The sequence below is a fragment of the Acomys minous genome, assembly GCF_964271855.1.
Source record: "Acomys minous genome assembly, chromosome: 1".
NCBI classification, from domain to species: domain Eukaryota; kingdom Metazoa; phylum Chordata; class Mammalia; order Rodentia; family Muridae; genus Acomys; species Acomys minous.
The window spans coordinates 145,906,835-145,978,923 of NC_140483.1; positions in this window are offsets into that span (position 1 = coordinate 145,906,835).

Sequence of the window (72,089 nt, forward strand, 5' to 3'; positions counted from 1 at the left end):
CCATAACATACATCCATTGTCTTCTTAAATTTAGAGTAAGTAAAGATGTTTTTAGAAAGGAATCAAAATTCTATAACTACTAAAGAAACACATAACGTATTCTATATTATATTTAACAAAATTCTCTCTCTCTCTCTCTCTCTCTCTCTCTCTCTCTCTCTCTCTCTCTCTCTCTCAAAATATGCTATCATTGTCTGATTTATTTAACTTTTCTACCTACTTTTTGTGAGTTTGTCATCATGCGTTCCAGTTCCATCTATCTCCCTGTCCCTATATATCCTCCCTCTGTCCTTGCAACCCCTCCCAAAAAAGAAAAAAAAAACAAATAAACAACAAAAACAATAGCAACAAAATCTCACCATTACAACCATGGTGTGTCATGGTGTTTCACACATTATACCCTTTTGTGTAAGCATCTTTACTTGCAAATGTTCATTCAATGAGTCATTGCTCTGGTTCCAGGCCTCCGGCTTCTGCCACATTTTTAATACTGGATTCTCACCAGTACTCCTCTTGGGATATTGTGTTGTTGTCCTTTGTCACAGAGACTCCGTAGCATTAGTCCTGCAGGACTCTTCCCCTCATACACTCCAGCAGTTCAGCGATCGTGTAGATGTTGTGGTGGGCTAACTCAAATTCCTGGATCCAGCCCTGGGTTATAGGGCCTGCCGACCAGCTTTCTTGCACCTGTGCCACCTGGACGAGCTCTCTTGTACTTCCCTAATGAATGCCCTGATATTTTTTAGAAGACAAAATGGTGTGAATGTAAAGTATAGTTTAAGTAGGTATTGCTATAAGAATAAAATTTTCTGATAGTCTCTGTGTAGTTAATTATTTAAAACACTGGCCTATAAAACCCTGTTATGGCCAAGTATAGTTGCTAGTGGCTCATCTCTGTAATCCCAGCATTCAGGAGACAGGAAAAGATGGATCACCATGAGTCAAGGCTAGGCTGGGATTCTCTACTACATATGGTTTCTTTTTTAAAAAATGGGAGAAAATAAAAGTCAATCAACCATATCAAATAAAAATAATAAATGAATAAAAATGAAGAGAAAAATTCTTCTAAAATAATGTTCCAAACAACTTTATTTAAGATAACACAGTTCAAGCAAGAAGTGGGGTGCAGGAAGGGTATCAAAGAATAATAGAAGTAATCATTTATTTTTCTTGTTTCTGTGATAAAGTATGTGGTAGAAAGCAACTCAAAGGAAGAAAGTATATTTTGGCTCACAGTTTGAGAGGATAGTTACCACAGACCAGCTCAGTCGGGCATAGGTCATTGGAATCGAGGGTTCTCGAAGCATTGGTGGAGAAAGATAAGAAGGTGACAAACACAAACAAAACCCAGGATTGAGTCTGCGTCTAAGTATATTTTGCAGCCAAGCAGTCTAAATTTTTATACATACATTTCAAAAGCAGGGGGGCTTGTGGTTACATTTTTCCATAGAGTAGATGCACAGAAGTCAGTGAGCAACCAAGCATACAAAGTACAGGTACAGAATGCAAAGTTATTGTGTTGTCATATTTTGAGTTACAACTTTAAATTAAACAATACAGGGTGCAGAACACACAGCAAAGATGTCATCACTTCCAAGTTACTGGCTTGGTATCAATATGCATGTGCTTCCTTTGTCCAGGGTCAATGTTCTCTCCCTAAGGAAATGTATGCCCAGCACCTGGGTGCCAAGACCGTTTTTTTCTTTTAGCTCCTTTTTCTAATATCTGAGCACCACTATCTGGAGTTCTCTTTTGAAACACCTTATTTCTTTCTAAGCCATAATATAACTTATTAACTAGTGATTAATTTATAGTCATGTTTCTTTTAATAGGTGGAAGTGAGGTAGAACTACGCTGGACCTGGACTGTCCCTGGCTCCAGTCCCACGTTAGGGCCGTCTCCTAGCAACGTGGTCATGCCTGAAAAGTCCAGACTTGGGGTTAAAGCTAAGGAGAAAGAATAGATTCCAGCACAGTAAGAGAAAAAAAAACTGCAATCCGTTTCTCCTGGCAGAAACATCAGCCCCAGTCCAGGAGACCCTCCCTTGTCAGGGTCTTAGCCTCAGGCCGCGTGGTATTTGTCACACAGACGCCACTGGAGGGGTCCTGATGGATAGTCCATAATGCGGAGGGGGAAGAAAGGCAGTAAGATCAGCTCTTTTTACATCTTCAGTGGTGTAAGGTGGGGATCAGACTTCTTTGTGTCTGAGATGAGGGGAGGCGGGGTTACCTGTCCACAGAAAGGAAACACATATATGAATGCTCCTGCTCAGATCCTTTCCCCTTTATAGAAAGCAGGATCCTAATCTCTGGGATATTGACACCCACCTTAGGACAGATCTTATTTCCCCAGTTAAAATCACTGTAAGTCTGTCTCCTATGTTAATCTAAGTAGAGTCATACTAATAATAAATATTAGCAATCACAGTGATGGGCTCAATGTGTCTGATTGAACATTAGCAGAAACCAACTGCTGGTGCAGGTGACAAGGAAACCTAAATTTTAAAGGATGATAAGTGAAAGAAGCTATGCATATAAATACATTTTTACCTGATTTTATAATTTCCATATTTTAGAGAAGTTAAAATTAATATATAGATTTAATCATTGGAAAATGATTGCCTGAAATAAATAAATTTATTAATAAGTTTAGAAAAATTATATTTCCTTTAAGTGCATAGAAGTTTAATTATTCCTTTTTGCAAAAAGTTTTTATAGTAACGGGAAAATATTTCTATTGTTTGGAGTGAATATTTAAATAATGTAGGCCTTTACAGAATTTGAAGCTTGTAATGAGAAAATTCTGTACCATATCATTTTCTATAAAAAAATCTGATTTACTAGCAAAATCTTACCCAAAATATGAATTAGTATCATATTAAATTTATTTTTATCAGACAGTATTGAGAATCAAATATTATGATATTGTTACCTTTAATTTTTCTAGAACTACAATGCTAAGTAGTACATATCTAGGATCTATTAAACCAGCAACAAATGCTATTATTTAATACCTTTATGAACAATTTTATATACATAATATACTGTATTCATACATATCCAAGAATATTAAATTATTTCATAATAAAATATATTTTAACTTAAAATTCAAATATGACATAAAACTTCACGATTAATCTGCTTTTGACACAGCTTATGTCACTGAGACCTGCCTGAAAAATACAATTACTACTATTTGCATATTTAGCTTAATTTTTATGATTGATATATTTGTAATTAGGTATATAAATATAGTACTTTCTCCACTCACTCCCTCACATTTCCCATGCCTCCTTATCATTTCCTATTAAAATCATAGTCTCTTTCTTTAGATTACTTTTCATGTTGTCTACATATTTATGCCTGACAACTTGTGATTGGATAAGGAATTAGGAGAATAATTCCTGGGAAAGACTGTTTCTCCCTTTCTTAGCAGTCACTAATTGCTTGTAGCTCTTCCTCTAGCATACTCTCTGTCTGAATGAGTTGGTATAAATCCTGGGTACCAGTTAGAACAGGACTTTCTTGGACAGCCAGATCCCAAATAATGGCATGGAGATATTTCATTAAGTATTATTATAGCTTGGCCTTAGTCTTTCCCTTAGGCTTGTTCCAACTAGCTCTTATAACATAGATTAACCCCTATATACTAATTAATATTCTGCCACATGACTTGTTAGCTTCCCTCAATGCCTAGTCCAGTCACCTATTTCTTCCTCCCTGGCTGGCTGGTGAATCTTGTGCCTGATTTTTTCCTGGTTCCTATCTCTGCTCGAATGTCTCATCTTCATTTTCTGCTTTTGCTATTGGCCGTTCAACTCTTTATTAAACCAACAAGAAGGTGAGGGAAGTCTATGTCTACAAAATATGATCTCCTTGTCAGGACATTACTCTGTGATCTAGAAATACAGAGTTAACAATTAAATATAAAAAGAAATCCATCACACAGCATACAAAATGTCACCCCAACAAACTATCATGCCATCGGTTACTGTCATTGTTCACGTCTTATGTAGGCAAACTTTGTTGAAATTTCATGTATGTAGCTTTCCTTTATTATCTAGAAAATTCCTACTTATTAAAAATTGCCAACACCATCATCTAGAATCATCAGTGTAGGAATTTTTTTGTCTTGAATAATTTTTTTTTAGTGCCAAAGAGAGTAGTATTTGTAAACTAAAAGCTATAGCTCAGCTCTTGATTTTAAAAGGCTCTTTATTAGTATAATAAACACCAAATAATCTTTCTGTCTCGCTCTTTTCTCTCTGTACTGACATCTCTTGCTTGGAGACATTTGTGGGGATTATTGCATATGTTTTGCAATGAGGAAGATTTATTGAGCAAATCATATATGGTAAGCGCCAAATAAATCATACAGAAAACCATATTATTTTTTTCTGCTCTCTCCAAGCCTTTAAGACATTAGTCCTCAAATTACTGATATCCTCTGATAATCTATGCAAAGATGAAATTTTATTCTTTTCTGCACACACTTTTTCAATACAAATGGCAGTTCTCCTAAACACACTTGTGTGTACTGGCAAAAGCATAATATACAGAGGTATTAATTTGGACAGGTTTGCAACACTAACCTTTTGAATTTAACCATGTCAAATGAAATACTTATTTCATTGACTGACAAGCTAAAACGATCTGTGAACTCTACAAGAAGGAATTCCTCCCACTTCATGGTGTTATATCTCTCATTCCCAAAACATGGGGTAAAAATGCTTCATGGGCTCCATCTCCGATAACAAATAATCCTATCAAAACTTTACTCCTGATTCATTGTACTTTTACAAATCTGCAAAGCAGTCTGCAGGAACAGTTTTCCTGATCCATAGCTATATTCATGCATACTTATTCATTCAGCTAGAAATTATGTCAACTAAAGTCATTGGGTAAAAGTTTTCTACTTGCTTTTGGTAATTGCAACTTCACTCCTGAGGATATGAAGTTCCAGCTGTCATGAGCATGTGATTAATTGGCTCTCTTCCCAGCCATTAAGGAAGCCCCACCACGTTTCTATGTTTCCTGGCAAACACAGAAGTTAGCTCTACACAACATCTTGGCAAAGATTGCTGGCACACAATAGAAAAACACACAAATTGGCAAGAAAAAAATACCTTGTGTACAAAACTGTTTCCAAAAACAGCAGGTGCAAAGCCAAATTCACCTTACCAGGTCCTTTCATTTGCACAAACTTATGTACAAAAATTTAAGTACTTGTCTAACTTAATATGATTTTTGGACCGTTGTTTGAACTTCTTGCTTTCATTTTCTGAGAGAGAATATTTTTGGAAATGGATGTCTAATATTTATGTTTATAATATACAAATTTATATTAATATGTCTAAGCCTTCTGTCAAGAAATCAATTTATAATATGTATATATGTATATAAAGCTATAGTATTTCCTTTTAGATCTATAAATGTTATATATATTTTATGTGTCAAGTTGACTGGGTCATGGAATGCTCCGATACTAAGTCAAGCAGAGCTGGAGAAAATTTCTGCTATCTGATTGGTTTACTTGAAGCATCTCTCTCTCTCTCTCTCTCTCTCTCTCTCTCTCTCTCTCTCTCTCTCTCTCTCTCTCTCTTTGCCTTCAGTCTCTGCCCATATCTCTGGGTCTTCCTGACAGATATACCTGCTAATTTCCAGATTGCAGCTTATCACCAGCTCTGCTGATTTACAGACATTCACACCTTTAACTTAATTAAGTGTACAGCATACAGCCTATATGGTTTGATACAACTCAGCTACCACAAATAAAATACAAGCCAAATTGTTAGGTTAGTCAATTTTTATAAAGCATTCATTATTTAGAAAACCCTAATTCACATTGTATATATTTTTATACTATATGTGTACTTCTATGCCATATATTCCCCCACTTTTCTAAATATTTGAATAAAAAATATCACAGTTCCTCAGAAAATTGGGAATCAATCTACCTTAAGATATACCAATACCACTCTCGGGCATATACCAAAGCATGCTCCATTCTACACAAGAATATTTTTTATCAACTATGTTCATAGCAGCTTTATTCATAATCACCAGACACTGGAAACAACCAAAGAATGGTTCAAGAAAATATGGTGCATTTACACAATGAAGTATAAACTCAGCAGTTTAAAAAAATGGCATCAATAAGTGTGCAAGTAACAGATGAAACTAGAAAAGGTAATTCTGAGTTATATAAACCAGGCCCTGAGAGACAAATATGGTATGTACTAACTTAAAGTAGGTATTAAGTGCAAAGTAAAATATAATTATGTTACAATCAGTGGAACCAGAGAGGCTAAGTAAGAAGGAGAGTTCAAGGGTGTGTGTGTGTGTGTGTGTGTGTGTGTGTGTGTGTGTGTGTGTGTGTGTGTGTGTGTGACTGGGATGGGGAAATAGAATAGATATAGAAGGTCTACTTGGGGAAGGTTGGGATTGGAACTAGAAGAATCAGATGAGAGAGAAGGAGTTGGGGATGGGTGGAAGAAGAGAGCCCTGGGAGAGCCAACTGGAATGGGATGGGTGTTTGCAGGTGATAAGGGAGCCTAGGGCAATGAAAACTCAATGGAGTCTATGAGAGTGACCCTAGAAAAGACTCCTAGTAAGGAGGAATATGAAGTCTGAGCCAGCTATTTTTCTGTAACCCAACAACAATCCCAGTGGTGAGACTGGGACATCAATCCAGCCACAAAATCTTCAGCCTACAATTTTCCCTGCCTACAAGATGTATTGTGAATGTTGTCTCAGAACTCGTCAACTTGTCGGAGTAGCCATACAATGACTGGTGCAATTGAGGCCTATACCATGAATGAGCTTCCATGCCTGACCCTCTCTACATGGCCAGGAACCAACAGCTTCAGAGACCTAGGACAGATCCAAACAACCTGGCCAAGAAAATCAATGAAATGACACTACCTGTAGACCAGAGCTTGGTGTAATCTTCATCCTAGAGGCTTCATCCAGAAGTGTGGATGTAGAGACCCATGGCCAAGCAATAGGCAGAGCTCAGCATGGGGACTGAGTGGAAGAGAAGAAGGAAGGATTGTAGGAGCCAGAGGGGTCAAGAACACCGTATGAACATGGTCCACAGAATCTACTAAGCAGGGCTCACAATCTGAAGGAACAATCACAGAGCTTTCATAGGTCTGAGTTAGGGGCTCTGTATATATATTATTGTTGTACAGCTTAATGTTCTTGTGGGACTCCTAACAACGGGAATGGGGTTATCTGCTTTGGAGGCCCTTTTACTCCTGCTGGGTTGCCTTGTCCAGCCTTGATATAAAGGTCTGTGTCTAGTATTATTATAGCTTGTTATGCCATATTTGGGTGGTAATCTCAAGAAGCCTGCTCTTTGATGCCTAGCAGCTAATGATATGAGAACACTGAGTATGTATTCTCATGCATGAGATATTTCCTATTTGATTTTTTTATGTTTTGTATGGGACAAATGCTGTTTTGATAAATCATGAAACTCTCATTGTATCCTGAGAATAGCTTTTGACAAGCCATTACCAATTGATCCTCTCTGTCTATATGCTGTTTAATAAATGTTTTCCAGAAAAAAATAAGTCATCCATTGTAGGAGCTCATACAGGAAGTGCCTCCACATGGTTTATGTAGGAGGATTGATTTACTATAAAAATAAGTTATGCAGATACTGAATATTTATTCATATTTCAGAAATCTCTTATGGTCTTATGTATTGCTCCATTATTTATTGGCTGTTAAATTCTGAGAACTAATGTAGTTGGAATTTTCCTACATATTATAATCAAAATGAATTTTCATTTATGCAATCATGGATCTCAGAATAAGGATTGATTTATTTTCCATTTATCACTTGTTCTACTAGTAAGCAAATGTGCTTTATTTTGCCTGAATGTTATTGTTTGTATCTTCTTCATAAATATCATATCAATGGGATCCTTAACCTAATTCAGAAGTTGCATTTGTCCCTTCTTTCACATGTTCTCTTTGCCTCTTTATTATCCACACTTAATTCCAATATGTTTAACACACATGCTATAGTTCTTGGTCCAAACTAAATACTGTTTGTAGTTAATTAAAAACAGTGTTTTCTTGTCTACACAACTAATATCAACCTATTCACTATGATGTGATCATTCTATGTTTTTACCACTGTGTTGTAAATCTTATTTTCTTCTGAATCCTGATTCCTAGTTTACAATTATTTTACTTTAAAACTTTTATTTAATATTTATTTTTGAAAAGCTTATGAATTAGCACTGCATTAATGTAATTTCTCTCCCTTTTTTCCCACCTTCAACTCTCATATTCATGATATTATATTTTGTTTTGTTTTGTTTTGTTTTTTGCAAAAATTCACACACATATATGCTTCCAAATCTATTTGGTATTGCTCATATTTATATGTATAAGCTTTTTCCTCTGACCACTTGGGATTTGATAACACGTTAGGTCCCTCATTCCTAGTGAGGATGTATTCTCTTCAGCAGACATTACTTGCCTGTAGTTATTTACCTGGTCATGGGGTCTTGCAAGAATTCTTTTATCTAGGTTGACATGGCTATTGACATCACTTTTCAGGTTTAGGCCGCCTTAGTGTTGAGATTTTGTTGATTTATCTTCCCTGAAATATATAGAAAATTTATCTCACAGCAAGTAACTTGGTCCTCTGACACTTAAATATTTCTACCTTCACTACTGTTATTGTTTTGTGCCTGAAGTATAGGGATAAAATTATAAATATGCTAATTGGGGCTGTGCACCACTTATTTACCTATTCTTAGCATTGTGGATATACTAGCATTTTTAAAAATGTTATCTCTTTATCAAGGATCCATAGGTATATTAATGTATGTATGGCTTTTCAATACTGTGTTATTTTTACTACTACCACTTTGTAGAACAACTTGGAATTGAGAATGGTTGCACCTGCTACAATTCCTTTATTATTCAGGGTTGTTTTAGCTATCCTTAGTGTTGGCTATTCCCTCAGCCTTTCCTTTCATAGACAGACTTCCTTTTTTAACTTTGTATATTTTGTAAATTTATATGCTTTGTAAGAATGTGTTCAGTCTCTTGCTTTAGGGAGCTTCAGCAGCCAGATCAGTCTGCTTCTAGTTTTGCCTCTGGGTTCCCCTACATTTTTCCCTGGATGCCAACACTTTGTGTTTTGAAGTTTTCTATGTAGCTGAAAATTGTTCTTTCAATGTTGGATTAAACACAGTGAAGAATTTGTTTAGATTTTGATAGAAATTATATTGGATCTTTGGGCAAATCAATGGCTTTTGCTTGGATGGCCTTTTTTATTATGTTAATATCACTGATTTATGAACACGGGAGACCTTTCCATCTTCTGCTATCTTCTATATTTTTTTTCTATTTTTTTTTTGATGACTTAAAATTCTATATAAGTCTTTCACTTGCTTGGTGAGAGAGATCCAAAAATATTTTATATCATTTGAGGCTATTGTAAAGGAGTTATTTTTCCTGATTCTTTTCTCTCTTGCCTTGTCATTTCTATAAAGGACAGTTATTAATTTTTGTCAATTTTGTATCCAGCTATTTTGATGAAAGAATTTACACTTGTATTAATGTTTCTTGTGAAACATTTAGGGATATATATACTTTGATGGTGTTCTTTTCAATTTGTATCACTTTGACCTCTTCCAGTTGTTATTGCTGTAGCTAAGACTTCAAGTACTATATTGCACATGTAAGGAAAAAGTGGACAACCTTATTTTGTTTTTTATTTTAATAGAAATATTGTACATTTCTTCCATTGAAGTTAATTTGTATATGGACTTGCATTAAACTATTTTTTATTATATTGAGGTATGTTCCTTGTATCTCTAATCTCTCTAGAATTTTTATCCTGAGTGGGTGTTGGATTCTGTCAAAGATCTTTTCTGCATATAATGAGATCATAGGGCTTTAAAAATATTTTAGTTTGTCTCTAGTGGTAGATTACATGTCTGGATTTATATATGTTTACCCATCCCAACTTGATCATGGTGATACATTTTCTATGATACAATGTAACCTGCCCACAGCCTCCCCTCCCTCCACTCCTCTAAATTACCCTACACACCTCCTCCCTCAGATCCACTGCTTCAATGTTTCCCTTTATAAAACAGCAGCACTCCCAAACCCAATCAGGGATGTTAACCACATAGGGCAAAACAAGATGTAATAAGGTGGATGATCTTTTTTATTTATTCTTGGATGTATGTGCCCTCACTGTTCCAGGAACTAGGAGTGTCTAAATCAAGAAGTAAGAAAATTAAGAGACTTTTCTGTTCAAGCAAACTTTCAGAAAAGTTTGTTAAGGACTTTTGAAAAATTGAGAAAAATTTTTGAAAATTGAGAAATGCTATAGATTGATTTGAATAAGAATGTCTCATTGAACATAAATATTGGTTTAAATAAAATAATTACAATTTCTATAATTAGAGGTGAATTTTCAGGCAAAACTTAATTTTAATGCATTCCTCTTTTTTTAATTTAACAATAGACACTAATGAATAAAGGTGTTTTATCCAAATCAAGAAATCATCAGTGAGTTAAGAGCTAATACTTATAGCTAAAGCAATCCTGTACAATAAAAGATCCCCTAGGAGAATCTCTGTCACTGATCTCAAGCTGTACTACAGAGCAATGGTAATTAAAACAGCATGGTACTGGCATAGCAATAGGCTGGTTGATCAAACGAATTTAATCTATGACCCAGAGATAAATCCACACACCTATGGACACTTAATTTTTTTAACAAAGAAGCCATCTATACAATGAAAAAGGGAAAGCAACTTCAACAAATAGTGCTGATCTAACTGGATGTCTACATGTAGAAAAACACAAGTAGATCCCTATTTATCAGTCTGCACAAAATTCAAATCCAGGTGAATTAAATACCTCAAACATAAAACTGTGTGGTGGCACACACCTTTATTCCCAGCACTCAGAAGGCAGAAGGAGGGGGATCACTGTGAGTTCGAGGCTACTCTGGTCTACAAAGTGAGTCTAGGACAGTCAAGGCTACACAGAGGAACCCTGTCTCGAAAAACAAAAGAAACAAACAAAAAGAAGAAGAAGAAGAAGAAGAAGAAGAAGAAGAAGAAGAAGAAGAAGAAGAAGGAAAAAACTCAACATAAAACCAGAAACACTAAATCTGTTAGAAGAAAAAGTGGAGAAAGGCCTTGAACTCTTTGGAATAGAAGACAACTTCCTAAAAAGAACACCAACAACCCAGGCCTTAAGGTAAACAATTAATAAATGGGACGTCATGAGTCTGAGAAGCTTTTGTAAGGCAGAAGACACTGTCAACAGAACAAAGTGACAGCCTACAGACTGGTCTTCACCAACTCCACATCTGACAAAGCACTGATATCCAAAATATATGAAGAACTCAAGAAATTAAATACCACCAATCCAAATAACCCAATTAAGAAATGCGGTTCAGAGTTAAACAGATCATTCTCAACACAGGAATATCAAATGGCTGAGAAACAGGTAAAGAAATGTTCAATGTACTTAGTCATCAGAAAAATGCAAATCAAAAAGACTGAGATTCCATCTTACACCCATCAGAATGGTTAAGATCAAAATTTCAAGCTACACCACATGCTGTCGAGAATGTGGAGAGAGAGAGGAACACTCCTTCATTGCTGGTGGGAATGCAAACTTGTACAACCACTTTGGCAATCAATCTGGCACTTTTTCAGAAAGTTGGGAATAGTGCTACCTCAAGATCCAGCTATTCCACTCCTCAGAATATACATGAAAGATGCTCCACCACACAACAAGGTCATTTGCTCAACTGTTCATAGCAGCCTTATTTGCAATAGCAAGAATGTTGAAACAACCCAGATGTATCCGAGTCAAAAATGGATAAAGAAAATGTGATACATTTACACAATTGAGTGTTACTCAACTATTAAAAATAAAGGTAATCTTGAAATTTGCAGGAAAATGGATGGAACTAGAAATGATCCTCCTAAGTGAGTTAACCAAGACCCAGAAAGACATACACAGTATATATTGACTTATAATTGGATACTAACTCAACATGGATGTCCTCTGAGAGTCTTCACTCAGCAGGGGATTGGGACATATGTTGGAATTTGCTAATGGGACTCCAGGTGAGAGAAATATGGGAGTGTAGGGAGATAGAAGGACCCAAGAGTGTTCTGGAACCCTACAAAAAGACCATCAAGGCTGATAGATCTGGGCCAAGGGGGGCCTGCACAAACTACTGTACCAACCAAGGACAATGCATGCAGTAAACCTAGATGCCCTTGCCAATGGCCAGCACATTCTCCTCAGTTGTGTGGAAAGCAGGGACTGACTCTAACATGAACTCTGGTACCCTATATTTGACCACTTCCCCTTGGTCAGGAGGCCTGGTGGCACTCAGAGGAAGGGAAAGCAGGCTATCTAGATGAGACCTGATAGGCTGTGGTCAGATGGTGGGAGAGGAGGTCCCCTTATGTCACAGGCCTAGAGGAGGGGTATAGGGTGAAATAGGGAGGGAGGGGGGAATGATGAGGTATAATTGAGGGATAAGAATTTAGATGTAATATTTATAAATTATTTAAATAAAAAATAACAATTAAAAAAAAGAGTCTAATACTTGTTTTGTTGTCAGTGTCCTTTTCATTTCATGAGGTCCCATTTATTAACTGTAGATCTTAGAGCCTGAACTAGTGGTGTTCAGTTCAGGAAGTGGTCTCATGTGTCAATGAGTTCAGGGCTCTTCCCCACTTTTTCTCCTAACATATTTAGTATATCTGGTTTATGTTGAGGTCTTTTAGCAATTAATTTACTATAATTTATTCAGAATGCATCCTTATTGTTAATCCCTCCCTTTCCTCTTCTCATTCTTACCTTTGCTCCCTCTTTAGAGCTATTCCTTCTCTCTAGACCTCTGAGAAAAAGAGACCTCCTCCTCCACCATGGGACCACAGACTTTCACATCTCATCTGCAAGCCTGCTTCCCTTCTTCTTTGTGCCCTTCAGGCTTCCCAACCAAGGGAAATGATAAATCTGGGGCACCAGAGTTCATGTCAGAGGCAGTCCTCACTGCCCTCTACAACCATGGAGAATGAGCTATCCATTGGCTATATCTAAACAGGGTGTGAAGGTTCACTACTTGTACTGTCCTCGGTTGGTGCAACAGTTTGCACAAGCCCCTTTGGGTCCAGATCTGTCATACTTGATTGTTTCTATGTGAGGTTCCTGAACCCCTTCTTTCCCCCATTCTTCTATACCACTCTCAATGCTCTATCCAGACTCCAGCAGCCAGTCCTAGCATCTGTCCTGATCCATCACTGGAAGAAGTCTCTCAGAGAACATCTATGTTGGCTTAATATCTATATATAAGTGAGTATATACCATGTGTCATCTTTCTGGGTCTGGATTACCTCATTCAGGATGATGCTTTCAAGTGCTGTCCATTTGTCAGCAAATTTCAATATTTCCTCACATTTTTAGTAGCTGAGTAATATTCCATTGTGCAAATGTATCAGAATTTCTGTATCCATTCTTCAATTGAGTGACATCTAGGTTGTTTCCAGTTTCAGGCTATTACAAATAAAGCTGCTATGAATATAGTTGAGCAAATGCCCTTGTTGTATGATAGAGCATCTTTTGCATATATGCCAATTAGTTGTGTAGTTGCATCTTGATGTAGCACTATTCCAAATTTTCTGAGAAAGCACCAGCTTGATTACCACAGTTGTTGTACAAGTTTGCACTCCCACCAGTAATGAAGGAATTTCCCCCTTTATCCATATCCTCACGAGCGTGTGCTGTCTCTTGAGTTTTTTATCTTAGCCATTCTGCTAGGTGTATGATGGAATTTCAGAGACATTTTCATTTGTATTTCCCTGATAACTGAGGTTGAACATTTCTCTAGGCATTTCTCAGCCATTCAGTGGTTCTCTGTTGAAAATTCTGTTTAGCTCAGTTCCCCACTTTAAAACTGAATTATTAGGTTTGGTGCTGTTTAATTTCTTGAGTTCTCTTTATATTTTAGATATTAGTGCTTTGTAAGATGTAGGGTTGGTGAAGATTTCTTTCCAATTTGTAGACTGTCATTTTGTTCTGTTGATAATGTCCTTTGCCTTACAGAACCTTTTCAGTCTCATGAGGTCCCATTTATTAATTGTTGATCTTAGAGCCTGAGCTGTTGGTGTTCTGTTCAGGAAGTTGCCCCTGTGCCAATAAGTTTATGACTCCTTTCTGTCGATGCTACCCCTGACCAGCAGGAATGACACCAACACCGGGAACTCTTCTTGCAGCAGTTTAATCAGGAACCTTGACTACCGGAGTGACCCTGGGAAAAGCTCCAACAGAACCTTTATAGTGTGCCTGGTCCTATCAGAGACTGCCACGTTGTCGCTCTTGGTTGGTGCGTTTGGATCACGCCACCTCATGCTATGCCTTGTTTGGATCATGCCACCTCACGCTATGCCTTCAGGCATGCGCATAAGGGACTTGCTCAAAGGCGCATTGTGCATGCGCATAAGGGGCGCATTGCACTGGGGAAGCAGCAGGGGGTGCTGCTATCTGTGGCTCTCCACACCTTTCCACTTTTTCTTTCAAGAGATTTAGTGTGTCTGGTCTTATGTTGAGGTCTTTAATCCACTTGGACTTTAGATTTGTGAAGTGTGAGAAATATGGATCTATTTGCATTTTTCTACATTCAGACAACAAGTTAGAACACCACCATTTGTTGAGGATGCTATCTTTTTTCATAGTATGGATTTGATTTCTGTGTCAGAAATCAAGTGTCTATAGGTGTGTGGATATTTTTCTGGGCTTTAGATTTGGATTCCACTGATCAACCAGCCTATTTCTATGCCAGTACCATGCAGTTTTTATTAATTTTGCTCTATTGTACAGCTTGTGATCAGGGATGGAGATTCCCCCAGAAGATATTTTCTTGTATAGGATTGTTTTAGTTATTCTTAGTTTTTGTTTCTCCATATGAAGTTCAGAATTAATCTTTCAAGGTCTGTAAAGAATTGTGTAGGTAGAGATTGGATTGAATATTTTGCTTTTGGCAATAGGGTTTTTTTTCTATGTTGATTCTCCTGATCCACATTCATAGCAGAAATTTCCAACTTCTGATATCTTTTTCAGTTTAATTCTTCATTACTTGAAATTTTTTTCATATAAGTCTTTCACTTTCTTGGTTAGAATTACATTAAGATACTTTATATTATTTGTGGCTTTTGTGAAGGGTGCAGTTTCCCTAATTTCTTTGTCAGCTACTATGTCATCTGTATACAGCTGCAGCTCTCCTGATTATTTTGAATTAATCTTGTATCAGGCCACTTTGTGGAATGTGTTTGTCAACTGTAGGAATTCTTTGTTGGAATTTTTGTGATCACTCATATACACTATCATATCATCTGCGAATAGTGATAATTTTTTTCCTCCTTTCTGATGTGGTTCCCCTTGATCTCTGTTGTCTTACTACTCTAGCTAGAACTTCAAGTACTATATTGAAGAGATGTGGAGAGAGTGGGCAGCCTTGTCTAGTCCCTAATTTTAATATATTTTTTTTAGTTTCTCTCCATTTATATAGCCTTTATTATGTTTAGATATGTGCCTGATCTCTCTAAGACTTTAACATGAATGGATGTTGGATTTTGTCAAATGCTTTTATAGCTTCTAAGGAGATTATCATATGGTTTTCGTCTTTCATTTTATTTATATGATGGATTATATTGTTTGATTTCCATCCCATACTTTGCATTGGTGAATGATATGTTTGATGTGTTCTTGGATTTGGTTTGTGAGCATTTTATTATTTTTGTATCAATGTTCATAAGAAAAATTGGTATGAAATTCTCTTTCTTTGTTGGGTCTTTGTGTGGGTTAGGTATCAAGGTGAATATAACCTCACAGAAAGAGTTTGGCGATATGTCTTGCTTCTATTTTGTGGAATAGTTTGAAGAGTATTGGTATTAGGCATGGTAGAATTGTGTGCTAAATCCATCTGGCTTTGATTAAAAGATTTTCATGACTGCTTCTATTTTCTTAGGGAATATAGAACTATTTAATTTCTTTTCCTGGACTTAATTCAACTTTGGTAAGTGGATTATATCAAGCAAAATTTTCATTTCATTGAGATTTTTAAATTTTGTGGCATATAGACTTTTTCGTAAGACCTAGTGAATCTTTGGATTTCCTTGGTATATGTCACTATGTCTACTTTTTCATTTCTAATTATGTCAATTTGGATAGTATGTCTCAGCCATTTAGTTAGTTTGGCTAAGGGTTTGATTATCCTATTGATTTTCTCAAAGAACCAGCTCTTGGTTGACCCTTTCAATTGTTCTCTTTGTTTATAATTAATTGATTTCAGCCCTAAATTTGATTATTTCCAGCTGTCTACTCTCTTGTGTGTGTCTGCTTTTTTTTTCCCATAGGTCCTTCAAGGGTGCCATTAAGTTACATGTATGAGATGTCTCTAGTTCTCAACACCTTAGTCATCATGGAAATGCTAATCAAAAAAAATCTCATCTTCTATCATATACCCCTCAGAATGTCTAAGATTAAATATTCAAGTTATAGCATATATTGGTGAGGATGTGGAGAAAGAACACTCTTCCACTGCTGGTTGGAATGCCAACTTGTACATCCACTTTGCAAATAAATATGGTACTTTATCAGAATACTAGGAATAGTGCTACCTCAAGACCCAGCTATTCCACTTCTGGGCATATACCTGAAAGATGCTCCACCATACAACTAGGGCATTTTCTCACCTATGTTCATAGTAGCTTTATTCATAGTCTTTATTGATAGTCTTGAAATAACTGAGATGTCCATAAACCTAAAAATTGGTAAAGAAATCATGTTTTATTCACACAATGGAATATCACTCATGAAATTTGTAGGCAAATGGATAGAGCTAGAAAAGATCATCTTGAGTGAGCTAACCCAGAACCAGAAGCACATGCATGGTATATACTCACTTATAAGTATATATTATCTTTATAATATAGGATAATCATACTATGATCCGTAGTCAGAAAGGAACTAAGTAATGAGAAGGATGCTTGGGAGGATCCTTTATTCTTATCCAGAAGGGAAAATAGAAAAAACACTGGAAGCAGTTGAAGAGAGACTACAATAGAGCCACCCACTATAGATGTCCTCTGAAAGACTCTACCCATAAGTGTATAGAAGTAGATGCTGAGACACACATTCTAACTTTTGGCAGAACACATTGAGTCTTATGGAAGGGTGATGGGATAGAAAGACCCAGAGGGGACAGAAGCCTCAAAAGGAGACTAACAGATCCAATGTTTCTGAGCCATGAGGGGTCTGCAGAGTCTGATGAACCAACCAAAGCCCATGTACAGAGAGGAACTAGATGCCCAGCTCATACGTAGCAGGCATCTCAGTCTCTATGTGGGCTCCCTAATATGGAGAAGACAGTCTTTGTCTGACACGGACTCTGTTGTCTATTCTTTGATCACTTTCTACTGGTATGGCATCCTTGTCAGGTCACAGAGTAAGAGGATACATGCAGGCCTAGTGAGACTTGATAGGCTGGGGTCAGTTGAAAGGGGAGAAGGGCTTCCCTTTCTGAGGAGCCAGGGAAAGAGGGAGGGAGAGTACATAGAAGTGAGAAAAGACAGCAGGGTACAATTGGGGTATTAGGTAAATAGATTTAAGTAATTAAATAAAGTGTCTGCTACTTGGGATCCAAATCACAGGCTTGTCTCAGAACTACTGTATAGCCTTGATACACCTCGTTAACATGTATATTTCTTCAGTGTTATTCATAAAAGAGTTCACTATAACATTTATTCCATTGCATTGCTATTACTATTCAAATGAAATGGCAGTTACACACAAGTTTGTGCTCAAAAGTTACACTGTTCCTATGTTTTCAGAGTGTCAACTAAGCTGAGTGTGCCCTTTAATACAACATTGACAAAAATAGAAGTATTTGTATATTGAAATAAAATGTTTAGAAGGTAGCTGGAGCGTCAGTGATTAAAAACACTTGCTCTGATAGTCTCAATCCTTGTTTAATTCCCAGGACCCACAAGGCTCCTCCCAATCACTAATAACTGTAATTATGGGGAGTGGTCTAATAAGATCCTCTACCCTCTGCTAGGCCAAAGCAAACACTAGCTTCACGTAATGCATTCAGATATACACACATGCACATGTAAATTAAGTTAAAAAAACAATGGAACTTCCTGTGTAAGAGGTAAAAAGGCATGTTGCCCCTAACATCTGAGAACTTTGCCTATGATATATGTAAGGGAATAAATAGGTCAAGCTTATAATTGGTGATGCTGTTATAAAACTTGAGGTAGTGGAATCATTATCCTATTGTCTTTCTTGGTCTTGTTTGGTATATTACATACTGTAAAAAGGATAGTTCCATAATTGTGGAGATATTTCTAATGTGTTTTGAACCTTGTACCTTACTGATATTGCCTCAAATGCTTAGTATGATGCTCAGTAGATGCCATAGGACCATAAGCACTTAACCGGAGCTGACACTTACTCATAGCAGCAAATAATTCCATGTGACATGTGATTGGAAAAGATAATTCTCTGAGAGATGAGCACGAGAAGGCCAGAAGACCCAGGACTCATAATGCAAGATGAAGAACATCCGTACTTCATACTTTCAAGTATATTACAAAATTTCTTTTATTGTGAAACAGATACATTTAGCAGAAATGTTGAAGAAAAGTAGCCATTTATAGGGTTTAAAAAAAATATACAATACAAAAGAAAACTACATATTAGATGGTAAAGTTTAATTATGGAATTCTACTGGCTAATTTTTTGGATTACCTGCAAACATATATTACATTTAAGATGCTATTGCTCTTCAGGTTCACAAAGGTCTTAATGATGAATGATCCACACCATTTTGTAAGTCTAGACTGCCCACATACTGCCACAGAGTCTTAAACAGCAGTGAGTCCAGCAAGTTCACAGCAAATAGATGTCTTTTATGTTCTTTTAATCAGAATGCAGGTTTATTCCTTGGTATTTAATATTATGGATAATACCTGAAATTGGAAAGCCATAATGAATTTGTGATGGCAGTTGAGAGTATGAGATCCTAGAAGTAGCTTTTCTGAGCAACAGAGATGAAATCAAGTGTCTGTAAATAACATAATTTAATGTGTTTTTCATGGATTATTACTAACCTGCAATAAAAACCTTGTTAGATATTCACATTGTGAACATTTTAAAATATTTTATGATTCTATGTAGCACAGTCACATTAATGGTTTATTTACATTTACACTATTATATCCTAAGCACCCTTCATCTATTCTTTTCAATTATGGAAGAAATACTATTTTATATTTATAGAAGACATAATGTAGAGGTGTCAAATGCTTTGTCTCTGTATCCTTTCACATATAAATAAAATTTTCATAATTTACTTTTCTTCAAAACTAGAGAGTAGATCACAGATGCTCAAAGTCACTTTAGTTGAGGTGAGTAGTGTTAATATGGTACTGACACTCTAAAAACAGGCCCATCCTCTCCAGGGAAACAGTCTAATGATGTTTGTGTTTCTTAGTCAACACTGTTCTTGATTGTCCATGCTCACATGACTTAACTTTACTTCCATATTTTATTTCGCATATTATTCTATGTCTATAAACAATATATTCATTAGTAATCATTTTATAGTTACTTGTTTCTAATGCTTCAGTGATTAAAACTGTACTGATTTAATAACCATTTATAGCTATTAATGCATGATATTCATTGAAACAAAGAATATATTTAAACAGAAATTTGGGGTCTCAGGTATCTCCTTAAATCTGAAACCTGTAATTATTTTTCTGTCAATTCACATGATGACAAAATATGGTAAGGTCAAATTTTCTGACTGTACCCCATAAACATTATGTGAAGTTATCACATTGTTCATTCAACTAACATTTTTCTATTACTAGTCATATAGCATGTCTATTTTTCAAACAGGCTTTCACTTTATAGCTCTGCCTGCCTTGGATCTCACTATGTAGACTAAACTGGCATTGAACTCACAAAGGTCCACCTGTATCTGCTTTGCAAGGGCTGAAATTAAAGTTGTGAGCAACTACCAGCTATTATATAGCATTTTAACTTATAATTACAATGGCATTTTACTTTTGGTAACTGAAATTGAACTCTTGCAATCATTAACCACATTATTGTAAATCTGGTCATTTTTTGTCCATTTGTAGGAATTCAGTATGAAAATTATATTATTTTTATTCATTTCAATTTTTCTTTCTAGTGTGTGACTTGTATTTTAAATTCATTTATTTGCCCTTACTTTGTTTTGCCATTCAATCCCACATGAATCAATTTGTATAGTTACATAAAAATATACAAAAAAGGATAAAATGAGGAAAATTACAAAAGGATAATGTGTGTACCCATCAATCACAAAATTGGCTCCATGTCACTTGCATGGTAGGTTACAAGTTTAAGCCAAGAAATTTTACTAAATACTAGTTTTAAAAACAGGTTAACTTCTCTCTATACTTCAGCAACAATTTACCAGGCTTTCTTTACTCTAATATATCAAGATCAATCACTACACTATTAGTATCAGACCTGCAAACTTTATGGATAGAAATAAAATGTCATATAAAGAAGGCAGATTTTAATAAGAGGTTAAATCATTCACAGTGTGTAATTAAACCATTTCAAGGTACAATGGGTGAAGTGCACAGGTTACAATGGATTACAACAGGATGTTCCAGGAGAGAGCTGTAACATTTTACATGTCAAAATCACTCAAAAGCAGATTGCACTGATATAAGGGATAGTGACTTCACAGAGTGGCATTTTAGTGTAGCAAAGCACAGCACGTTGCTTTACTTTATACCACTTACTGTCAGTTATACTGATAGTAGAGTTTTTGTAGGTAAAACTCACTTTTTGGTAGTTTGATCCATAAAACTAAACTCTTAAAGTAAAAAAAAACAATGTGTGCATCTCCTGTCACACTCAATTTGGGGACAATTTTATGACAAAGTACTTTAAAATTCATGTTTTTATTAATTTTGTAGTCTGGGAAAACTCTTTATGTATTAATTTTTCTATATATTTGTCTTTCTATAATACAGTAGAGGATTCCTAAAATAAATACATACAAGAGGGTGATCTTAACAGAATTGCCAAATAGTAAGAGATAAGTTGCTTAGGGAACCCTACAAAAGAGAAGGCAAAAAGAGTAAAAATAAGAAGGAATGAATAATATCAAGAAAGCAATGACTTTTATACATAGTTGCACTTTTTTCAGTAACATTTGGTTGAATCTGTCTTTCTGTGGTACTGAGATTTGAACTAGGTAAACTAATTCATCAGCACAATAAAAATCCATAGTACACCTTTAGAATCCACTTCCGTGGAAAGGTCAGTTGTAATACCTTTGCTTTCCATTATGGAAATTTGGATCATACTATTTTGAATTGGTTCATCCACCTAAACGTTTGTCAATTGTTACTTAACTACCTCAAATTTGCTGGCTACACCATGATGATAGATTTACAAAGGAGTCTGAATAGATCAGAAAAATGTGGGAAATATCAATGAAACAATGGAAATAAAAGATTAACAATCAAAGAACTAAAATTGAGAGAATGTCATAAAACAGTTTCAGGAAAAGAGGCAAGGGTGTAGGGCTGTGCAGTTTCATCTCCTAGCTTTTCAGAAGTATACAATTGGCAGAGAAAAACTTAATCTCTTCCTAGGCAACTCCTTTGTTTGTTATGGGAATAAACACACTAACACAGGAGTCTTTTAGTGACATTTATGTCTTCACCATTAGCGTCCAGTGATGCTAGTCTATGAGGATATTAACTAGGTGATTTCCATATTTCCGGTGTTAATGCTGTCTTGCTTCTATATATCTCCAGTATGGTAGATGTAGCATTTGTTTTGCGGGTGTTTGGTTTGTTGGTTGGTTTTGTTTTCCTGATCTTTTTTATTCTCATTTGAAAATTTCATGATTCTAACACAGAAGATGTGAATAGAATTTTCATAGTAGTATTTCCTACATGAATGTTTTATTTAACAGTATAAACCACTGAGTGTTTTCCTTAAGTTATTTTTTGATGCAATGTAACAATCTTCAGAAGTCACCTACAGGGCTATATTCTTTTCTAGATTCTATAGTTGTAAAATATTTTGTAGTCTCAATGTGAGTGTTAAATATGAGAATGATTAAATATATCCCCTCAGACTTATAATCATACATCTCAGTTAAGAAATTAAAATAAAATTACCTATTACAGGCTATTTTAAATCCTTCATTATACCTGTTATATAAAAACTATAATTAGTGTTTATAAATGCATGTGTATTACTTTCTTCTCTGTGTATTTATAAATTATGCTGTTATAATTTTACTTACTTAAAGTTAAAAAATCAAAGCATCAAATATGCATTATAATTTCTATCTTTGTGAGAGTTGTTCTTGTTGAAAAATTATAACATAAATTTATAGATTCATTTCACATACATCTATCTAAACATATCGGTTTTACTGGGAGAATTATCTTTAATTTAATATCAATCAGAATTTGGTAGATAACAGAAGTATATTTGAAATATCTTCAAAATATTAGAAACTGCCACAACAAGATTTGTAGCAAAAAAAAATTTAAACTGATGGTAAAACAAAATGCTTTCAAATATATAAATATTACGAATTTTGTTTTTCACGGAAATTTTCCTCTCAAATACTAATATTGTGCTTCACCCCCAAACTATGAGCACAAGTAAAAGGTATCAAGTAGATAATGAACTATTGATCACATTGAGAAAATATTGTGAATGTGTTTGTTACCCTGGCCGTAAATTTGATACAAATAATAATAAAAAAGACAACTTGCTTTATTTGTATCCTAATGTGATGTCTCCTGAGTTCATAGACTAATTTCCTTAATGTTCCTGAATGTAATCAAATGTAAGGGTTTGGAAACTGGTTATTAAGAAAGTATATACAAGATCAAATAAAAATAAGGAAGGAGAAGAAATTATATTAATCCATTCTGAGAAAATTTGTAGTAAAACTATATCAGTTTGTTAAATTAGTCATTCTCATATTAAGTAAAGCATTGTTTAAGATTAAAATCATTAGAGATTATAACAATCTAATGTAATTTACAACTTAATTGGATCACGCTTTGAACACAATTATGCATGGCAGGTAAGTGAATAATGGAATTGGGAATATGCATGGTGATATTCTTATTTTTCAGATAGAAATACTTATCTCCTCAACCCATGAACATAAATTTGTTTGTTTATTCTTATTCAACATAGAAAATTAGATAACAATAGTAGGCATTGTTCTTAGGCACAATCCTTAAAAGTAATCATGACATTTATGAAAGTCATCAGTATTTCTCAAGAGATGTAAACATAGGTTGTCAATAAATATCCTGATAATGATCAATTAAAAAGCTACTATAAGACAAAGGACACTGTCAACAGAACAAAACTGGGAAAATATCTTCATCAACCCTACATCTGACAAAGGGCTAATATATAAAGTATATAAATAGCTCAAGAAATTAAACACCACCAAACCAAATAATTCAATTGGGAAATGGGGCTCAGAACTAAACAGAGAATTCTCAACAGAGGAATATCAAATGGCTGAGAAAAACTTAAAGAAATGCTCATCATCTCTAGTCATCAGGGAAATGCAAAATAAAGGACTCTGAGATTACATCTTACACCTACAAGATTGGCTAGCATCAAAAACTCAAAGGACAGCACATGCTGGCAAGGATGTGGAGAAAAGGGAACACTCCTCTACTGTTTGTGGGTATGCTAACTTGAACAGTCACTTTGGAAATCAATCTGGTGTTTTCTCAGAAAATTGGGGAAAGGGCTACCTCACGACCCAGCTATTCCACTCCTGGGCATGTACCTGAATGATGCTCCACCACACAACAAGGACATTTACTCAACTTTGTTCATAGAGCTTTATCCATGATAGCCAGAATCTGTAAACAACCTAGATGTCCCTCAACTGAGGAATGGATAACGAAAACCATGGTGCACTTGCACAACGGAATACTATTCAGCTATCAAAAACAAGGATCTCTTGAAATTTGCAGACAAATGGATGGTACTAGTAATGATCATGCTGAGTGAGATAACCCAGACCCAGAAAGACATGCACAGTATAGACACATGTATAAGTGGATATTTGCCCAACATAGATGTCGTCTGAGAGTTTCAACTGAGTGGGAGCTAGGGACAGACATGTAGCTAGATTTTTCGTGGAGGATGGAAAAATGGGGATGGGGGGTGGGGAATTGGCAGAAGCTCCAGAAGTAGACTAGTAAGGCAAGTAGATCTGGACCCAGGGAGGCCTTCACACACGGATGCATCACCAAGGACATGGCAAACAGAGGACCTAGACCCCTTGATCAGATGTAGCCAATAGACAACATCTCATTCTCCTCACGAGGAGGGAGGAGGATCAGGGGAACGGTCTCTGACAAGAACTCTGGTGCCCTTGATTTGATCACTGCCCCTTAGAGGAGAGATCCCTTTGGAACACAGAGAAAGGGGATGCAGGTTATCCAGAAGAGATCTGATAGGCTGTGGAAAGAAGAACAGGGAGGAGTGCCCTCCATGTCAGAGATCATGGAGTGGGGAATAGAGAGGGAAAGGGGGGGATAGTGGGAACAGAAAGATAATAGCAAGGGATTACAATTGGAATGTAATGGGAATAAATTATAATAATAATAATAAATAATAAAACGTTATTTCAAGTGCTCAGTGTTATTAACATATTAGAAAAAAACAGAAAACAACAAACAAAAAAAATTGCTTTAAATGGTAAAATTTCTAGGAGAGAAAGTAAGTGGAGACACTGAACCAAGTATGAGATTCAAAACTGCTCTAGTCTCTGTCTATCCCCAAAGGAGCCATCATCCTATGTCAGCTGTAGGATTTCCTGAGTCAACAATTTGTCCTCATAGACAACTGTGCGTTGGAATTTCTGAAAGTGTAAGCTCCTTTTACGTGGTGAAATCTCCCATGCAGTATACCTCCATGCTATAAATTGCCAAATCAATAATTTTTAGGAAAATGTTACCCAAATACTTCTCTAAATGTTCTACAAAGAAATGTAGTAAGAGAAGGTAAAAACCAAAGATCCTGACAAGTTATCTTTCTAGCACAGATTGTTAAAGGAAAATATTCTCTTTGTAAAACATTGGTCTTTCTGATAAACCATCATTATTAGATTGTTATAATTAGACTTATGTGGGGGTTGATTTTAGAGACTTGATGTATTTTCTTTCTGGCTTGCTTTACTAGCCTTGATACACAATGATTAATAACAGTGTCACTAAGTTCTGTGAACATAGAGGGGCAACATTAACCAGAGGATATCTGTGAGAGTCTCTGAACTGGCACACAAAATAAATCATGTCTTAGGTAAGAGTGGAAATTGTCTGCTTATGAGAGTACTTTGTGGAGAGAAATCAAAACTCAGAGAGGGTGTAAACATCACCCTGGGAAGTTATAAAAGGATTTTACTTGTTATTATCAAACATTTATTATTTAAATATAAATTATTTCATTGTCACTTAAGAAAATGTCTATTTTTTTAACAAGATTATTTAAAAGTACTGTGTTCCAGGGTATGTAACTGGAAATGATCTCAAGAGAAAATCTAACCCATAACCACTTTCCAAAGTAGAGAAAGTTCCTTCCCCAAATCACAGAAAAATTACAAATGCGTTGCAAATTTAGATATTTTAATATCTTAAATAGCTTTAACTACAAATAACCCAGTTAGTAGATTAATTTTGCTATTTAAATTTAATTACCATGTCAATCCGTTGGATAGTTTCTGAAGTTACCAGGAAGACTAAACATGCTAAATGTTTTCAAGGCCACAGAGTAGTTATAGGGACTGAGAGACCTGAATCTCAAAGATGAAAAACTGTTACCCAGAGAGGCAATGGCACAGAAAACTCCAATATAAAGCCTAACAATGCAATAAAAAATGCACACTACGCGGCTGAGAGCTTCAGACGCCCATTTCATGGAAGGAGCTCTTGACTAAGCTCTCAGGTATATTTTGTGATTTACACAGATGAAAGGAAAATCAGAGTCCTCATAGTTGGCACTGGAATGGGCACATCCCTGGTGATACTCAAATTCTGTTCAGTACACTGTCCACAGTATCTGCTTCTGCACACGCAAGTTTGTATCTTTCAGTCTCATTTCAATTTATTAAAATGTATTCTCTTACATCCTCACTGTTATCTCCTTTTATCTTCCCACAACCACCTTCCTCCCCCCCCTCTGCCTTATTCCCCTCCTCTAGACCTCTGAAGGGGGAAAGGAAGGCTCCTACCCCACAGGCAGCCTCTTTTTATCTATTTAAAAACCTCATAAGAAAAACCACTTTTGGTTTTATACATCTATTTTTTATCTAATAGGTTGAGGAGAAATGTTGATAAAAGTGGCTTTTTATAAAAATTGAACTTAGTAAAAAAAAAAAAAAAAGAGTCCCATTCACATTGTGGTCTTTTACTTCAAAAAACCTTGTGGAAATAGGGTATATGGAAATAGTGCACTGGTGGCAAAACAAAATCATGATAATCAAGAAAGACAATAAAAGCCAACTAGGTAGAAGAGGTAAAAAAGTGCAAATGAACTCTTTCATGCAAAGTTAAACATCATAATTATTATTATTAATTGAAAATAGATTTTTCCTTCAAACAATGCATCCCAACCACAGAGTCCCCTCCGTCCACTGCTTCTAGCTCCTCGCTACCTTCACTATCTCACAGATCCACTGCCTCTCTGTTTCCTCTTTAGAAAAGAGCAGGCCTCCAAAACACCACAACCAAACACAATCAAATATGATACAATAAGGGAAAAGTCTTCATTTCAAGGTTAAAAAAGCAACCTAATTGGAGAAAAAGATTCACAAGAGCAACAAAAAAGGTCAGAGACACACCCACTCCCTCTGTTAGGATTCCCACAGTAACACCAAGCTGGCAGCCATAACACATATGCAGAGGACCTTGTGCAGACACATGAGGGCCCTTTGGCTGTCACTTCAGTCTGGTGTGAGTCCTATAAACCATGCTTAGGTGATTCTGTGAGCCACGTTTTCCTTGTATCCTCCATCCCCTCTGACTCCTATAGTCTCTTCTTCCCATCTTCTAGAAGCGTTCCCCAAAATACTATGAGAAAGACTCAATGGGAAAGACCTGTAAAGACCTACAATTGAGACTGTCTCTGTCTCTGTCTCTCTGTCTCTGTCTCTGTTTCTCTCTCTCTCTCTTTCTCTCTCTCTCATCTCTCTTTTATCTCTTTGCATATTGCTTGGCTATGGGTATCTGCCTCTGCTCATGCTAGCTGCAGGGGGAACCCTCTATGAAAGAAACTGGACAAGATGTCTATCTATGAGTATAGAATATCATCCTGAATAATTTTAATTTCACCAATTGAATGTGTGTGTGTGTGTGTGTGTGTGTGTGTGTGTGTGTTTTCTGCTTTCCTGCCATCTAGACAGTATAGAGTATGGGATCCCTCAAGTTAAGCCAAACATTGGTTAGATACTTCCATAAGTCATGAGGCACTATTGGGCCAGCACAGCTTGACATATTTATTACCCTGAACAAAACTGAAGTTCAAGTGGATCAAAGACCTCAACATAAAATCAGACACACTGAACCTGATAGAAGAGAAAATCAGGAGAGAACTTTCTGAGCATAACTTATATCAATCAGACCTCATGATGCTAAAAAGATTCAATAATGCAAAAGACATAGTAAATTGGACAAAGAAGCAACCTACAAAATTGTAAAAGATTTTTACCAAATCAGAGAGAAATCAAATATTCAAAATATTTAAAGAACTCAAGATGCTAGATATTAAAAAAACAAAGAATCCAATTATAAAATGGGGTAAGGATCTAAACAGAGAATTCTGAATAGAATCGTAAACGTCTGAGAAACATTTAAAAAGGTTCAACATCTTTAGCCATCAAGAAAATGCAAATCAAAAAAAAAAGAAAGAAAATGCAAATCAAAATGACTCTGAGATTCCATCTTATTCCTATCAGAATGGATAAAATAAAAAATACAAGTGACAGATCATGCTTGTGGGGATATGGAGCAAGGGAAACACAATTGCATTGCTGGTGGGAGCACAAAGCTGTACAGCAATTGTGAAAATCAATATGTTGATTCCTTAGAATGCTGTATTAGTTTTAAAATGTATGTTTTTAAAAAGGATTTTCGTTAAATGGCCTTATTTCTTGATTCATGCTTAACAAGACAAATCAAACATATTAAATCTGTGAAAATTTTAAGGCATAGGATAGAGTTCATAGGATCAAATTACTTTCTGCTTCTTTACTCCTACTCCAGTGTTCTACTGCACATTCAATTGAGTGCTGTCTGATCTTGGGTAGAGTGTCAAATGCTGTGTTTCAAGGAGGTCATAATATTTGGTACAGACTGCTGCCCAAGTTTTATGGGCTTGTGCCCACTATGACATATATTTTTCCATCTGTTAAAATTTAGTGAAAATATTACTGTTAGACTAGAGGGTTTGGAACAAAGGCAAGATGGCCTGGGCTAATTGCTCACCATCCTTCTCCTCTGATTAGCAGCCTGCACCTTCAAAATGACACTTAAAGTGTTCATACTGAAAAATAAAAATAAAGAAGACATACTTATTAATCAAGATCCATAAACTCCTAAGATCTAATGAGGTTCACAATACTGTTTATCTAATTTCTTGTTCTTTAAGCTTTAACTGTTTGGATACACAGCCATACAGAAACCTACAATTGCCTATAAATATGTAATCTGGTAAGATCAGCAAATTTTGTTTATTCAGATATACCTTAGACAGATGATCCTCAGACAATCAGAGATCTGCTTAATATATCATTTAAATGTTTAATTAAAAAAAAAAGCTTAGTAGGACATAGACCTCAGCCCCAAGGTCACCAAAGAAGATAGATGGGGCACCAACAGCTCCACCTGTATTGTGATAATGCTAACCACTAGGAAAGATTATCCCCCTGTCTTGCCTGCTACTAGGGACCAGCCTGAACTGTGGATATACTGGACAGTGGAAATGCCTCGTGTTGCTTAAGACAAAGTAAGATAAGTCTTCCAAGTTCCTCCTCCACAGGAAGACCTCTCAGATTTTCTGGGCCTGGCATCCAAACACTGCACCAGTAAACCTGCCTTTTAACTATAAATTCATCTCAGTTCAATTTATTTATGCAAATGGAGAAGTCATTCACTTACTATGGTCAACTATTTCCCACGTTTCTCTGATATAAAAGTAGGTTAGCCTACAGTTTGAACGTTGGCAGCACCAAAGCTCATAAATCTGATTGCAGTTTCTCTTTGGGTGCAACATATCCTCAGTATTACTCCCAAATGCTGTTATCTGAAGTGCTCATTTAACACTTTCTCCACAATTGTTTATGGATAGGTAAGGAGGACATATGCAAACAAGGCTGTGTTTTTGAGTACTGTATTAGTTCCCTGAGAATTTTGTGTGTTGGTTTTAATCATATTTACTCTGTCTTCTATATATACCCCTCTCTCTATATGTGTGTGAGTGTATGTGTGTATGCACTATATACATGTATACCAGTACACATACACACACACACACACACACACACACACACACACACACACACACACACACACGCACACACTAGTTTCTTGTGCTCCAGAAGTTTAAATACTGCCGTGGAGTTCTAAGAATGAGATGGCTAAGGTCTTGCTAAATAATCTTAAAGACATGAAAACAAACTTCAAATTAAAACATCTGTGGCCCTTTCTTTACTGGAATTAAAGTTCCCACTCTTTTGAACAGACTGCATAATAGAACATAAAAATTAAGTAAGTACTAAAATAAAAAGATAAAAATCATTAAGAATAAACACAGATGTTTGCATTGACAGCTATCCATTAAGCAAGAGACACTGGGTTCGTTTTTTAATGTTTTTAACCAAATTCAGTACTCAGGTCCATAGGAAACTAATGGAATGCTTATAAATCAGCACATTTATGAATGGAGAGGAAGGTACATCTTATAACACTGGTTGTTTTTCCACATGGCAGTGTCTTCTAGGTATAGCAGCATCTTGTACATTTCAATTAAATAATAGATTTTTTTTTTGGTTTTATTTTGGAGTTTTGTGAGAGATGGTCTCTCTATGTGTGCCTGGCTATCCCATTGTCCTGGAACATACTTTGTATCCCAGGCTGGTTTCAAACTCACAGAGATGTGCTTGACTCTTCTTCCACAGTTCCTGAATTTAAAAAGTACAGCACCACCCCAGGCTAAAATAGACTTTTGAAGGGAATGTTACATATCATGATGTAAAATTTATTTCTGCTAGGATATATAAGCATCTGTGCACTCTCTTTAAATTAAGCATTAAGAGCCTTTTAATTTGCTAAACTTTTGGTTTCTCTTACCCTTGCATGGAGATGCCATCTGGGATTGAAGGCACATGCCACCACCTCCTCTCCTATCTCTTTTATATAGCTCAATTATATATAGTGTACTATATCTATTTTCACTGTAGCAGTATAAAACTCACAATTTATGAATTATTAACACATAATGTGAACTTTCCTTTCCACTAAGCTTTCCCAGTCCGTGACACTCCATTGTGGGTTCAAACAACCCAAGTGAAATGTTTTCTCTGATTAATTTTCATTTAATTATCCTTAAAAATTAGCCTGCATACCTGTTGTAAAGTTTGGAGAATTAAATAAAAGGTGAGGTTATTCATACTAGATTTTACATAACAAAAATGTTCTTGCGTTATAATATCTATTCTTAACTGAACAAATACAAAGGGCATTAACCTCATTACAATCATAAGACTGATTATTTATAAAGTGCCACCCTAATAACAGATGTTATCATGAACATTATTAGCATTTGTATACTGGGAATTTGTATTCTATTAAAGTAAAGACTGATTATACACACACACATACACATACATACACACAATGCACACAATGCACACAATGCACACATACACAACTTCCTCATCTGTCACTCCATCATTCTTTTCTAGTTTCCTGCCATTCTGCATATGTGCATAAGTTTGCTGCACAAACTGTCAGCTTGATTGAAAAAGATGGTGGATAACTCTACAAAGTCACATTGTCTTAGACTCAGGAATACTTATTGCTCCTGGTTCTGTAGAGTAAGCCCCATTATTTTTTCATTTTCTCCCTCCAGAGACTAACTTCCATATCATTGCTTTCAACTGCTCACAACAGAGTCATACTACTCTGAATGCTACCAGTATACAAAGGGCTTTTTTTATGGTCAATTTTATGTTACCTATGGTTTTATCAATTTCATAAATAATAATGAGATAATCACCATTTAATGCTTATTAAGCAGCATTATATGCACTGGTTGAATCATAAAGTTAAAGTTTTAGGATTAAGTTGTCATTCTTTAAATATATATGCTTATATATTTAATATATAAAATATATTATAACACACATATATCTCTTCTATAACCATTCTAAGTTATAATAACATTCATATTCATATAATTTACATAGGGATAAATTCACTAGAAATGTCAGATAAAATTGATTGTTCATTCCTCACCTTCATAGAAGAAATTAGCAGTCAGAAGAAGCATCTTAGAGCATAGCTCCCCTTAGACAAAGAGACACTGCACATGTGCATTATTTACAACAAAATGAAACAGAAAGCCATCTCATCTTCATCCATCTACTTGCAAGTTTTATGATTTCAGTTTTCTAACAAATGAATGACCATTCTAAGAGAGGTAGCCCAGACTCAAAAGGACAAACATATTTTCTCTTCTATGCAGGTGCTTTCTAGTAAAGTCCATGTAGAACTATATTAAAGGATTTCAAAGGAGGTGTGATATAACATAGTTACAGTTTTTGATCCACACAAAGGTAGTGTGAAAGAGGAAAAGAAAAATGGGAGTAAACAGAATTAAGGGATGTGAGGGATGTGAACTCAAGATAAAGTGTAAGAAGGGATGGGTATCACTAAAGACTGAGACTGACATATGGAAACCTATTACTGTAGAAGTTTCATAAAGTGTATACATATAAAAAATTAAATAGAGTTACCCTTTAAATACAGTTATAGACAATTCCCTCAGGACTCCACAAGTGAATAAATATAATCTCGGTGTGAAGATGGGAATAATCTAGGTAGAGTCTTTAAGATTCCACCTAATATCATAAAATATTGTGTATCTGCACAGTGTTTGGCTTAGTACATTGTCCTTCCATTCTATCCACATCAAGGATGAGAGAATTACATTTAAGCCTACATGATATTTTTGGATTACATATATTTATTAGTCAATATTCTCCAGAATTACAGAATGAATCCACCCACACACATATGAGTCATTAGAATGACTTACAGGCTCTGTTCCAGATAATCCAACAATTGCTCTCTATGAATGGAAAATCCAAGGATCCAGGAATCCAGTGGTTACTCATTAGACAAGGCTGCATGGCTCAGCTGTTCCTCAGCCAGTGCTGCAATCCCAAAGAAGAAGGTTCTAGTGTCAATGAAGGAATGGGCTTGCTAGTAAGGCTAGAGGAAACAGGCAAAGAACAAAAGTTTCCTTCTTCCATGACCTTATATAGGCTTCCAGTAGGGAGTGTGGCCAGGATTAGTTGTATTAAAGGTGTATCCTTCTACCTCAAATGTCTGGATTAGAAGGATATCGTCCTACTTCAGATTAAATCGAAACCCTTCACAGATGTGGCCTCTATTTTTTAGGTTTTGGTTAGTTCCCAAAGTAACTAACCAAACTAACCAGTTGACACCCAAGAAGAGCCATCACAATATAGATATTTTTAACTACTTATCTACTGTTAGATATGATTGTTGTTTTCATATCTTGAAATTTGTACATATAAAGAAGCTGTATTAAATACAAAGAAAGAAAAAATTTAAATATATACGTGGAGTAATGAATAAATGAATAAAGGAGTACATAGAATTTTTATTACTATATTTTATTAATTATTTAAGAACATTTTATAATGTATTTTGATCCTACTGTACTGGCTAGTTTTATGTCAACTTGACACATAGACTAGAGTTTTCTGAGAAGATGGAACCTCAACTGATAAAATGCCTCCATGAGATCTGGTTATAAGCAACCCCATAGGGCCTATTCTAAATCAATGATTTTGGGGGAAGGACTCAGGCCCTGAGGATGGTGCCGTCTATGTGCAGGTGGTGCAGGAAAGCAGGCTGTGCAATCCATTATTAGCACTTATTGACATTTATTTCTGTATTCTGATCAGTTGCCAATTTCTGTAATAGACACAGTCCCCTGAATTCCGAAAATTCTCTAATGATGACTCCAAGATACATTATTCTGTGAGCATAGAGATAGGAATTTAGAGAGCAATTTGAAATGAGCTTTTTTTTTTTTTTTTTTTTTTTTTAGCAAAATACCAGCAGTAAGGTTCTCACCTGGGGTCAGCGAGCTTCCACACCATGAACCTCTGGCCAATGTTGTACAATGTTGTATAATCCAACATTGTAATGATGAACATATCTTAAGAATTTTATGAAGTGTATCTGACTGGTGTTGTCAAGATCAGTCCCTTGTTTTTATTTTTTAGATATAAGATTCACATATAAACACTCTTCATATATAAAAACTGTATAAAAGGCTGAGCAGCAACAATGTATAAATAATATGCAGGACATGAGATGACAGTCATTTGGCCTGGGTGACTTAGTGTTGCTTCTCATAGAAGTTCTTCTTTCCTACAAACAGTAGTCAATAAATTTCAGATTAACTCATTATAGATATTCAAATACACTGGGATACTTGGGAATTGAGTAACTGTAGTTCACAAAGTCTATGGATCTCGCTGATGAAATGAGCTATGATAAAGGTGATGACTTCACTAAAGGATCTTATTAGAGAAAATGATTTAATGTCAAACTTCTCACAGTGACAAGTTCATAAAAGCAAATAACAGACAGATTAAAATGAAAGCCAATTATGAAATATCATTTCCAGAAAATAATTTTTACATGAACTCCAGTGTGACTTCCCAATTTAATTTCTTCTATATGATAGTCACCCTCTCTCATCTGTTCATTTTAATTGGTTTTCTGAGTATTTGAAGAGTGTATTCATATATTTTTAAAAAGTGAAAATTTTAAGTTGGAAGTACTCCAGGGGAATTTATAGTACCAGATTGTCATCTACCAAAACTAAAATTTAAATTTATAAATAGAATTTTCCTTTAAAAGTGTATTTATTCACAGATCTCACAATACAGTGTAGCTTCACAGTTCTGATATGTTATTTTCCACCACTGTCAGTGAAGTTTGAGACTTCTATGCACTATTTTCTAGATCAGAAATTTGACACCAGGATGAGATGTCAAATATATAGTGAAATAATATTATGGACCCCTAGCTCATCTTCTCCAGTAAATAATTAATTTTCATAAGTATAATTGACATGTAGCTAAAAGGACACTGATGCCCAAATCATGTCTAAAATTATGATTGACAATATGGATAATATTAATATTTTAGAGTTAAGATACTAACCACCAGAAGTTTTAGTTAAATATAATACCATGAATTTTATGTTTTAATTCTATAATTTCAAATCAAATAAGACCTGAATTAATCTACAAAAATTGAAAATGCATGTGATGTATATTCCTGTTCACAGCAGAATAAAACTCTTTTTGTAAGTTACTCCATTTTTTAGAGTTAACCTCAATCAACTACACAAATAAATTTTTTTTCTAATGAGTTCTGAGAGCTGGACTCATCTATGTCTACAGGGTTATATATCTAGAAGACATTTTGTTACTAAGATTATTTAGTAATAGATTGAGAAAGTCTTATACTGCGATTCATAATGTCTGTACTAATTTGTATAATACCAACAGAGTATAAAGTTCATTTCTCTTTTGTATTCTTTCCAACATCTGCTGATTTTCCTTTTGTGATGATAGACTTTATAACTGGGGTGAGACCGAATCAGCTTTTGTTATGAGAAAAATGCAAATCTACAGTAACAGTCCTCTACATTTAAAACATCTAACTTTGTGTATCAGAATATAATAGAAAAGAGCTACTTCATCAGTAATGTTTACGTTTTTCACTTAAATGTTGTTACCTGGATTGACAGTTTCATTTCATTTGTGTATTTATTTTATCAGAGTCACCTCATTAAACTCATTCAAAACTATCTTTCATGTGATTAAAATTGCTTCTTTAGGTGAGTAGGGGGAAAGAGGGAGGGAGGGAGGAATGGGGGGATACAAGAGATGGGATAACAATTGAGATGTAATATGAAAAAATTCATAAAATATTAAAAAAGAAAAAATTGCTTCTTTGTATTTTATTCTTTCTACTCATGAGGTGATATGCTATTGCTGACACAGTAAAGTTGAAAAGCAATTTTAAAATGTTTGCAGTAGGAGAGCTTAAAATTTCCAAATTATAGGAAATCAGTACTTAAATATGACAAATCCATGAGAGGTAATGTCCGTGTATTAGCATAAGGCCAATCGAAATTTCCAACAGTGGATGTCAATCATATCCATTATCACACCAAAGCAAGTGACTCTTTCTATTAGGCTGACTCAAAAAGTTTAAACAACATATTCACGTAAAGATTACTTGATTCGAGTCAGTAATGTGGACAAAAATTAAAAACTGCACTTAAGCTGCTCCCTAGGAAGCTTGTCTCATTCATTTCTCCACAATCCAGCTACAGTTTGCTTAAATCTCATGTATATTGGTCTTATGGAAGGAGAGGTTATAGTTCTGATTGGTTTTCAACTATTAGAGTTGAGCATTTTCCCCACTTGCCCCATTTTTTTCAACTTCAGCTATTGAAGTTTTGAAATTTCACACATCACCTCAGTTTTCCCTAGTATAAATTGGGCTATTGTTTCTTACTAAATTTTGTAGTCATTTCTACTAATTTGTATTTGAGAATTTACAAATTTTAGTTGCCTAATCCTGTATATTCTTATTTTTAATATATTCTAGAATTTAAAATATTTTCAAAAATTATTGTTATGCAATTTCTAAGTGACATAACTTCATTTAATATGCGTATGTATATATATGTATTGAATATAATTTTATGCAAATATAAAAATATGGGTTCTTCAGTTAGGTTGTTTCCATTTCCTGGCTATTATAAATGGGGCAGCAATGAACATGTTCCAGCAAGTATCTATGATGTAGTCTATTTGGTCCTTGGAACATATGCCACAGAGTGGTCTACACAGGCCCTGTGACAGATTGATTTTTAGATTTTTAAAGAGTATCCATACTGATTTTCAGAGTGATTTTCAGAGTATTGTTGGACCAGTCTACATTCTGACCAATAGTGAACATATGATTCTCATTTTCTACAATTTATTGGGGCTGTGTTATTGACCTTGGCCATTCTCGCTAGGATGAAATGAAATCTCAGTATTGTTTTATGTACCTTCCCCTAATTTGCTAAAGATAATGATCAAATTTAAAACTAATCCCAAACAATATATATTATAGTGTTGCCTTTGGTTGCCTTTTAGGGGTTGGGAGTGGGCCCTAATGCCAGTGATAACAAATGCATAAGACAAACAACTAAGATGAATTAAGATGTGTCTGACATGAAAGTTTCTTTCCTGTGGTCTATATTTTATGTTTTCAGAAAATACTATGCAGGCTGTCAAGGGAAGGCATCAATTAAATAGTCCTTCCAAGCTGCAACACCTATGAACCATGACAACAACAATGCAAGATGTTCATAAAGGTGTAATAAGGGGCACTCCCATGTGGCAAACAACAGCTTTCTAATTGGACTTAAGATCCACGACTTAACAGGAAATCATTCACAGTACTGGAAACATAGCCATCTTTCTAGAGATAAAGAGATAACGAACCTTAGAAAAAAAAATCACTTTGCCCGCTCAGCAAACTTCCTGAATGCACTCTGTAACTTGTCCTTCTACCCACATGTCAACGAAGCTAGTATTCCTCATCAAAAATCTTCTCCTTAACGCAAATGCAGAGACCACAAACACTGCAACTGGAAACAATGCACAGATTAACAGACCTGGGGAACCTAGTCTCCCTGGATAAATCTGCACCTTAGATTTTCTATCTATGGCTCAGGGAACATTGTGGAAGAGGAGCGGGAAAAGCTTGTAAGAGTAAAAATCCCAGGAAGTTTTCTGTAAGATGGTCCCTACTAGTAATGCCTGCATTAACAAGACAGGGACAATAGGAATATCAATGGGCATGTTAATGTGGAAAGGGAAAATTTATTTATTTTATTTTTAATAATTTATTTTTTCATATATTACATCCCAACCACAGTTTCTCCTACCTCACTCTGCATCCCAATGCCTCCATCTCCCCAAACAGTTCCCTCCCCATGCATGCTCCCTCTGTTTCTCTTAAGAAAACCCACCTGCTCCCTTCCCATCCGTGCTCCCTCTGTTTCTCTTATGTTTCTCCACTCCTCCTCTCAGGGATCAGGGAACCTGCATGAGATTAACCTAGGCACATTATAAACAGGTTATAGTTGTTTAGTTTGGCGTTTTTGTGGGACTCCTAACAGAGAGAGCAGGTTTGGGGACCCTTGTCATCCTACTGGATTACCTTGTCCAGCCTTAATATGAGAGGGGGTGCCAAATCTTATTGCAGCTTGATAACAAGGAAAGAGAAACGATCTGTGGGATGTCACCTCTAGTTAAAGAACTGTAAGCAACTAATAACTGCAAGAATGAAGAATTAGTCTCTGCCGAGGTCACCCGTTATTGGGGATCCAGTATAGAATGGCCAGCCTGGTAAACACACGCACGCACACACACACACTGAGAAGGTATGACCTGCCTTTAACTACAGTTCCAAGGTATAAGGTATCTTCTTTCTTTTAGTCTTTGGAGAATATCACCCATACACATAATTTTAAAAAAATAAAAATCATATACAATATATTTTTATTTATGTATAAATGACTTGGAATTGGATAAAAGGTTGGCATAAACATCTAGTCTAATTTTAATTCTAAATAGAGTAAACAAAGTCTAGTTATTATGGATGCTAAAATCCTTTGTGGTACATTTGTTGTGATTTTTTGAAAGTTTATTTATATGCACTTGCTCTACAAATCCTTGGGCATGTCTCCAGGCTGAGTTTAAGGTTTAATACCTGCTCTTTCAGAACTCCTTTATTGCAATATCAAGCAGAGTCTAATTTAATTGCTTGTTTGTTTTGTTTTACTTTTTCTTGTTTTTAATTTCTTTAAAAAGCAAGGTCTAACTATAGCCAAAGGTAATGTGAAACTCATGGCACGAAGACTACAGTTGTGTGACATCATGGCAATCCTCCTGCCTCAACTCCACAAATGGCTGAGTCGTAGACATTTATCAACATACCAGGCTCTTGATTAACTTTTATTAGCCAGAATCGGATTTTCTTTTCTTTAACATAATATTTAATATATTTATTAAGATCTCTTGATTACTTAACGTTTGCTAGAAAGTGAGCTAGAGAAAAATTATTACATTAAAAATTGATCTTTAAATGTTTTGTACATATAAATTATTTAATTGTGTTGTCATATAAACACAACACTTAGATTTTACCTCATGAAAAAACATTTTTTGAGTAACTCAGAAGACTGCAGTGGTGTGACACCAGCATCCTGAGGATAGGATTCATCTCCTGTGTGGATGCACCTCTTCTGAGAAGTCTCCAGCCACGACATGAGAAAGGTGTGCAGACTGTGGCCAGCAATGAGCCCTCCAGTCAGACATCTTTAAGGAGGAGAATCAACTGTGTATATGATGTGTTATCAGGTCTACACCTTGGACTGACCCTGACAAGCCCCGCTCCACTTCAGTTGTTTTCACAGATGTTTGAGTGGTTTTATCTATGTCAATTCTGATTCCTCTGCTTTCCTGTTTCACTAGAGGTATTCCCCTACTGGGAGTACAATTCTTAATATCTAGATTTAGAATAGATAATTGATACAACTTATGATTGAACGAAAGGAAAAAAGAATCCGCAATCACAGATGAGTTTCAAACATTTTTATATCTGACATGAGTGCGGATGGCAGATAAGTGCTCACCTCAGAGGTTAAAAAGCACCGGTCACTCCAGTTCTCAGGTAGCCTTTGGTAAATGCTGGGCTTCTCTTGCTGAGGTTTTTCACCATTGTTGACTCCTTTAACATTGGTTTCTTTTGCATATCGAATAATTATATCCATGTTTCTATTTATTTTGCCTAAGAACATTGATTTTATTACTTTAGCATGATTATCTTAGTTTCCTCTTTTTTTTTTTTTTTCAAGACAGGGTTTCTCTATGCTATCTTGGCTGCCCTGGACTCACTCTGTAGGCCAGGCTGGACTCAAACTCACAGCAATTCACCTGTCTCTGCCTCCACTGCTGGAATTAAAGGCCCGTGCCACCACGCTCAGCTTTTTGTTTCCACTTATAAAGCTAAATAAATCTTAGATTTCTTTCTGAAATATGTTAAATGTCACATTCATATTTGGATTTTAATTTCTCATAATATTACCAATTACTTTATTATTATAGCTATAATTATTGTGGTTCTCTCCTATGGAGAATTTTATTACACAGGTCAAAATTTAAAACCCAAACACCACAGAGCATATAACTGCATCCATTTTTATATAAACTGCAAATAATTTTTGGAATTTGCAACCATAATTTATGTAAGGCTAGTATTCAAAATATCTGCATAAAAAAACCAAGGCAAATAAAATTAACTAATTTCAAGGCATTTTACTTATTACCAGGTAATGCCTGTTCTTTTCTTCCATTTCCTTTTCCACTTCTGCTTTTCTTTGCATCTCAAATTCACATAAGCAGGCTACAATCTGTATAATCACAGGGGCTAAATGTACCATAAGGAAACTGGGGGAAGGCAATTATCCCTTGAGGAAGAGGGAATAGATTATATAGTTATAAATGAACAGGGAGTAGAGGTAATGAAAAGGGAAAATCAAGAGGGGAAGGGAAGGAAAGAAGGGAGTCAAGAAAAGAATACAGAAAGGGACAATTTAAAGTAAGTACCATGCGAGAGGCTGTATGGAACACCTAATACAGTAGAAGCTTCCTGATATGTGTACATAAACATGCATAGATACAAACATACATACATACGTTTTTATATGTGTGTTAATATGCACATACTAAAGATAAAGTAGAATCAAGTAATGGGGGACACAAAGGCTCAACTAGACATCTATTGACCTCAAATTAAACTCTAGTGCTTGGAAAGGATTATTTCTAATTGAGTAATTGGACAAATGGGTCTTGTGGAAATACCCAAACAACCCAGGCTATTGCCAAGGCAATTGATTGCTCTCCTAAAACTGATAATATTATTCTAGTACTAAAAACAGTACCTACACAACTCACTGAACACAGATAATTTTAGCTGCTGTCTATCTAAAGCCTACTGACCGGTGTCCATAGCACTGGTAGGTACTCTGCACTTTACCAGAAAAGAAAGGTAGACACTACCTAGGTACAAATCCTGAAATCTACAGTGGTGACCTGCCTACAAGATGCTCTGGTCCAATAGTGGCACAGAGCTTGTAGCTGTAGCTAACCACTATCTGTTGTTAGTTAAACCCACTCTCTGAGATGGAATTCATGCCTGATATTGAACAGGTGGTCAAGATACTGAGACTAAAGAGGCCATGGAGCTAGGGAAAAGAAAACAAATACCGCTGTTATTCTAAAGGAATATACAAATAAAAAGTGATTAATGATGACACTGTACCATAATTATTGATCAGTATCTAATTTAGCCATCACCAGAGAAACTTATTCCTGAAGTAAATGGAAAGAAACCACAACAGACAATGTACAGAGAGTGAGACACTTTGGAACACTCGGTCCCAATTGGGGTGTCTCTATCAGATCCCTTCTTTCATGGCCCTGGAAACTGTGAAAGAGGAGGCCTAGGCTTTCTAAACACAATAGGACTGACAGATTCATGAATTCACACAGACTATGGCAGCATGCACAGAGTCTGTACAAGACTAACTAAGCCGGATGAGGTCCCAGTGCTAGGAGCAGAGGAAGATACCAGATCCCATGCTTATATCAGAAGAGATGGCCAATTTATAACTGTTCACAACAGAAAAAAAAATAGTTTTCTCTAATGGAGTCTCACTCGGTACACAGCTACACTCAAGAACAAGCCCTATGTCCAGCCACAGTTGGCCAAAGCAAAACAAACTTAATGGTATTATTACAAGTTTTTCACCCCATCCTTTTTCCTTTGTTTGTTATTTTCCCCCTTGTAGATCTTTTGCATATTTGTTATTGTTTCTAGTAGAGATATTTTAATCCAGCAACATGGCTGGATTAATGATGTTTGTAGAGGATAGTGGAGACCACATATTTTTATTTTGGAAATATATTTAATATAGGTTCTGGAAAATTATGAAATAAAATTATGTAGTTGGACTAAGTATGGCTATTAGTGTAAATTCATAGCATTGTATAGATGTTGATAAATGGCATAGAAACACGGGTAATAGGCAGAGTTACAGAAAAATATTCTCACTCTTTCAATTCAGAGATAATTGTAGCTATAATGCACATCTAGCAGCAACTAATTTCTATATCAGAGTTTATATGCAATTTCTGGAAGAAACTAAGACTCATTAAAGTAATAATTATTTTCAGGCATGAAGAATTCATGACTGTATAAATAAACGAAGGACTGTTTAGAAACAATTGAATCATTTGAAAAAGACCCCAAAGCAAGTGTCAAACTGATATCCATAGCCAATGCAGGAAGAAACTGCTAGAAGTGGTTGGCATTTGGGGTTGTGTATGGAAACCTTGTGCAAGGAAAATTTCCTGGAATCTATGAAGGTGACCATGGTGAGGACTCCTACTAATGGAGAATATGGAGTCTGATTGGCCATCTTTTGTAGCCAGGCAAAGATTCCACTGGTGGGACTGCGTTGCGTTCGGGTATTGTTCACCAAAAGGCACATGGAGATCCCTAAATAACCCAGGCTGATGCTAGTACAGAGAGAGAGAAAGAGTCACTCTGAAAACCAACAGCAGGTGGCCCCACTGCTGAGGACATCATCTAGAGAGCTCACAGAGTGTGAAGAGGTCTAGCTGGTGCAGGCTTAGAGCCTTCACCTCAATGTTCTAGTCTCTAGTCTCTTTCGCATTAATGAGAATATAGTCTGCAGACTATAGAAAGAGAAGTCTGGACACCAACCTAGGCACAAAGCTGTCCACATACAATCTATCCTCCCTACAAGATCTTAGGTAGCACTATTCTCCTTTCTCCACATCTTCACCAGCATGTGCTATCTGTGTGTATATATATATGTGTATATATATTTTTTTCAGGAATTATATTAATGTTACCTTCATAATGTTTCAGCTATTTGGCTATTTGTATTTGACAACCTTGAAGAAAACATTTCCTGTCTTGGTGGAGCAATTCCTAAATAGATCCTGCCCCACAAATATGTATGTATGATATATTGAGACAAAAGGCTCCACCTTATAGAAAGTTTTGAGTGATTGTTTTTTTTAATTTTATTAATTTATTTGTATTACATCTTAATGGTTATCCCCTCTCTTGTATCCTCCCATTTCTCCCTCCCATTTTCCCCTTACTCCCCTCCCCTATGACTGTGACTGAGGGGGACTTCCCTTTTGTATGCTCATAGGGTATCAAGTCTCTTCTTGGTAGCCTGCTATCCTTCCTCTGAGTGCCCCCCAGGTCTCCCCATTCAGGGGAAGTGGTCTTCACTAACCAGGAAACTGGGACAAAGGGGAGGACATCCTATTGGGACTCTAGATGAGAGAAGCATGGGAGAATGGCAAAGTTGAAGGATCCAGAGGATCCTAGAAACCTACAAGAAGAAAATTATCATAGGCAGATTTGGGCCCAGGGGTCCCGCTCAAACTATGGCACCAACCAAGGACAATACAGGCCGTAAACTTCAAACCCCTATCCAGATCTAGCCAATGGACAGAACATTCTCCACAGTTGAGTGTAGAGTGGGGTCTAACTTTCACAAGTACTCTGGTGCCTCATATTTGAGTGACTATTTAGGAAGCAAATTGTCTCTGTCATTTTTTTTTTTCACTTTGGAAGCTGCTAACCTGCACTTCCTGTTTACTCAAGTAATTAATGTTATTCCTTCTCAAGTCTTTAATGGGGTTGAAGACCAAATAGTTTAGTGTTACAATTAAGCTTATTTGTTTAGGGGTTAAGATATTTTTAGGTCTAGATAGATGTTTTAAGTTTATAGAGATGAGACAAGATATTGATTTACATTCAGAATTTTGCAGTCACTAGAGTTTTTGATCTTAGCCATTCTGACAAGTGTAAGATTGAATCTCAGAGTCATTTTGATTTGCATTTCCCTGATGACTAAGGGTGATGAACATTTATTTACCTGTTTCTCGGGTGTTCGATATTCCTTTGTTGAGGATTCGCTGTTTAGTTCTGAAGAAGAAAACTGAAGAAGAAAGCAGAAGATTGAAAGCGCTCCTACGTTCATGGATCAGAAGAATCAACATAGGAAAAATGATTATCTTACCAAAAGCAATTTACACATTCAATTCTATCCCTATCAAAATACCTACAAAATTTATTAAAGGACTTGAAAGATTAATTCTCAACTTCATATGGAAAACAAAAAATCAGAATAGCTAAAACAATCCTGCACAATAAAAAATCTTCCAAAGGAATATCCATCCCTGATCTCAAACTGTACTATAGAGCAACAATAATCAAAATGGCATGTTACTGGTATACAAAGAGGCTAGTTGGTTAATGGAATTGAATCAAAGACACAGAAATAAATTCAAACATCTACAGATACTTGATTTTTGACAAAGAAGCCAAATCCGTACAGTGGAAAAAAGATAGCATCTTCAACAAATGGTGCTAGCCTAACTGGATATCTACTTGTAGAAAAATGCAGTAGATCCATATTTATCACCTTGCACAAAACTAAAGTTCTAAACATAAAACCAGATACACTAAATCTGTTAGAAGAAAAAGTGAGGAAAAGTCTTGAACTCACTGGCACAGGAGACAACTTCCTGAGCAGAACACCTAAAGCTCAGGCTCTAAGATTGACAATTAATAAATGGGACCTCATGAAAATGAAAAGCTTCTGTAAAGCAAAGGACATTGTCAACAGAAAAAACAAAACAGTCTAAAGACTGGGAGAAGATCTTCATTAACCCTACAAGCAACAAAGGGTAATATCCAAAATATATAAAGAATTCAAGAAATTAAACTCCACCAAACCAAATTATCCAATTAAGAAATGAATGTTTGATTTAGTTTAAAACCTTAGCCACAAGAGGGAACCCATGCCTTGAACTGCTTGGGTAGTCATGAACAAAGACTGGATAATCCAGAGACCTAAGGTAGACCCAAACACAATTGGTCAAATAAAATAAAATAAAGTAAATAAAAACAAATTAAAATCAATTAAATGACTCATAGATCAGTACCTTGTCTACTTGTCATCAGACAGGCTTTTCCTGGGAGAAGGGAGTTTCCTGTGAGCTTGAAAATTGCTCAGAAGAGAGGGAGGAAAATTTGAAGACATCAGAAGTGTTAGAGCACAGCCAAAGAATGTGGTCCAGTGAACTAAACAGGTTGCACATGGCTTATAGAGACTGAAGTGGTAAACATGAGGCCTATTCAGGGCCTGCATGGGGCTGCACCAGGACCTCTGTGTTTATGTCATAGCTATTAGCTTGGTGGCTGTATGGGACTCTTAAAAGTGGGAGTGGGTATATTTCTGACTCTTCTGACATCTCTTGGGACTCTTCTTCCTATTGGATTGCTTTGTCAAGCCTGGATATAAAATCTTTTGTCTTATCTATTGTATCTTGTTTTGTCAGGTTTAATTGTTGATTCTTGCCGCTTTGCTCTTTTCTGAAGGGAGATGGAGCAGGAAGTGTTTTGGGAGGAGAGGAAAGGTGACATATAGGGGTGCTGGGAGGAGTTTAGGGAGGGAAGACTGTGATTGGGATATATTACATGAGAGAAGAATCTATTTTCAATTGAAAATTCACACAAATATTCAAAGATGACCAGATTAAAGTAACAAAGCACAACTTTACCTATGAAACTGGCAATCATTTATGCATTAAATACGTTAAATGTATTAAACTGTCCAGGGTTAGATCTGTTCAGTACAAGTTAGGATTGCTAAAGCATCCTCCAATTAAGCTTCGTAAATAAAATTTAGAAAAGAATATAAAGAGGAATTTCACATATAGGATTTGATTCTTGCAAACAAAAGTGGGTAAGCCTACTGATGGACATACACAAAGAAGTTTCTCCTTACACTTGCTTTTTCTATATTTATATTTTTATTTCAGCATTGTTTGTAGAAGTAGAAAAATGAAAGCAACTCACATGTCTAGACCAGATTATTTAAGTTTCACGTATAACCTTACTATCAAATACTTTTTCCATCATTAGAATATATTCTGAGATCTTTTCCATATGCAAGGGCCCTATATCATATCAAGCAATACCCAGTTCCTTAAAAGTTCATTTGAGAATTGCTATATATTTAAACTTTTTAAATGTAAAGATATTTTATTCTAGTAACATGGCTGTTATGGTTAGGGATCACATCCAAAGGCCTTCTAAGTCTATTTGATCTGCCTAGAATGTAGAAATGTCCTGATTACTGTACGATCTAGGTGAAAAAAAAACATGCCCTTAGTACCCACCTTTAATCCCAAACAGTGTAGGTAAAGTTAGTATGAGGAAGAAGCATGTTTGAACGTGATATCTAATTGAGAGGAAGACAAAATGATGAATCAGAAAGATTTGACAGAACAAAATATTCCCAACTCTCACAAGAACAGTGATGAAAAAGAGAGGCAACTTGAGAGAGAGCCCTGGAGGCGGAGAAAGAAATGAGGCAGTCTTATCAGTAGAGCTGTAAACATTTTTTATTTTGATCCCAGTGTAGGGTGTGAAACAGCCTTGTTAGAGGGCATGTGATGTTTGTCTGCTAGGAGAAGACCTTTCTCTAGTGGGTGTACAATCTTTGTCAGTTGCATTACATCCTGTATGGATTATGGGAGAGGATGAATAATCCAAATAACAAAGATCAGCAGCTTTTGCATCATTCTCCACAGAATGGTTCTATGTTTCAGCAGCAGTGGATGTAGTAGCTTTTGCTGAGCTGCCATTTTGCTATTTAATCGGTCTTTTGGAATCCTGACTATGAAGAGAAGAATCTCCCCAAGAAAATGAATCTTAAAAGCTCTACTTCTCCTGTCTCTATTAACCTTCTTTCCTTCTTATCTGAGGTAGGTGGCTTGGAAGGGAGTTATAGGCATTAAAGGACCTTAAATAATGTAGGTTTTAAAAAGATCAAACCCTACAGAGACAGTTTGAAAAGAGAACAAGCTAGACACAGGTAAAGACAGAATGAGCCAGAGATTGAAAAGGAGCCAGAAAATTAGAAGAGATTGCCAGAGTTGGTTTGAGGCCAAGCAGAGCAATTCAGTCAGAAGTTAAGAGACGCCATTTTGAAGCAGTCAGCTTGGAGAGGATTGTGAGCCAGAAAGCTGTGTATCAGGCTTTAAAATGATTAAAGAATAGGGAAAAAAACTATAGCAAACCAAAAGCTCAGGTTCCCCTTCACTTTATATAACCATACTTTATATCAAATTTTATGTTTTTATGTCTATCTCCTAGAAGGGGAGAGAGTTGTCTCCTAATCCTTTGTCTTGAGAACTGTTTTTACATTTTTTAAATGAATTTTTAAAATTTAATTAATTTAGTCAGATTACAACTCAATTATTATCCCATCACTTTTATCCTTCCTTTCTTCCATTCCTAAGGAACTAACTGATTCATATTATGGATCTACTTATAGAAAAGATTTCATGACTGTGTTAGAAAATGAATTACTTTCCTTGTTGAGAGAACAAACATGATGCAAGCAAAAAGAGGCATATTGATAAAGTAGAAAGCCTACTTACTACACTAGCCAACCACTTTAAGTTATTACTTATCTGTGGCTCCTTGTATTTGAAAATAAAATAAATGGACAAAAGAGTAACAGAAATCATATTATTATAAAAAGTGTGTTTCATCTCCAGGAAACTTGGAAGACGGTGAGTGAGGTACAAGCCAATGTAGCATTAGCAGATGCCTGTCATGCCACAGACCAGGCTGTACGTGGTCTTCTTATATGATGAAAATCAGGGTCTGATTTTTACTTTGTGATTAAATATCCAAGAGCAGCAACTTAAAAGAAGGGAGCTCTTATTTTGGCTTTTGGGTTCAGAGAGTTTAGTCCAATCTCCTACCTTACAGCACATTCTGAACATAAAGCCTCAGACTACGGGATTACTCTCAGCTATTTTTGACCATAGAAACAATGTTACTAATGTGGGATCAACTGGGAGAGCCTCTTTACTTTTGTTTTTGTTCCTAATAAAATATCTTGGAGTATGAATCTTGGTGTATAGTTTATTTACATATCAAGTTAATTTAAGGAAATTTATTACTAAGATATTCAGCCTCTACTGTAGACAAGAAAAATTATGGAAATCAAGGTCGCTAAGCAAAAGTGAGGAGCGGTTTGAAGGATTTTTGAACAGTCATAAAGAGTAGTTATCCACCAGAAGCAGTTTAAAATTTTCCCTGTGTTTAATCCATCAATACTTTAGTGTATATACATATGCACATGTCAATACAATTAGAATTAGATATGAAAACAGGAACACACAAACATGGAAACAGCAATTGGAGAAAATTATTGCTGTGTTTTAGATGTCAATATTCTGGAAATATTGAAAATATTTTATCTTTATTAAAGTACTAGTTATATAGGTATGAAAGGATAATGTTTAGAAGTGAGGGGCATGAGCTTGGCCTTGGTAATGATGACCAACTCACAGGTGTAGACATTTCCAAGCCCACCAAGTTACACACATTACTTGTATGCAGTTTTGTAATGCTTTATTTATTTTTAAGTCTGAATCCATTTTGTGATTAAATATCCAAGAGAAAAAAACTTGAAGAGAGGAAGCTCTTTTTGATTTCTGCTTAGTCACAGAGATGTCAGTCTGTCATAACAGGAAGGGCGTTACAGAATATTTCTCGACTCACATTGTAACCACCAATAGAGAAAAATAAAATGTCTGTGCTCATGGAACCTCTCCCCTCTCACCTTTTCTTCCATCTCTGTGTCCTTCATGGGGCATATTGGCAGCCATCATTAGGGTTAGTATATGAAAATTCCCTCAGACATATATCCAGAGCTGTGGTTTATTAATCTCGTAAGTGTCTCTCAATGGAGCCAGTTCAATGAGTATCAACAATTGTGCAACCATGTTTTAATAAATTAATTTTATAATGTATAGGTGTCCAAATAATGCATTTGTGAATTGTGGTTGTACGGTGGTGGAGGTGGTGTGCTAGGCCGGAGGACTAGGGGAAGGGAATAAGGCAGAAGAGGGAGGGACGGTAGCAGCAATTGGAATATAATGTGAATAAATTATAAAAACTGAAAAAGATAAAGAAGCATTAAAAAAAGAAACTTTATGAATAAAAAAAGAGGCCATCGGCGCAGCAATACCCATGCCTGAACAGGAGGTAGAGCAAAACAGGTGAGCAAATGGGCTAGTAATTCCAAACACAGTCTTGGGGATTTCTCAGACTGAACAAAGGGGAGGTTCAGAAGAAGCACTGCTCTCATTATGCCTAGACATCCCCCAGGTTTGGGCCTCACAACCCTTGAATAGCCTGCACTCCGGCAGCACACCAATACCCATGATTGAACAGGCTGCCAATCCAAACCACAGTTTTGGGGCCTTATCAGACTGAACAATTGGGGAGGATTAGAAGTTCCCACCCACATCCACCCCCACACCCCCGCCCATACCATGGCTGGGCATCCCCCTGGATTGGGAATCACAAATTCCATTCACACTGTACTCTTTTGAGTATTGGAGTGAGTTTAGGCTGCTGGCAGAACAAAGGATCAACATAGTGGAAATAATACAGCATTCTGGCATCCAAGCCTCTGTTCTACTCTGAGGATGAGACTTCTGAGGAGAACAAGTAGTCAGAAGAACCCTGCTGAATCCCAATGCTATGTGGCAGAGCTCAGAGGAATCTAGCTCTAGGAGGACAGGTTCTGCCAATCCAGGAAATGAAGCAGCTGCATTTCAAAGGTACTCACCCCAGTGACTATCAGCTTAGATATCCCAACTCCCCCACCCACCCCCTGCCTGCCTGCAGCATATGCCTGAAGGAAAGAGTAAGAAGACAAACAACAAAAACCAGGACAACATGGCTCCACTAGAAAGCCCAGACATCAACAGATACTCTAATGCAACTGAATCTCAGAAAAATGAACTTAAAGCTATGATTATACAATGATTTGAGAATTTACAACAAACGAGCAACAGTAATAAAAATGGCATTATATTGGCATAGAAATAGGCCAGTTGATCAATGGAAATGAATTGAAGACCCAGTAATAAATCCACACACACCTAGGTACATTTGATTTTTGACAAAGAAGCCAAAAACCACACAATTAAAAAAAAAAAAAAAACAGGATCTTCAATAAATGGTGCTGGTCTAACATGAGGTCTACTTCTTTAAAAATGCACATAGAACTTATTTTTCAACCTGCACAAAACTAAAGTCCAAGCAGATTAAAGATCTCTACATAAAACCAGATACACAAAATCTGTTAGAAGACAAAGTTCGGAAGATCATTGAACTCATTATCATGGGAGACAACTTCCTGAACAGAACACCAATAGCTCAGGTTCTAAGATCAACAATTAATAAATGAGACCTCATGAAGCTGAAAAGCTTCTGTAAGGCAAAGGACACTGTCAACAGAACAAAGTGACAGCCTACATATTGGGAAAAGATCCTTACCAGTGCTATATCCAATAAAAGGCCAACGTCTAAAACATATAAAGAACTCAATAAATTATACACCACCAAACCAAAGAGTCCAGTTAAAAAAAAAATGGGGTACTGAGAATTCTCAACAAAGGAACTCAAATGGCCGAGAAACACTTAAGGAAATGTTCAACATCTCATTTTTCTTAAGGGCATTTGGGTAGGTTTTTGGTTGCTCTCTTTGGCTATAGGTATTTATTTTCATTGGAAGTTGGTTATAAGTTGCTATTGGTCTTATTCAGTGAGAAAACAAGGTTGGACTCTGGGATGTCTCTCCTTGCCTTTGTCCTTCTTTATTAGGTTCAGAAATAGGGGCTGAAAAGAAAGAAGGGGGAATATAGAAATATATAGGGATGATAGGATAAGAAGATTATTGAGTCTACTCAATTTAACGCTTTAATTGTTGCTCACAGGGTTATTTTTAATTGCTTGGTATAGAAATTTGTATATTAGTGCAAAATATGTCTAATTTTGATACATTGGTTTAGAATTCAATGTTAAGATTATTCTTCAGGACAGATTATATATATATTTCTACTCCCATATGAGGTATTGTAGCCATATAACTCAAGGTCGCCAAGTACAAATAGCCAAAAAACTATGATTATACCATTAATGTAATTTCTGATAGTTTCTTGGTTCTTCTTGATGTATGTAGTTTATTTTAAATATATGTAATAATATATATGTATATGTAAAAATAAAATATTTAAAAAAGAAAAAGAAAAAAAGAATCTATAATATTATGAAATGCTATTAGAAAGTATGCCTGCAGGTGTGGTTGTTGTTATTGTTGTGTGCCTGTATGTGAAGAAGAGCTACTTGAAGCAAGTAGACTACAACGCTGGACTTTGATTCAATCAATTTTTAAAGTATATTTTATTTTCTTGTTTTCAATAATAAAGAGTATTAAGCATGAAAACCACTAGTTCTATATCAGAAATAATTTTGAAATATAAAGAAAACAAGGAATCCTTTCTCTCTTTAGAAGAAGTTTTTGGTTTTGTTTGTGTTTTTCAAGACATGGTTTCTCTGTATAGCTCTGTTGACCAGGCTCATCCTGAACTCATAGAGACCTGCCTGCCTTTGCCTCCCAAGTACTGGGATTAAAGGCTTGCACCACCACTGCAGGGTTTAGAAGAAAATTTAAAAGCACAAAGTAGTTCCATAAATCCAAATAGATGTTCTTTTTACTAAACGGATAATTGGGCATAGTACCTGTTATTTGGGTCATGAGCATGTAATAGTACTTTCTGCATTTACTTTTGAAATATTTGTCACTAGTTCATAACTATATTTTCTTGTTCATACCTTTTACAGAATTTACAGAATTCAGGTTTACTGAATAGTGAAACCTCTTCTAAATTCAAGAAAATATATCAATTGCCTGTTTAATAACATGGATGTGTTGCTAAGCTCTAGAGATGAATCTTTTTTTTTTATTAATTTAGTCTTGTTACATCTCAATGGTTATCCCATCCCTTGTATCCTCCCATTCTTCCCTCTTTCCCATTTTCCCCTTATTCCCCTCCCCTATGACTGTTCCTGAGGGGGATTACCTCCCCCTGTATATGCTCATAGGGTATCTAGTCTCTTCTTGGTAAAATCTTACCAAGCTAAACTCAGTACTAGTCAGCCTCATCCCAGAGAAACAGATGGAATACTCATTTGAAGTTAATTTCATTTAAGCTTATATTTCCTTTGATTTCTTAAAGCTCTATCAATGGTAGGTACTGCTTTCCAAGAGAAAATATTTGTTGTGGACAATGGGCTAGATTTTTACCTTTCTGTTTTTAGTACATGTCTAACTGGTGTATGTATAGAGACAAAAATAGGAAGTTTGGATACCTTGTTTTTTATGCCAAAGTAGATGCAATTTCTAAATTCTGCTTTTGTGACCAAAGTCATTTTCCATAAAATAGAGACTTTGTTTTTCTTGTATTCTACAGAAATACCATTGCTCAGAAAGCTATTTGTCCAGTACCGAATAGGGCATTAGTTATTGTTACGGTACTAGTGTCTTCTTGGCTAGATGGCTGGCTAGATGATGGATGGATGGCTAAATCAGAAATAATGAACACTCATTGAATATATTGAATGTATGCATATTTCCCTGAAACCATTAACACTTTCCCAAAATTCTTATTTCATTTTCAGTTTCTCCATATTTTACCTCCTATTTTTTTCATGTGCTGAACTTTCATAAACACTAGTTTGATTTTCTTTTTTCCCTCTGGTAATCTTTATGTGGAAAAAATCATAAGTATTTTTGTGTATTCCTACCTAATAGATATTATATATTAAATAATTATCAAATGGATATACTATTTTGTATATACAAAAAATATTTTAGCCAAGGATGGCTATATCCAAAATAAAGAATTCCTGAGTTGCTGGACTAGAATTGACAACATGTATAATGATGAATATGAATGTGCACTCAGCACAAGGAAACCTTTAATCAACAGTTCTACTCTCCTAGAAGACCTAACTTTATATATGTATCTAGATGTAGGTATAAAATAAATATGTTGTGATTGTGTGGGATAAATGCTATATTTACACAGAGCATTAGACTGTGAGTACTACTAAATTTTTGTTATTTTAAAGGATGTGTGCCTTTTCATTGATCTTGGGACACTTTCTTCAAGATTAAAACAAGAAGTGAAATTGCTAATTCATAAGACCAACACAAGATTAATTAATTTATTTTTTAATGTTTTATTAATTTATTCATGTTACATCTAAATTTATTAGCCCATCCCTTGTATCCTCCTATTCCTCCCTCCCTCCCGCTTTCCCCCTACTCCCCTCCCCTATGACTATGACTGAGAGGGACTTCCTCCCCCTGTATATGCTCATAGGGTATCAAGTCTCTTCTTCGTAGGCTGCAATCCTTCCTCTGAGTGACACCAGCTCTCCCCATCCAGGGGACATGGTCAAAAATGGGACACCAGAGTTCGTGTGAAAATCCGTCCCCACTCTCCATTAATGGTGGAGAATTTCCTGTCCATTGGTTAGATCTGAGTAGGGGTTCGAAGTTTACTTCCTGCATTGTCCTTGGCTGGTACCATAGTTTGAGCAGGACCACTGGGCCCATATCCACCCTTCATAATGCTCTTCTATTTCCCCATTCTCCCATGCTTCTCTCACCTAAAGCCCCAGTAGGATGTCCACCCTTCTGACCCACTTTCCTGGTAAGTGAAGACTTTCATGGGGCATGCCTCTTGGGCTAGTGTCTAGATATAAGTGAGTATATATCATTTGACTCTTTCTGTTTCTGTATTAACTCATTCATTATGATTATTTCTAGTTCAATCCATTTGTCCAAAACTTTTGGGAATTCCTTGTTTTTAGTAGCTGAGTAGTATTCCAGAATGTATATGTACCACAGTTTCTTTATCCATTCTTCTACTGAGAGACACTTAGGTTGTTTCCACAATCTGGCTATTATGAATAAGGCCACAATGAACATGGTTGAGCATATGTCCCTGTTGTGTGGTGGAGAATTTTCTGGGTATATTCCAAGGAGTGGAATATCTGGGTCTTGAGGAAGCCCTATTCCCATTTTTCTGAGAAAGCGCCAGATAGATCTCCAAAGTAGTTGTACCAATTTGCATTCCCACAAGCAATGAAGGAGTGTTCCTCTTTCTCCATATCCTGAACAGCATGTGGTGTCAATTGAATTTTAGATTTTAGCCATTCTGATGGGTGTATGATGGAATCTCAGTGTTGTTTCACAAGATTAATTTAAACACATTATTTTCATACAGTAATTGAAGAATTGCTGTTATTTGCTTGTACTCTTGTAGGAATGTGGAGGATTCTTTCTCCATACCTCCTTTTACAGACCTTGGTGCTGCGATCCAGTGTCATACTCTGTTGTTCTTGATGCTATTCTGTTTTTCAGACTTAGTGAACAATAAGTGCTGTTATCTTAAGCCAGCAAGAGTTTACCCCTATCCGAATGGCTAGGAAGAAAAATTGAAATGACAACACATGTAGGCAAGATTGCAGAGAAAGGGGAACACTCCTCTATTGTTGGTGGGAGTGCAAACTTGTACAACCACTTTGGAAAGCATTTGGAATCCAAATTGGAATACTTCTACCTCAAGACTCAAACATACCACTCCTGGGCATATAACCTAGTGATGCTTCACCATTCAACAAGGACATTTGAGGCCGGGCGTGGTGGCGCACGCCTTTAATCCCAGCACTCGGGAGGCAGAGGCAGGCGGATCGCTGTGAGTTCGAGGCCAGCCTGGTCTACAAAGCGAGTCTAGGATAGCCAAGGCTACACAGAGAAACCTTGTCTCAAAAAACCAAAAAAAAAAAAAAAAAAAATCAACAAGGACATTTGCTTAACTATGTTCATAGCAGCTTTATTCGTAACATCCAGAATCTGGAAACAACCTAGATGTCTCTCAACCAAGAATGGATAAAGAAATTATATATTTTTTATTACACAATGGAATTTACACAACAGAATACTATTAAGCTATAAAAAACAAGGAAATCTTAAAATTTGGAGGCAGATAGATAGAACTGTAGACAATCATTCTGAGTGAGGAAATCCAGGTCAAGAAAGACACACATGGGATATACTCACTCATAAGCAGATATTAGCTACTTAATACCAAATATCCACACTACAATACAGACTGATGCACCAAACAAGGACCATGTATGATGTGGACCTAGAACCTATGCTCAGATGCTGTAGACAGGAAACACAGTATCCCTGTGGGTCCCACATAATGGGGAGTAGGGAGTGCTTCTGACATGGACTCTGAACTCCCAATATTGTTCACTTTCCCCCTGGCAGGTTGGCCCTGTCAGGCCACAGAGGAAGAGGACATAGGTAGTACAGATGAGACTTGATAGGCTGAGGTCAGATGTTATCAGAGGAGAGCTCCCCTTTCTGAGGATTAGGGGAGGGACAGATAAGGTGTGAGAGAGTGAGGCTGGGATAAGGAGGTGATAAGGGAGGGGGCTACAATCTGGATATAAAGGATACAAACTTCAGAACAACCAGTTAACTTCTAGTGCTAAACCCACTACACGGGAATAGCTCTGAGTCTGGCTTAGACAAGAATGGACATGCATAGACAAGGCTTCCTGTTGGCCACAGAATCCCTGTGACTTATTATTAGATGCTATTCTGGATATGGCATGAATGAAGATTTGCAGATGTCTTTCTTTTGCCATACAAGGAGCAGAGAACCAGCCTTAATCATTCTGTGTAACACACACATCTCATACATTTATAATTTTAGGACTGTATAAATGCTTGTGAGAAATTATATGTTTTCAGAACAAAAGAATCTGACCCTGACACTGGATCAGACCTGATAGGTTTCTTTCCTCTCAGCAAGCTAGATGCTGAGATTCTGCATCCTTCATGTTCCAACCCCAAGAACTTTAGTTATTGTTACTCTTCAGAATATGACAGCTCCCAGGACAGCTTTGAAGAAAGCTTCCAATCCCAATTTGTCCAGCATTTTAGATTGACCCACACAGGGCTTCTTCTATTAGGCCTGGAATTTCTCAACAATTAAAAACTGGACTACAAAGGCTATTCTTAGCTTGTTTAACCATGTTCGCCAATTTTATTTGGGCCTCTACAATGGTACTATTTACACCAAATCAGCCAGAAGAAATTGTAAGAGTATGATGCCCCATTTCCCATAAGAGGAGTTGGGTAGGTTTTTGTTTACTCTCTTGGGTTATAGATGCTTATTTTCTTTTTTAAAAATACATTTTATTAATTTATTCATGTTACATCTAAATTGTTATCCCATTCCTTGTATCCTCCCATTCCTCCCTCCCTCCTACTTTCCCTTTACTACCCTCCCCTATGCCTGTGACTGAGGGAGACCTCCTCTCCTTGTATATGCTTATAGGGTATCAAGTCTCTTTTTGGTAGCCTACTGGCACTCAGAGGAAGGATAGCAGGCTACCAAGAACAGATGCTTATTTTCAGTGGGAGTTGGTCTTATTCAGCAAGCAACAGAGGTTGGACTCAGGAATGTCTCTCTTTTCATTTATCTTTCATTCTTAGGTATAAATATAGGAGTTGAAAAGAAAGAAGGGAAGTTATAGAAATATATAGGACAAAAAGTAGATTATTGAATCAATTCCTCAAATTAAGGCCTTAATTGTTATTCACAAATACAGCTATTTTTAACTTGTTGGTATAAAACTTTGTACATTGATGCAAAATAAGTTTAATTTTGATACAATGGTATAGAATTAAAATTGAAAATTATTCTTCAAACACATTATACATATTTCTACTTTAATATGAAGTATTGTACCCACACAACTCAATAATAATACAAGGTTTATTTCCAATACCTTGAAAGTGTATGTTTACTATATTTAAGTAATACAAGCCAATTGTTAGTTGATCAAATCATGGTCATGTCAATCAGTAGTCTATTTTTATCACAAGAATATACACCCTAGGTTTAAGAGATTAGCTAATATTCTACACATATATAAGGTAACAAAGTTAGACAAGGTTTTCAAAAGCCTCAGAGACCTACAGAATGTGGCATTTAAAGATGTTTTTATTATTTTAAAGATTCTTTGACAAGAAAGGTTAACTCCTGGCAACATCAAGCCTATCTCAAAGAAGATGATGAGCATCAAAGAACCTCCTTTTAGAGATGGCTTCAAATACAGCAAGCAGGCTACTGGGCAAAATGTCCTCATTTCTATCACAGACAGAATTCTGCCTCACATGGGCAAATTTGGATGCAGGCAGAGTTGATGGCCAAACTCTGCCAAGACAGGCTAAGCAAGTCCTCCATAATTCCTGCCTCACAAATATGTACATCATATATACTGGCCCAGAAGGCTGAAGATGATGCTCCAATGTTTTTGAAAGTTATGGGTTACTGTTCAGGCAGCAAACTGTCTCTGTCAGTTTTTTAATTTTGTAAGATACTAACCTGTACTTCTGGTTTACTCAGGTAATTAACTTTTATTCCTTCTCAAGTCTGTGATGGTGTTAAAGACCAAATAATTTAGTCTTACAATTAAGCTTAGTTGTTTAGAGTGTAAGATGTTGTTGTATCTAGATATATTTTTTAATTTTATAGAGATAGATATGGTAGATATTGATTTACATTCAGAATTTTAGACTCACCAAGATAGGAGAGATGCTTTCTTAAAGAATGCCAAATATAAATAGCCAAAACACTATAAATTTAACATTTGCATGTTCCTGATTGTTTCATGATTCTTCTTGCTGTTTGTAGTTTATTTTATTTATGTGTAATAATGTAAATGTATATTTAAAAAGAAATACAAGAAAATATTTTATTAAAAAATATCCTTGGCTTATTGATTGAAGTTCTTTTCCAGTTTTCATTGTGATGAATGTTTTGGGCTACATGAGTTTAGTATCTTTGAGCTTGTGGAGATCAGTAGTATTTTTTTAATTTGAACACAGGAAACCACTTTATATATTTCCCCTTATAATCTCTGTTAGGTGAAAAGTGAAAAATGTGATGCAGTATACTACCAAATAATTATGAATGTAAAATATCTAATATTCTATGGAATCTTTACAATTATTTATCACAAATAAGGATCTGAAAATTGTTATATATGAGAGTTTTAATAAATGGTGTTTCTTTAATTTCTCAGTAAAGAAGGTTTTGTCCATTTTTTGCATAAAATGGTCAGTTATTGTGTGGTAATCACTGATTAAATCTATAGAAAATTTGATTAAGAGAAGAGCAATCACATCAATGGTCAATGCAAAAACAAACACAGTCTTAGCTACAGAAATAGTTGCAACCCACTGTATTCTGCTACTTGGAGTTTAATCAGAGGAACAAACTGTTACAATCCTAATTAATCATGCCCTCAATTAAGCACAGCCATGGAAGAGGTACACACTTAATTAGAATGGATGATAATCAGTGTGCAATAAACAATGAAAAGCATTTGATTGTTGGCCAAAAGGAAAGGAAAAATGCTGAGTTGCTTTTTGCTTTGTATTGTATTCTTTACAATAGAAAATTATATCTAAATTCAATTCTATAGTCTTTAGTCTCCTATTGGTAGTAAGATAGTCATTGACATTTCTTCTTGGATTCTTCAGTGGGATAAGAGGAATTATAAAAATCTTTGTTATATTGCTGTGAAATAATAATATCAATATATATTAGGATTCAGGACTTTCCTTTGATTATAGGACACATATTCCTAAACACACCTGCTAATAAATATCACAAGCTTTATTTTAAAATTAAGCTTAATATATCAACAAATGAATGTGTTGTGGTACTAGAAATAAAAAACTGAAAACCCTCAGAACTTTACTTTTGCTAGTTTTCTTCTTAAAGTATTTCCAATTTAACCTTCCAATGTAAGGACCAGAAAGGATGGAGTTCAAATAGAATGCAGGTAGTTTGGCTTCGTTGAAACAACTGATTTTTTTAGTAACCAGATATTAAGAACATTCTAGAAAGGAGTTATTATTAGAGAAGACCCATCATATGATGGGTAAAGTCTTAAGCAGGCCACGGGCAGGATGATCTTTAAGGAAAGCAGGGAAGAGTCTAGGAGTGCAGCCATTATCAAAACAAAAGGGAAAGAATGACAGGGGAATCACGTGACTAAAACAAATGCTTAGCATTCTAACATTCAAACATAATACAGACTATTTGTAAGAAAGAATAGTTGGTAAGACAGACTAAGAATACTTGTCCTTTTAAGAATTTCATTAAAATGTTTCAAACTGTACTAAAGCAAGAAAGGGGAAAATGAAAATGAGAGCATGCACCAAAAACAATAGAGTATGGTAGGTTAGGTCAACACATTCAGTCTACCCACAGTTCCAGGAATCACAAAGAAAATGGCAAGACTAAAGGCTCTATAGGAGATAAAAGTTACTTTGTCCCAAAGAGGATAAAAGACATCAAACCATGAAGACAATTTTGAGGACTATAAAGAAAAACCTAACTGCAATAGAGATGCAGGAAAGCAGAGTTGCAGAGAATATTTAAGTTCTACAACAGAAAAGAGAAAGAAAAAAAAATAGACTCAAAGGAGTGAGAATGTAATTTATAGTAAATGACCAATCAGACAAAGGGGAAGAAAGACAGTGACCTGATGCCTCCAGAAGAAGGCGACGAAGACTATACAAGGATCTCTGCTTGTTCAACTAAGTGAAAAGGTATTTTCTAATATTAGAAGCTGGAGAAACTATTGCCCTCAGACCCACACATATGCAGCATAGAATAGTGCCCTTCAATTAGAAGAAAATCAACATATTACTGAAATTCCTCTTCACATGAAGGAACAGAATTGCCAGAAATAATAAAAGTCTGTCACTTGTTATATATGATCTTCCAATTACTTTTTTTTAAAGAAAATATAATAGAGATAACGTATTATCAAATTTGTAAAATATGGAGCAAAATATTTTAATAACTGGCAAATGACTAATGGAACGAAACTATTTGAAAATAGTTTACCAGATATAAGGAGATGACTCAGTGCGTATGAATCCTTACTATACAAATTTAAAGACCTAAGACTGAATCCCCGCACGGCAGCAACAAAAGCTGTAAGCTGCAGTGTGCCTCTAAGCCTGAACTGTAGGTGCAGACAGAAGTATTGCAAGAGTTTACCAATGACAGGCCTCGATTCAAGCTGTGAGATATTGTTGTACCTCAAGTATTCTTCTGACATCTGTGCACATATATACATATAAAACACACACACAGACAGACAAACACACACACAGACTCACACACCCACATACACACACACACACACACACCAGATTCAATTAAACAGCTCTCCAAATTTAAATCAATTGATTAGTTATGAAAGATGCCAACGTGGTTCAATGAAGAAAGTTTTTAACATATGTGGTAGAAATAGAAATTCAGCCCCCTCTGTCTTATCAAATGTCTTGTTGAATCACAGATATATACAACAGTTTCATTATTATAAAGTTTATAGAACATATGTGAGATTATCATAAAATAACTGAGGACTTCATATACAGAGCTGAAAGTCCTCAATGTGAAAGGAAAGTTTAAAAAGAACATACAAGAGAACTCAACAAAAGTCAATGACTAATAAAATAAAAATGTAACTTTCACAGATTGAAAAAATTATCATGCATTATGGAAGATATACAGAAATCTTCCATGAATGGGTAATAAGTTAAATGACGCAATTAGAAGTGTGCTACACACTTTAACAGATCCTTCACAAAAGAATCCACAGAAGCTCTATGGTAAAGCATGGGAATTAAATATGGACTTGGAGTCATTTGTTCCTTATCATCGGCTTCAATGAAAAATTTTATGTTTAAAGTAACACTTCTCTGACCATACAGAGAAGATAAGATAATAATTGGAAGTCAGAACATTTTAAAAACATTATTTTAGCGAACAGATTTTTTCAGCTTTGCTTATGTAAATGAGCATATATCTTTATTTTATTCTCCCCCAATCTTAATTTTTAAGTTGATTGTTTTCATGCATTTTTATAGAGGTCATTAAGCAAACTCTTTATAAAAGTATGGAAAGTATTATGCATTCTTATTATCGTGTTAGCAAAAATATGCTAAAGTTGAAACAATCAATATGTTGATTATAGAAATGAAAACATTAAATTTCTTATGCTTCTAAGCTGATCGTTAGAACAAAATAAACAGTATATATTAACATTCTAATGGATGCTTGTTTGTGATTAATTCATTTCCTTTCTATTCCTCTTTCACCTCTTGCCTTTATTTGGTCAATTATAACAAAAATTACAATTTCCTAAGGTTCATAATCAGTACATAATAGATGAGTTTCTCTTTATTAGCACAAGAAAAGCTTATAATTGTCCAAGGAACTCAGAAATTTGAACTTTCAGGATTGTTTAACTATACTAGGTGGTGAGAAATTAGTTCATATCATTGACTGAAATTAGACTAGTCTGCCTGGACCATATGAAAAAATAAATCAAATAAATATGTCCATCTTGTAGTAGATAAGAAGGAAGGTGGTTAGAAACAAATGTCTTGGGTAAATGAAAACAGGTGAATTAAATTTGGATGTGATGTTTCTCAACATCAGGAGCTCTTTTCACAGGCTGAAAAATGGTATTAACAAACCTACCACTCAAAATATCCTTGTAGTAATCGTTCAGAAATGAAAATGTGAAAATTCCACATCTTATCCTAGGATCAGAAATATCCTCTGGACATCTCTCTCTCTCTGTGTGTGTGTCTCTTGCTCTCCCTCCATCTCCTTTTGTCCTCTCCTTGTATAGACCTCCCTTTTATTTTCTTTCCCCTTTCCTTCTTCTATTACGATGATAAGCAATCAATTATGTCAGGTATGTGAGAATAAACTTCAAAAATACCTTGTGCCCAGAAGTTACTATGCAGGAACAATGTAAAATCAAACCAGAAATAATTTGTGGCATAAGGACATTCTAGTCATTTTAAAAAAATCAGAGAAATTCCAGGTGTCACATGGGATTTGCTTAAGACAAAGCAATTACTTGTTTCAAAAGTACTAATGAAATCCAAGAGAAAATAATGAAATGTCTGGCTCCCTAAGTGTGACTTAATGTACATTATAATATACTTCTCAATATTTGCTTTATAAATACAGTTAAGTCAACATTTGTATTTATATATTTTAAATGTTTTAAAACATCAATGAAAAGGTTTTAAAGGTGTATTCGTTATTATAAATAAAGATTAAAATATATTCTCATGTCCCAATATAAAAATGTAAAAAGTTAGGTGAGTATATGGGGAGGGCACTTTCTCAGCATGTGTAAGACCAATGTTAGTCTTAACCTCAGTCTAGAGACTAAGAAAGTTTTGAATTTTTCATCTGCCTCAAGCTTCCAAGGAAAGAGGATTATAGGTATGCACTCCATGGAAATATTCATTTTTTCCTTTAGGACAAGATTAGGTTGATGATGTATATGTATTAAAATCAGCTTCCAAGACAAACTAAAAGCTTAGCATTTTAGTAGTAACATGTAAATTAAATGATTAGTAAGATTTTTTTTTTCTGAAGTTTTCCATCAAGCATTTTTTTAGATCATTTTTTGTCTTTACATTTAAAACACACTGGAAGAACTTGTATATATATATATCATGTGATGAAAAAATTTGTTCAAATATTTAGCAAAAAACAATAAATGAGCCCCTAAAGGGGAGAAAAGGGCTGAGTAGAAATTGAATTAAATCTTGTGATATGATGCTCTTAACTAATAAGAGTTCTGGTCTCTATTTGAATGTGATCACTTCATTATCATAAAACTCTTGCTTCTGAAACTAGAAGTTTAGCTGTGACATATCTGTAGTCAATTACCTAGTTCTATGATGCGGTCACTCCATATTGTTGGCTATTAAAGATCTTCAGCTCACATGCAGATCAAGCTGCTTGGGAGAAATGAGTGCATTGGACTTTTGAAAGAAAGTAGCCAATTGCTAATGGGGACAGGTACCATGGAGACAGAGAGAGAACATATTGTCTCCTGGATTTTGTGATGCACACACCGTGAAGCAAGGCATGCCTTTTTTGCCTGCTAAATCACCACAGTCTAAGAAATAGTTACGTTTCCCCTCTCTAAAGACACATAGAAATCATTAGGATGTGACCTTTTCCTCTGCTTACTTGAAACTTATGTGATTAAAAGTCAACACGTCTCTCCTCTTACCTTGACTCTTCTTATCTAATGACACTGACTAAAATCCCTTTCTACTTTAAAGTCAAATTACATCGACTATTTCCAACCTCTTCCCTTTCTTTTGCATTTTGACCACACTCTTAGCATATATTATATGTAAAAGTAGGTTTTTTTCCTGATAGCTTAATAAGTCTGCAGAAACTTTTATTGTCACATTCACCTCTTTCCAATTAGTAATCCTTCTATGTGTGTGTGGGAGAGTGTGTATGAGTGTTTGAGTGTGTGTGAGGCTGAGAGTGTGAGCATGTAAGGGTATGTGTATGAGGAGTATGGGAATACGCGTGTGAGTGTGTACTTGTGTGAGTGTGCACATGAGTAAGTGTGTTTGACTGTGTGAAAGAGTTTGGATGACTGTGTGTCTGTGTGTATGTGTGTGATTGTGTGTTTATGAGTATGTGAGAGCATGTGTATGGGAAAGGGTGTGTGAGTGTAGGTTAATGTCAGTGTGTGTTTGTCTATGTGAGTGTGAGTGTGTGTGTATTAATATGAGTGCGTATATGTAAGGATGTATGTGCGAGTGGGGGTGTTTACATGTGTGTGAGAGTTTGTGTGACAGAGTGTCTGTGAGAGTGTCTGTGTGTGATTGTGTGAAAGTGTACGAGTGTTTGTGTGAGTGAGTATTTGAATATATGAGTGTATGCATGTGTGTATGTGACTATGTGAGTGTATGGGTAGGTGTGATTGTGATAATGTGCGATTTTTTGTATGAGAGCATTTTATGAGTAAGTGTGTTTGAGTCTGTGTGTGTAAATGTGTTTATGTACATCAATATGTGTGGAAGTTTGTGTGAGTGTTATTGTGTATGGATATTTGTGTGTGTGAGCATTGGAGAGTGTATGTATGAGTATGTGTGTGTATGAAAGAGTGTGTATGCGCGAGTGTTTGCTTTTGTGTGTGTTTGAGTATGTGTAGATATGAGAGAGTGATGGTGTATGTAAGGATGTAGATGTGTGAATATGGCTGAGTGTGTGAGTGTGTATATGTATGTTAAAGTGTATCATATTTGAGCTCATGAGGCAGGCAGTAGGTCATTTAGGGAAATGGTGTAAGTCACTGTGTCGAATGTAGGGTTTGGCCTAATAGAGTTTGGCTTTGAAGGTTAAAGCAGCTTCATATTTAACTTGCTGCTTCCCAAGCCATCAATATGTGAACAGAACATACCATAAACCACTGCAACCATGTTTTTATATCCTCTGCTCCTCTATATTAAATTTATTGCTTGAAACACAAGGCCAAATACCCCCCTTTCCATTTAGTTCTCCTGACTGTTATTTGATAATAGCAACATGAAGTTAAAGGTAACACAGTAAAATTATCTGTCTCTTTCTGTCTGTCTCTCTTTCACCATAGTGTGTGTGTGTGTGTGTGTGTGTGTGTGTGTGTGTGTGTGTGTGTGTGTGTGTGTTTACCCAGTCCTTCTAGGTACTAGGTTCTTACTGCTAATAGGTGGGAAAATAAACACTAAGTAGAAAAACAGATAAAGTATGTGCTCACTTTCTACTTGGAAATTGATGAAAGAAAGAGAAAATAGTAAATACAAGGAAGCATTAACATTATGAATAGAATACAAAGATAAAGAGAAGACATTCAAAGTGGAGCAACAGATAAATAACAGAAATTATATCTGCTAGCATAGTGTAGGAAATTATTTAAGGCTAGAATTGTACTTTTTTGAATGTGAACAGGCTGTGTCTATAGAGCATGTAAAAATAGACACTCAAAAATGTAAGGGTACAAGTGATGAGAAGCAAGTTGTCCTAAGAATAATGCAATAATAAACTTGATTATTTTTGGACTCAGCTTCTCACAAAATCTATATGTGGATATTGCCTCAGCTTTATTCAAGTGTTTTATCATTTGTCATTAAGCTGCTGGTTCAGTAGTTTCATTTAAACGTCACATATATAAAAGCATATCAAATATTTTGGCTCTGTGAAGGCTCCTTTCTCAAAATGCGATCCCAGGAGACATTATTAGAAAAAAGAATATGAGTGAAAGCCTTTTTGCATTATCCTGATCACCTGTTCCTTTTTAGCCTCTGCTCAGGGATTCTGGGTTAGACTTGAATTCTATTACTTTATCTTCATGGAGTAAATTAATCTGTCACCACCGTCCATCCAGTGCACATTCAGAGACACATAAAAATGTTTTTGAAACGTCTCACAAAAAGACGTCTTCTGAAATGGAAGCAGCTATCATTTAGAAACATTAAAATATTTCCGAGTTTAAGATGACGTGGGTTTTAGTAGTCTATAACCTTTTCAGTGCAAGGCTGAACTTTTGGTAATTTAAAATTACTTTCCAAAATGAGACAATATAGCTTTACCAGTTCTTGAGAGAACTGATTGAACTTGATCACAACTGAAAAATGTAGTTTTCAAAAACAACAATTTGAAATTTCTCCAGAATAAAGACCAAAAAAAAAAAAAAAAAGTAGGGCCATAAAGAATTAATTTCCATTTTCTAACAGTGTTGGTTACCAAGGTTTTGGTTTCTCAACTAAATTTAAGTGTAAGAATAAATTTTAAAAACTTAGCACTGTCATTTACTATGAGAAAGTGTACAGATGTTCACTTTGAAATATAAAATAGTCGTACATTTTTGTTTGTCTACCATGAAGTAAAAAGTTTCTAGTGCCTCGGACAGTGTGAAATTTCTATCATTCTCTTTTTGTTTAACTTCTTCCACATCACTGTTAGGTGATGAGCTACGGATACATTGTAAAGAGGTAGCAGTGATAATTAAAAGAAACATTTTCAAGAAGCAAATGTGTTAATTAAAAGCAAGGAATTTCAGTTGAATTGGATTCTCCTCTGGAACTGTGAATGTGATTCACCAGCCACTTGTGCTTGGTACTGCCATGGAATATTGAATCTAACAAGGCCTCGACCCCATAAAAATAATGAAACAACTTGAAATTTTATAACATCATATAATTTTACCTAATATTTCCACATACATTTTATTAAACACATAACAATGTAATGGGGTTATTTATAATAGTCAAAGTTCAATTTTAAATGGAAATAATTTCCCTTGGTTGTAATAATGGTTATGATAATTATTATTATAATGATAACTGGACTTTATTAAATTCAAATGTATCAGGCAAAATTTAGTCACCATATTCTCCACACTAAGTGTTTTAATCCTCACAAAATGGCAAGAAGCGAGAGTCATCTTCTAATCTTCCCATTTCACAGCTGTGGAAAGTATATTTAGTTATTTATCTAATACCCTATGCATGGAACAAGAGAAGATTCTTGGATTTCTACAAGAACTCTAGGCTATGTGGTCTACCATGGCTAAATAAAACGAAGCTCTGATTTTCAGTAGAGAATAGGCATTCAAGGTTTATGTATCTCCAGATTAACTAAACCAATGGTACCAAGTGGAACACTGACAGTTCATTTTCCATCTAATCATCTACAAGGACTTTTCACTGTGCATTGGTCAGCATAGCCAGTGGGAACCTCAAAGTTGTCAGTAGTTAGCTTTCAGAAAATAATTAAAATCTATACTTTATTTCCACTAACTTTTGTACCTTAAATAGACACCACGTGTCTTTTGATTGAGTTATTGAACCACTAACATATTCTACAATTGTTTCCAGGATGGACATGGCTGGCCAGATTATTTATTCCCTGTCTTTGAAAACAAATCTTCATTCCTACTCCTTTGGTTTGGCTTTATTTCCCTGGAAGAGATTATATTAACTCAGAGTTTGGTACAAGACTGAGATAGTAATTCAATACATTTTGTTAGTGATTTCAATTAAGATATTGGAGATGCTTACAAAATAGTTTGAAAAATTATTTCTAAAATAACATTTGAAGCTAACAAGTAATGAGAAATACAAATTATGATTAAATCGATGCATGCAACATTTGCTAGAAACTTTTTGCATGTTTTTGATCTGAAGAAACTTGAATTAAATTTGAAACCAACTTTAATTTAATGAAGACATTGAGAACTTAGTCATATCTTTATCTGAACTTTTAGAAATGTAATTTTCAGCTCTATTGACATTAAATGCTTCTTCTAAAAATCCCCAAAGCATTTCAGTTCTGTTTAAAATCAGAGACTCAAGTATCCACTTTTAATGTAATTCTGAGCATGTTGTGTGCTGAGATATCTCTGAAATAGAAAACATAGAGTAACTTACAGCAGAATTCATTTTCAGGAAGCTACATAACTTTGGTGCTGACTGAACAGGTCCTAGAAGTACGTACCTGGCAGGTGATTCTGTTTGTCTTCTCACCTTTGATTACCATGCAGAAGAGTAAAGAGCCTACTTCCTGGAAATTGGGTAAGGGCAACTCTACCTGATACATATAATTTATAAAAATATTGAAGAACTATTACTGAAACACATCTCATTTCACATGTCTGTTATGGAGGAATCAAATATTACTGTACTGCAGAAAACTCAGGAGACTGCTTCTATAGCACACTCAATTCATACATGCATGAGATACAGACATCCTTTTGTAGATAGCTAATAACACATTTCAAAACAATATACAGGTTTTTATGAAGTAAGCAAAGCTTGATACATGATGTATAAAAGGAAAAATCAAGGCAAAAGGCATGCTGTTGGAAACACACAAACACACACACACACACACACACACACACACACACACACACACACACATACACACACACACACTGGGCGTGGTGCCAAACGTCTTTAATCCCAGTACTCAGGGGACAGAGGCACTTGGATCTCTCTGAGTTTGAGGTTGACAGAATGAGTCCATGACAGCCAGAGCTACACAGAGAAACCCTGTCTCAAAGCAAAAACAAAATCAAAGGAAAAACAAAAACCAACCAACCAAACAGCCTAAGAAGCAAAACAAAAGAAATAAACCTCACTTAACTAGGAAGAATTAGATCTTTGAACATAGCAATTTCTCTGTTTCTTTCCTGTGTAATTGACATATCCACATAGTTATGCAAAGTAATACTCAGTGCCATAAAGGCTATGTCATCACTAGAATTATACAAAACACGTTTTTAACATGAAGGAAAAAAAATGGGTTCAACTGTATTTTGTATTTTTCCATGATAATATGATAAAAATCTCATATTTTTCTTTAATGTCATATAAGCCCAGTTTTCCAAAGCCTTTAGTTTTTAAATTACTATTTTGATTTATTTTACTTTTGGAAACATGCATCCTACTCAAGAAGCCAGACAATGACATGAAGTATATGAAGAAGCCAAATGCTGCAAGCTTCAGATGACATTATGTAGGATAATATCTTTGAATAAGACTCTTAAGCATGGTGTTACTTGCTAAAATGTCTTACTCTTATGGGGCACTGACTAGAAATATTGAGTGTTTGTATAAACATATTTCTTCTATACTGCATAGTTTTAAAACCAGAACCAGCCAACTACATAGTAAAGTAGGGAAAATATTTTCCTGGGGACCATACTTTGATAAGCTTTTTTTAATAAACAAAACAAACAAACAAACAAAAGACCAAAGTCAGGAAACTCTTCTCAGACATTCTACAAAAAATCTGGAATGTTTTATAGCATGGAATATTGACTGCATGAGTTCTTACCTTCAAATCAACTTTATTATTTTCCATTGAAAAAACCGGTGGCTTATCTTTAACAGTTACAGTTGCATTGTTTGCATCTGCATTGTCTGCAACATTAAATTCGTGCATGCTCTGCACCTTGCCATACTGGACACTTCCTACAGCTTTCTATTTAACCTTATTCTCTCACCCATTGTCACTCTGGCTGAAGCCAGTGGGCAGTGAACCTGTCAGAGCAGTGCTTCTGCATTCTCCCCAAATATCTTAGTCCATTAACGCTGATATCAGACTCAGCAAATTTTCTGGAAATGGGAAAACAGGAGATTTTTGGGGAGAATGTTAATAATCGTTATCTCTGTGTGAATTTCTGACAGAATCTTCTTCTGTGTTGGAAAGCTTATAAATAAACAGTCCTACTGTCTAGAATTCTATTCACACTGTGGCTGTAGGAACTCTTAACATAATGGCCTACTAACCTCTCCCCCACAATCCATAGCACCAACCTCTTCAAAATTCCTTTCAGAAGGCACAAGTAAAGACCAATGGACCACATGATCATAATTAGTACAAGATTGCCCTCAATTTTCAGTACCAATGCTTCTGTATATGTTACTTTACACATTGCAGGAACAAAATATTTGACAGAAACAAGTTAAGAAGGAAAGATTTATGAGGGTGGCAGCATATATGTGACATTTCTATTGATGAGACAAGAAACATAGAGCGTCACCTGAAGCAAAATATTCCCATACGTTTTAACCTCTGCCTCCATGTACTTATTTCTGTCACTAAGTTCCATTTAGAAGTTTCCCAAACTTCCCTAAATAGTTAAAGAGCAAGTGTTTTTTGCATAAAGCATTTATGTAACATTTCACTCTATCCCAATCATCATTAAAGTGGGAATGATATGGGTGGGATTGCTGGGAGGAGAGGACGGAGAGAAATAATGTAAATATAATACTCATGCATAAGAGCCTCAAAAAATAAATTAAGATAAATTACAACTGTTTTTCCCCTAGCTAACATCCATAGTGCATCCAAATCCTCCTTATTATTTTTGGATATTTAAATGGAGCATTTAACTGATAAATTTAAGATAATAACAACTCATAGCGTGTACCACACTAATTATTACAGTTAACTCAAAATTTCCTGTTCACAGAAATAGAAGCCTCTTCCATCTGCAAACAACTCTCATGGGTTCCTGTAAGTACTGACTAGTCAGTGTAGCCCAGCAGGGAATCTTTGTGTTGCTCCATCCTCTTTTTCCTCTCAACCCTCCATTCACCCAAAGAAAGTAAATGATTAAGGAACATATAAAGGAGAAAAAGTATATAAAAGGACTACAAAACACCCATAGTAAGAAAAACATAAAATACTTGTGAAATGTCTGTCTCTTTGGAAATATTACTATGCCAGATGTTTCAACTTCCTTCCCTCCCTCTATCTTTTTTCTTTCTTTCTTTCTTTCTTTCTTTCTTTCTTTCTTTCTTTCTTTCTTCCTTCTTTCTTCTTTCTTACTCCCTCCCTCCCTGTTCCTTCCCTCTCCCTCCCCCTCTCTTATTCTTTCATTGTTTGAGAATGGTCTCCTTTAGCTCAGCCTTGCCTTGAATTTGCTGTGAAGCTGAGAATGGACTTGAATTTCATATCCTTCTGCTTCAACCACCTAAGCACTAAGATGATAGAATTGTACTACAACTACCACACTGGATTTTAGGTAGCCCTGTGCTGTGTATCAGCTGAGGCAGTATGCAAACAACTCTGTCAACTGAGCTAAATCTCCAAGCCCTGCCTTTCACAATGATCATTTGTAGCATCACACAAACCTACAAATCTGTTCAGTAAAGCAAGGCTGCAATATAAGATGGGCAAGCATTTAGTCTCTACTAGAAGTTATGTTTTCTAAAAACTTTGTGAAATGATGTTACAGAAAAATAAATGCTGAATATCCTCAAGTGTGGAAGCTAGCAGAGAAGATTTCATCACAAATGAGAGAATTGTGTGCAATATAAGAGTTTAGGAGAGATGAGAGGAGGCAGGAGCTGTGATCATTAATATGCTCCGGTATTGTCAAGAGAAAGTACAACTTCTAATGTTTTGCAGCATTGTAACATAACCTGTAGATTATTATACATTTAAAATTCTCAAATAGAAGAAATTATGAGAGCTTTCAATGCCAAGGAACTTATAATGTTGGGGATCATACTTACTTTCTCAATCTTATTATTGTAAAAATATACATGCTTTGAAATATCACATTGTACCCATGAACTTATGTAACTAGCATGCAACAATTAAAATAAAAACCATAATGGAATACTGTTATAATTACACAGCTCAGTATTATAGTCTATTGTGCTTTATCATGTAGGTACCAGAATAACCAGATTGTCTTAGTGGATCAACAAAACTGACATTGCATATTTACAAAACCTCTTTCCATTCATACCCTTAGATCTCCTAATAAAACTTTACTGCAGCTGATTTGCAGGCTTAGGGAACTGCTTCAGATTGTGTTATTCTCAAAGTTGTTTTCAGTATATGCTTTGCCTTCATTATTCTATTGATAAAACATATCTTCACTTATACTATTTAGTGAACCTCCTACCTATAACTGGTGTAGTTTATTAAGTTCAGAGTTTGCATTTGCACTCTGAAATTATGATAACCCTTTTCCAACTTGGATCTCATAATCCTACATCTTGGTGTGCATGACTGTGACTGTTGGATAGAATTATTTTTACCTGTAGTAAATTAGTGATGGTAAAAGCTGTGGACTGAGAGACTGAGTCAGAACTATCCCTCTCCACTCACCCATGCCATTCCAACTTTTCTGACTCTCTCAGTTCTAGGGTCTATGTGGAATATGATTTTTTAAAATTGGAAGTGGAAGCCCTATTCCCATTTTTCTGATATAGCACCAGCCAAAGACAATACAGGCGGTAAACCTTAAACCCCTACCCAGATCTAGCCAATGGACAGAACACTCTCCACAATAGAGTGGAGAGTGGGATATTACTTTCTCACATACTCTGGTGCCTCACCTTTGACCATGTCCCCTGGAGGGGGAGACCTGGTGGCAATCAGAGGAAGGACAGCAGGTTACCAAGAAGAGACTTGATACCCTATGAACATATACAGGGGGAGGTAATGCCCCTCAGGAACAGTCATAGGGGAGGGGAATAAGGGGAAAATGGGAGGGAGGGAAGAATGAGAGGATACAAGGGATGGGATAACCAATGAGATGTAACAAGAATAAATTAATAAAGGAGGGAAAAAAGAAAAAAATAAAATTGGAAGTGGTAAGTTGTGGGTCAACTAATCCGCAACAGGCAACTGATTAAGTACATTAATTAAAACCGTAAAAGTTAAACTGTTTTATAGAATTTAAGCTGTCTTGCAAGATACTTATACATTCAAAAGCAATATATTCTGTCAGTTTTGACGAGATGTTAATGAAAACATACAATTCAGTTAATGATTATAAATACAGCATTAAGATAGGTTGTTTTTACTTTTGAATATGATAAAATCTAAAAAAAAATTACTTTTTAGACTTAAAAAAATTCTGAGGTCATAATATAATTGCATTTTTTCTTTCCTTTCCTCCCTGCAAATGATCCAATATATTCCTCTAGCTCTCTTTCAAATTCATGTGCTTTTTTTATTGTTACTGCACACATATATTTCTAAATATAACCTGCTCAGTCTGCACAATGTTTCTTGCATGTATGTTT